General features: G+C 42.7%; 1 protein-coding gene across 2 annotated transcripts; it reads right to left on the bottom strand.

The window, feature by feature from the left end:
• Positions 1-36,043: 36,043 nt before the first annotated feature.
• On the bottom strand, positions 36,044-71,279 carry LOC110696740 (DNA-binding protein RHL1-like). Of its 2 annotated transcripts, XM_021874094.1 has the most exons (12): positions 70,786-71,277; positions 69,982-70,092; positions 61,335-61,421; positions 61,022-61,245; positions 59,457-59,533; positions 58,772-58,959; positions 58,626-58,665; positions 58,478-58,533; positions 58,351-58,399; positions 57,683-57,726; positions 37,395-37,445; positions 36,044-36,543 (listed from the first exon to the last, which is right to left on the bottom strand). In XM_021874094.1, the coding sequence occupies exons 1-12, from the start codon at positions 71,110-71,112 to the stop codon at positions 36,508-36,510; spliced, it is 1,290 nt and encodes a 429-aa protein (XP_021729786.1). In that variant the 5' UTR covers positions 71,113-71,277; the 3' UTR covers positions 36,044-36,507. The 2 variants fall into 2 exon arrangements, with proteins under 2 accessions (XP_021729786.1, XP_021729790.1); XM_021874098.1 differs by lacking the exon at positions 61,335-61,421 and having other exon boundaries at positions 70,786-71,279.
• Between the last annotated feature and the right edge of the window lie 810 nt (positions 71,280-72,089).

Raw genomic sequence — 72,089 nt, 5'->3', positions numbered from 1 at the left:
TAAAGAATGCGCCTGCAACCTTCCAAAGAATGATAAATACGGTCTTCTTCAACCAGATTGGAAGGAATGTGGAGGCGTACATAGATGATATGATTGTTAAATCTAAACTCCAGACAGACCACCTAGCTGACCTCCGAGAAACATTCACCGCACTCAGGCGGCACCAGGTCATGCTCAATCCCAAGAAATGTGTTTTTGGTGTTGAGTCTGGGAAGTTCCTCGGATTTCTAATCAATCAAAGGGGGATAGAGGCTAACCCCGAGAAGGTACAGGTGGTCATAGATATGCAGTCGCGCCGCACTATCCGAGAAGTTCAAAAGCTTACGGGTTGCCTGGCGGCATTGGGGAGATTCCTCAACTAGTCGGGCGACAAGTGTCTCTACTTTTTCCAAGCTATCAAGAAGAAGACCATGTTTGAATGGGGGCCGGATGCAGAGGCGGCCTTCCAGAGATTGAAACAACACTTGCACTCCTTGCCAAGGCTGGTCAGCCCTCTTCCCAAGGAAGTGCTATACATGTATTTAGCGGTCTCTGACCATGCTCTTAGTGTCGTCCTTCTTGCTAAAAGGGACGGCTGCCAGCTCTCGGTCTACTTCATCAGTCACGTCTTGAAAAACGCTGAGTTACAGTACCCTATGGTTGAGAAATTTGGCCTTGCCCTCTGCATAGCATTTAAAAAATTGAAGTCTTACTTTTTGGCACATCCAGTTGTGGTCTGCACCGACCAACTAATCAAGCGGCCACTAACAACCATGGAGTCGTCAGGCCGAATGATCAAATGGGCCATCGAGATCCAAAGTCTAGAGATCACTTTTGAGCCAAGAAAAGCAGTGAAGGGGCAAGCATTCGCTGACTTCATAGTGGAATTAACCAGGCTGACTGATGACAGGATCTAGTCGTATCACCTAATCAAAAGTAATTCCTAAGTCCTCTAACTAAAGTAGATAGGGAAGTAGGGTCGAATCCACAGGGAAACAAGGTTCTTCTATTCCTAATTAACAAATATAGTCTAAATTACCAAGTACCAAATTCGTGTTTATGGGAATTAAACTAATAAAGAAGCTAAACAAATAAATCTAAAGAGAAAATCAATAATAAAAAGCTCTAGGGTATAGGTTCACCAATAAATAATGCTCCAAGGTAAAACATACGATCAAATATCAATGCATAAATTAACCAGATTATAAAGGGTTGCCGCTACGTATTATAATCACATAATAAATCTACTGGTATTAAATCTCATCTCTCATCTCTCGAATCTCGACCTAACCATTAATAGATTAACATGCCTATTGAAACTAAGCCTAAACATCAATTCTCATCTCTCGAATCTCGAATCAATATTGCATAACTCATACAATTAAACCTGGCCGAATCTAATTGCATAGCATTAAATCAATTAATAGGAAATCAATCAAGCATTAACAATCAACAATAATAATTTACCCCTTCATATTATTTATGGATCCCCAAGAACCCTAGAAATAAACTACTCACACATAATAAAAATTTAAACTAATTAAAACAATTAAGTTAAGCATGATTAAAAGCATAAAACAAGAAGAAACAAGAAATTAAATAAAGTAATAAACTATCAAAACAATAAGTGACGAAAAGCATAAATATAAAACTAGCTAAAATAATAGTACGAAGTAATCCAAACTCGCTAAAAACAATAAGTGACGAAACGTAAATAACAACAGAAAAATCAATGTCTAACTAAAAACAAGTTTTTACGGAAAATAATAAACTAAGACTAAATTCAATAATGAGAATATATAATCTCCACTAAACTAATGAAAAGCACTCCCCAAAGCTGCGTGAATCTTGGGTATTTATAAACCCAAGAATTTCCTTTTCTTGAAACCGACTTAAGCAGGATAACAAAGCTTGTGTGCCCGATCTTCCACAAAAAAAAAAAAAAAAAAAAAGCTTGTGTGTCCGATTGGGCCTTGGTCCACAGAGCAGTGACTGGGCCTTGTGCTTTCTTTTGCTTTGGGCCGTTTCTTCTTTCTTTCCTACTTGGTCCGTGACACTTGTTTGGTCCATGATAATAATTAAACATTAAAACTTTGGACCTCTTCACTTAATCAAGCCCTTAGTCACCGAACTATATTTCATTAACTCGGTCTTGGGCTTTAAAAATACAATCATAAAATACGTTTCGACTCCAATATCTTTATAGTGGTCTAATAAGCTCGGAAATTGTTATAAATCTGCAAATTCCTACAAAATAAAACCAACTCTACAAAACACTAGAAAACGTATATTAGTAATAAAAATAGCTCCGCATAGCTCAAATAAGCACATATATGACCGTGGGACGGGGAATAAAAATATATATAAAATAGACTTATCAACTGATCCTGAGAACTTTGAGCAAGTCTGAAAAGTCTATGTGGACGGGAGCTCCACAATGAACGGTTGTGGTGCAGGCGTCATATGTCAGTCTCCTAAAGGGGACAAGTACGAGTATGCACTACGGTTCAAGTTCCAAGCCTCAAACAATGAGGCGGAATATGAAGCCCTATTGGCTGGCATCTGCATGTGTAAGGCGGCCGGGGCAAGGAAGATAGCCGCCTGTTCTGACTCACAACTGATCGTAAGCCAATACCATGGTGACTATGAAGCCACACATCCGGCCATGATCAAGTACCTACAGGCGGTAAAGCAGGAGGTCGGGACACTTGAAGAGTTTCACCTAAATCAAGTGCCCAGGTCAGAGAATAACTAGGCGGACGCCCTCTCTAAACTAGCATCATCAGCCTCCTGTGACACACCTAGGACGGTTTTCTGGGAAGTGATGGATAAAAGAAGCATCGAGGAGGACCCTATTGGGATCCTAGATAGAAGCTCAACCTGGATGGATGACTGGATACTCACTCAAAGGCAATCCTACTAAAGAAACGGACGTCCAACTTTGAAATGCATAAAGGGGAACTATTAAAAAAGGGTTACCTCCAACCTCTATTGAAATGTGTCACCTCGGAAAAAGGACGAGAGGTCCTAAAAGACCTGCACTCGGGATATTGCGCCTCTCATGTAGGCGGCAGGTCCCTAGCTCAGAGAACCAGGCGGCAAGGCTACTTCTGGCTGACCCTGGAAACAGACGCTATGGAGATGGTGAAAAAATGCGATAAGTGTCAAAGGTTTGGCAAGCTAATCCAACGTCCGACCACTGATCTGACGACCATACATAGCCTCCTACCATTTTCCAAGTGGGGCATGGACGTCCTGGGTCCGTATACACCTGCAACAGGCGGACAGAGATATATCTTGGTAGTGGTCGACTACTTTACCAAATGGGTAGAGGCCGAAGCTGTCAAAGGTATCAAGACCAAGGACGTTATCTCACTCATCTAGAGGAACGTCATTACACGATTTGGGGTGCCTATGTCTATGGTCTTTGATAATGGTCCTCAGTTCGAGACGCCTATTCTCAAGAATTGGCTGGGGGATCAAGGAATTTCGTACAACTTTGCATTAGTTGGTCGACCCCAAGCAAACGGCCAGGTAGAAGCTTTCAACAAGATTATCTCGGACGGTATCAAGAAAAAGATTGAAAAATCAGGCGGCCTATGGGCAGACGAACTACCACATGTTCTTTAGGCCATAAGGACGACTGAAAAAGGGGCGACTGGGGAAACCCCATTCCACTTGACCTATGGGGCAGAAGCTGTTCTACCCATTGAGCATTATGAGCCGACCCTTCGTGTCATGCTGTATGACGAGGAGGCCAATTGGGAATCCATGCGCCTAGCATTGGACTCATTTCCCGAGCGTAGGGGCAACGCAGCCCTACGCCATGAGATCTACCGTCTAAGAATGACAAGAACTTATAACAAGAGAGTGCACAGGCGTCCACTGAAAGTGGGGGACTTTGTACTACGGAAAATGGAAGCAGTCGGTAGGGCTAATGAATTGGGAAAGCTAACTCCAAACTGGGAAGGACCCTACCGGATTTATGAAGAGGTTAGAGACGGCACCTATCGCCTGGAAACACCAGACGACCGGCCTCTACCTAGAACATGGAATGTAGATAATTTGAAGATGTATTACTTCTGAATAATGTGATTGAACAAGAGTTATTAATAAAAACTTGCAATTATTTCAATACTTTGTAGTTATCAGAGGGGCATGTCGCCTGTACATTTGCAGTCAGCTACTCTCCAATGTGTTTTACTTTATCATTAGAGGGGCATGCCGTCTGAACATACAGTCGGCTACTCTCCATAGAAGAGGGCCGCCTAAACCCAAAAAACAGACGGCTATTCTACTATACTTAAAGTCTAAGGTAACTTAGCACTTACGTTCACCCTGAACTAAACGAGGCCTATGGCCGGATGATCAGCCCAGGCACCAGGCCGACTGATCCTATCTCAAAATTAAACTAATACGACATGTCCCAACATCATAGCAGGCGTCTGGCAACATCCCTCCAGATGAGATTCGTCGCAGAGAGCAGCCCCCTTTTGGGTGGAATAATGCTCTATAAACCAAACAAACGGCCCCTAACGACTGTCCCCAAGGACAACCACGTAACTGTTTACACTTGAGACAAAGATAAACGTACCACTAACCAAAACAGTGGTAGCCAGTTCACATCTGAGTCGGAAACCACATGTCATTACTTGGGATAAATGCAAGCGGTACCTTTTGAGTTAATAGCCAAGCAAAACTTGGCGAATCCAGGAGGTCAATCGGCCTACGCCGCCTGGTTCCTCTACTACTCAAACTAGAGTGACGGAGACTGAGTAACCCCAAGGTTAACTCAGTCACTCTCTCAAACCTAGTATGGAGCCTAAAAGGTATGGGAGGTCCGCCTGTTTTCTGGCAAACAGGGGCTCTCGACCACTATTCCTGCTAGGTTGACAACCGGTACCCTTTGAGTTAATAGCCAAGCAAAACTTGGCGAATTAAGGGGGTCAACCGACCTAAGCCGCTTGGGATTCTTCTACTACTCAAGCAAAGTGGCGGTGATTGACTAACCTCAAGGTTAACCAGTCGCCCTCCCTAGGTCGGAATCCAATAGGTATAAGAGGATCGCCTGGTTTTTGGAAAACAGGCAGCCCTTAACTGCTACTCCGACTAAACCTAACAAACACTCCTGTAACGAATACAAGCGTACCCGCCCTAAAGCAGGCGTCCCGTTTACAGACGGCCTGTTTCCATCAAGCTTGGAAAACAATTAAAACAAAAATAGGTGCCGGGCCACCTAGGCAGCGCCCTTATAAGAACAACGCCAGGCCTACTGAAATAGGACGACTGTTCCTCAACTAGGCGACTACCCACAATGGCCCAAGTCAAACGCCTCGCCTGTGCCAAAGCGCAACCAACAGGCGGCCTGGGTAATATTCCTGAAAAATAAACCAAGTTTGGAAAGTCTGCTATCCTACGCTTTCAAGGGAAGACCGACTGAACTCATGACCAACTGACCAATAAAAAACAATCAGTCGGCCAGGGGCAACAATAACAGTCGGTTGCGGCACCCACTAAGATGTCTTCTATACTTAGCAACATTCAAATGACAAAATTTGATGCAAAAAGGAAGACAACTAGCAAAAACAGTCGGTATGGTAAACAAGCGGCTATTGAAGACATTCTATACTTGGCAAAAAAGATTTGGCAAAAAAAATAATAAAATAAAGATTGATGGATAAGACGACAAAACAGTCGCCACATTCATTTATAAATAGCCGGCCATGTAGGCCGACAAAATATTCATCAACCCCGACCCCTTGGTCGGGTAAAAGATACAAAGAACAAACGGCACATAGGCCGGAGAAGAGTTGAAAAAATAAACAGCCTAAACATTGGAGATTGGGGTTTCATTAACAGCGGCCGCCTGATCGGCTTCAACATTGGGCGCCTACTCCTCTAGCACACTCCCTTGTTGTGGCTCGTTAGTAGGCGCCTACTCTTGATTAGCGTCCGCCTCCTTTTTCTTGGCCTCCCCCTTATCGACATCCGCCTCCTCCTCCTCCTCCTCATCCTCACCTCCAGAAGAGGAGCCGGCCGCCTCATCCTCCTGTTCCTTCTCATTGAGCGCCTGGTTCATAATATTCTTGTTATATTGCTTTGTACAGGCGGCGAACTGGTTCCCCCATCGCTCATAGTCTGAATTAAGGAAGAGTTCAGCCCAGGTCATCTTCATGATGGCAGCAGAGTCCTCCATCATATCCTGGACTAGGACCATCTTCTCGGACTCAGCCTTAGCGCTGAGTTGCTGGGTTAGGGCTGCCTCCTGGTTTGCCAGGCGCTCTTTGAGCTTCTTTTTTGATTTGCGCAGTTCTTCGTGAAAGGAATGATGTCCTTCCAACAAGTGTATTCTTTCGATAGAGGGTTCAGAATTATTACAGAGTTAATTCTTCAGTAAGATCAAGTGATCGGAACGCCTAGGTGGAGGCCGCTTCTGATCAGTAATATCGAGGTACAATTGATATTACAGCTTAATCTTAACTGAACCCTTCGGGTCGAACCCAATCGAATCACCGATCCAAGACGACGAATTAATCCAAAAGGATTTAATGAGTCGATAGAGTTTTACGAATACAGACGTCGGATATCCAGCCTAGGGCGTCGAGGCCGAGCGTCGCAAAATCACAAGCGACAAGTACGAGCGTAGCCGTAGCACCACAGTGGTCCAACCATGTGGATGCTAGGCTAGTTCGAGCTAGCATGCACCTAGCATGGCTAGGAGCAAGCCTAAGCACACTAGGTGTGCTAGGCGCACCATCGCAGCTCATCACAGCCCATCGCAGCCCAAACAACATCGTTAGGCGCACCATGCGTGCCCTAGGGTGGTTGGGCACCATCGCAGCCTAGGCAGCATCTCTAGGCGCACCATCCGTGCCGTAGGATGGCTGGGTGCCGTCGCAGCCCTAGCACAATACTGGGCGCGCATGGCAGGACTACACGCACCAAGCACAGCTAGTGCTAGGCACTGGCGCATGCGTGGTGCGTGGTGCATGGCCAAGGCTGATGTATGCATAGTGCGTGGTGCATGGCCGAGGCTGGTGCGTGTGGTTGTGCGAGTGTATGCGAGGAAGAGCTAGCAAGCAGCGTCAAGCCCAGCATGCGTGGCTCGCTAGCAGCACACATGCTAGGCATTGCGAGCATGGGGCTGGATGCGTGGGTGCGCGTAGTGTGGGAGTGTGTGAGTGTGCGAGGCAGTGCGTGGGAGTGCTAGGGCCAGCACCAGCACGCACCAGCGCCTAGCACCAGCACGCACCAGCACCAGTACACAACACCAGCACAGCCCAGCACCAGCACCAGCACGCACTGGCTGGCTGGGGTGCTGGGCAGCAAGGCAGTGCTAGCTGGCAGCCAGCTAGCCCTCCTTGACCCGGTTTTGTGCATGGATGTGGGGAACAAATCAAGGCCTTGGGGAGCAAGGCAAATGGTCCCCCCCCATCCTAGCCTTGTCCATCACTCAAGCATGTGATTGTGGAATTAAAAAGGTAACTCTTATAATTAGAGTAAACCTTTGATTCGTAAAACTCATAGTTTTGTTTTGTCTGGGTCTTGACTAACCTTCAAGACTTAGGACGCTCGGGTCAGGTCGAGGGTACGATCCGTCGGAGATCTCGTAGTTTCGGGATTTTGAAGTAAGAGCTCTTCGGGAGCGAAGCACGCAACAAAGGTAAAATTCTTGTTCTTAATCTTGTTTGATTAAGTTTATTATGCTTGTTAATTTCTTTAATTAAGGGGGCGGGTCTTGGGGGGTTTCCTTCCGCGTAGTGTCGGGTCACTACGAAACCCTACAGCGGTATCGGAGCCACGCTCCTTTTAATTTTTGCAATTAAATTTTTATTTAAGGTGTTTAAAAGAATTTATTTTTCTGTTCATGTTCTTCTAATTAGATTAGATGCTCGTTTTAACTAATTTTGAAACTCGATTTTATTCTCGATTTGGCTGTCGAACCCAGATTTTGGCTCAAAAATAGTGATTTTTGGGTGGAATCGACATTCTGGAACAGATTCAACACCCTTCGAGAGCTGTCCAGAAGGCAAATTCGAACCAGAAACCCATTTTTTCTGGGGTTTTTCATTTTTCAACGAAAATTTTAATTCTTTTTAAGCCTTGATTAATGCAAGCATTACAAGGTTAGAGTAAATGCACATTTGCATCACTAATCTACTGGTTTTAAAATATCCTTAAGTATAATAATGGAATTTTTATTAGTGCTTAAGTTGATATACCATTTTTCACATAAACTTGTTTTTTCACAAATTTTGCAAATAAATTGCAATAAAATGTGAAAGCTTGTTGTGATCTTGTAATTTTAAGTTCCTATAATGTTAAAGTTCTAATCTTTAAAGGTTTAAATGATTGGAACCCTAACCCTAAATTCCATGTTGAACAAAGTTTGGATTTTTCATGTTTGGTTGATTAAAATCCATCAAGTTCAAATACTTGTGAGTAAAATTTGATTAATCTTCATATTGGAAGATGTAATCTTGGTATTTTACACAAGTATGAAAGTTGGAAAATTTTTCATTAGATGATTAGTTTATTTTTCCAACTCCCATTTGACAAATCCATTATTAATTTGCATATTGGCAAGATTAATTATGGACATAGCTCATTTTATTTCAAGCATTAAGGAAGACCTAATTTTGGTCAAAATGAAATTTTTGGATAATTTAGGCTTGTGCACCAATAAAATTAAATTTATTTGAGTTAGACTTATTTTATTTTATTATATTTTTCCTTAAATTGATTCTAAAATGTAATTTAGAATTAATTTATGCCACACATAAATCGGAATTAAAATTCCGAGTGAAATGCACGCAAATCGATGCAAAACCGCAAGCGTCACCAAGGCTAGCCGGGCTGCCTATGGTGCGCATGGCTGAGCATCAATGTTGCGTGGCTGTGTGGCGAGGGGTGCTAAGGCTGGGCTTGGGCAGTGGCTTTGGTTGCTGGGTGCTAGGGGTGCTGTTGGGCAGCGTGGTAGCAAGCACCAGCCAGCCCCACTTGCTGTCAGGCGCCAGCATGCGAGCAGGCATGCGTGGTGCTGGCCAGCGTAGTGTGCTGTTCTGGACGCAGCACGCTAACACCAAGCGTCAGCCCAGCCCTTGATGCTGCTGGTGCTGTGTGGCGTAGTGTCACGGTCCGGGAGTTTGGACCCTGAAACGTGCGGCGCGCTCTAGCCTTTTGGCGGCAAGAACGCTAGCCTTGAGCGGAAGAGGGGCTTGTGAGCACAAAGCAACACAAGCGGGCAATAGAATCTCAGGAGCACTCAAGTCTATCTGGGCGACGGAGTGCGGGTGGTCGGGGCTTGTGACGGCCGATACTTCAAAGCGGGCACAAGCGGGTCCGAACCACGAGTCCTTAGCGCATCAAGTTGGGTTGGAGGGGAGCTAATATGCAAGTAAGACACAATATCTATAAAGTTCTAACAACAAACAAGCATAAAAGCAAGGCAACACTTGGTAGAAGGCTTTAAGATTTCATTAATCATTCGCCCTCTAAAGAGCTTTAAATGACATACAAGGAGAATCCCTAGTGAACACTGATCTGACAGTAACACAATAATGGGACCTCAAGCTAAGAAAACATAACCTAAACTCTAGGAAAGCACTTAAATGGAATCTAATACATCAAAAGGAGTTGGATTCTAACATCCTCCCCCACTTAAGCTGTCGACGACCTCGTCGACTTACAAAAGTTACAATCAAAATTAGAAAACCCTAAACTATCTCAAGTTTCGGATGCGCCGTTGGTGCGGCTATCTTCTGGAATCTTATCTGACTCTTGAGCTGGATCTTCTTTGTTGACGAGGAGCTTGTCTCTGGAGTCGCTCGGCTCGAACATCTTGTTGAGAGCTTCATCTCTAAATTTCCTCTTGGGAGTGGAATCTGTTGAATTAAGGGGGACAACTGCTTCCACCATCATCTGTTGGGGAGCTGATTCCTTGAGACTGTGGTGGAGAGCTTCAAGTTGTGGCTGGTGCCTCTTGGGTGACCATTTTCTTTGTAATCCCTTGCACGCGCCCTGCGTTGTTTGCTCAACCACTGTTTTTCCTCCCTCTTGGGAGGTTCTTCTTTGGTGTCTCTTTGGTGTCTCTGGGCTCGTTGCTCTTTGCTTCGAACCTTGTGACTGATTCTGGTTTTGGCGGGTGTGTATCTGGGATGTTTCCAACTCCATGGGCTTCATCTCCCGCTTCTCTGGGTTTCTGGTGCGAGCTTGTTTCTTCGATGTTGCCTTCTTCTCAGGCTCCATCACTCGCATTGCCGAAAGATATCGGACTTCTGGTTCTTCTTGAGGTACTATCATTCTCATAGCACTCAGGCGTCGTATGGAACCCATCCTATATGTGGGCTCCTCATCGCTGCTAGTCACTTTTGTGGCCTCCTGAACGGACATGGATGACAATCTCTTTTGGATCTTGTCAAGTTCTTCTTTATGCTCGCAATCCCACCATTTGTGTGGACCTCGACAAAGTATGCAGTTTATTGCCCTTGTGTTTTCCGAGGATGCGCCGGCCCTCGAGTTTCCTGAGTTGTGGGAGGGGGTAGATGTTTGTCTCTGGGCATCACCTCCTCCACTTCTTCTATGATATGTATTAATGGTGTTGGACGATACTCGTTAGCCGTTCTCTGTACCCTTTGGAGAGCTTGGAGACGGACTGTTAGAGCGTGTTGACGTCCCACTTGAATCCTTCTCGGATTGACGACCCTTCCCGACTGAGTAGTCCATCAATCTCTCAGCAGCCCACATAGCAGCAGCGAGGGTATCAATATTCTGCCTCAAAATCTCTAGCTGCGCCCATTCCTTTAACCCGTTGACAAAGTTGAACACACGATCTTTCTCATTCATGTCTGTGATGTCCAACATTATCGCCGAGTATTCCTTAACATAGTTGCGAAGAGAACCCTTCTGGTGGCACTTTTGTAACTTCATCCGTGCAACAAACGCTGTGTTGACGGGGTAGAATTGTTCTTTGAGTTCCTCTTTGAACTCCGCCCATGTATCAATCTTAATCCTTCCTGCTTCGATGTCTGCGTGCTTGGTGCGACACCACAGCTTAGCATCTTCGGACAAGTACATGATGGCAGTATCCACCTTCTGATCGTCACTTAGTTGACATATTCGGAAGTACTGCTCCATGTCGAAGAGGAAGTTATCAACTTCTTTCGCATCTCTAGCGCCACTGTAGTCGCGAGGTTTGGGCGGCTTTATCTTCGCCACACCAACACCCAGTGCGTCTCTGCCCACAGCGCGCGTTAAGGTTGCACATTTCTCAAGTGCTTCGTCGGCTTTTCCTTGAACAAATTGCAATTGTTAGCGGAGGGCATCTCTGTCAGCCATCAATTTCACAATTTGCTCGGCTTGCTCGTGTACAATGACTTGGAGCTCAGCCCATTTGTCCGCCTTCTCCTCGAGCCAATCGAGCCTTTCTTCTAAGAATTCCATCTTCGTGTAGCCCTCCTTGGTGCCTACACGAGTTGCTTGCGACGAGGTTTGAGCCTCGGCTCTGATACCAATTGTCACGGTCCGGGAGTTTGGACCCCGAAACGTGCGGCGCGCTCTAGCCTTTTGGCGGCAAGAACGCTAGCCTTGAGCGGAAGAGGGGCTTGTGAGCACAAAGCAACACAAGCGGGCAATAGAATCTCAGGAGCACTCAAGTCTATCGGGGCGACGGAGTGCGGGTGGTCGGGGCTTGTGACGGCCGATACTTCAAAGCGGGCACAAGCGGGTCCGAACCACGAGTCCTTAGCGCATCAAGTTGGGTTGGAGGGGAGCTAATATGCAAGTAAGACACAATATCTATAAAGTTCTAACAACAAACAAGCATAAAAGCAAGGCAACACTTGGTAGAAGGCTTTAAGATTTCATTAATCATTCGCCCTCTAAAGAGCTTTAAATGACATACAAGGAGAATCCCTAGTGAACACTGATCTGACAGTAACACAATAATGGGACCTCAAGCTAAGAAAACATAACCTAAACTCTAGGAAAGCACTTAAATGGAATCTAATACATCAAAAGGAGTTGGATTCTAACACGTAGGCTGCTGGGAAGCTTATGCTGCTGCTGGGCAGCGAGGCAGCAAGCCCCAGCCAGCCATCCCACTGCTGCCTAGCAGCCATGGTGCGCAATGCACCATGCTTGGGTGAGGCTTCGTTGCTTAGTTTTGAGCTATGTGATTTTGCGAAAATCTTGCCGTTTTAATAATTTTAAGTAATTATTTTAACAAGGTTAAAAACCTCGATTTTCGATTTTGCAAAATTTTGACAAATTTTGGGTTATGCCGACTTAATTAATCGGATTAATTAAGTATGGATGCGGAATTTAGTGGGAGCTTAATTAATTGCGTGAGCGTTTTGCGTTTAGAAATAATGGATTAAACAACTTTGACTGGTTTTAATTAGGCGCGTTAATCGGATTAACCACCTAAGTTAGTTACTAGTTTTGCGTGTTTAATTATGTATTTCGTAAAATTGCATGGGCCATTCGCAAATAGTGAATGGGTGAATGGAAGATTGTTTTCAAAACAGGTTATTGAAAATGGCAACTAGTGGGGCCCGACTAGGATAGAAAATACGGACTGCGTTCCGTTATGTATTTTTGTAAATCTAAATACGGTCTGCGAACCGTTAAGTATTTTTGTACTATTAGATTAATCTTAGTCCTTCTACCTAGCTTTATTTTATTTTTGGGCAAGATGTCTCAGGACGGCGTTTCGATGAAGACGAGCCAAAATGAAGACCCATGGAAATTGAAGATTTCAATGGGTCATGCTAGTTGCCAAATGCATCTATTTTATGCTTTATATACATTGTTGTTATATATGATTGCTAGATGCATGTCTAGGATTTCTATATGTTGCAACGATTAGTTAAGTTCACTTAAATCAACCAACATAGAAACCCTAGCTCCCTTAATAATATTGAGCTAAAATTTTCCGTTCCAAGAACAACACTTACCGAACTAATGCGCGTACGTGATGGACTACGCCAAAGCGAGACATCACTACTTCCCTAGGAACGTAAGTTATACTAGGTATACAAGTTGTCTTGGTTAAGCTCAACGATATCAGTAAGGAGTCCTTAGATGTCGTGGCAAAAGAGATAAAATGTCAAGGATGCATTAGATGCGACATTTTATCAAACCGAGAGTAGCTTGGAGCTATTAGCAATTGGATTGCTTACCTTAAGATAATTAATGATTAAGACAAGCCAACTCATGCTTAACCATTTCTTGATCTTTGAGATCTCGGAATCATTTTATTCTCGCCTAAAAGGGACAATTTTATAAATGCGTGGATAAAATGCTCAATAAGATTGAAAATATGAATGAACGTTTTAAATTTCAACTTATTGATTTATGAATGGTTTTTCACTTCAAATTCTTTCAATTGTAGAACAATGTCTGCAAGTAACTCAAACAACAACCATGTGTGCCCGAAACTCCCCGAAAAGTTAGCTATCAAGCTTAACTTAACAAACCTTGAAGAATGGGAAGAACTCAGGAGAACTCTCCGGAGTTGTTCCAAGGAGTATGTTCTGGATACTTCCCTCCTAACCCTCTGTACCAAGAAACACTTGAGTGACGAAACTTATTGTGCATGGTCAAAGGATTGCAAATTAGTGTCACAACTCATGGCTAACTCCATCCCGAAAGAATGGAAAGAAAAACTTTCATTCTCTTTTCCGGACTTGTTCCTTGGAGAACTAAGGGATGTTTTCAATGACAAAAATGATGGACTCTTTTTTTAAGTGACTAGGTCACTTACCGACATGAATGTGAAGCCATCGGATCAAGGTTGTCTTGCGAAAGAGAGGTACCATCTTTGGTCTACAGTCTGCAACACCAAGTTGAGACCGGGTATGCCCCTCTGACCCCATGTGACAAGAATGACTAAGATCTTCAAGCACGTGGAACTCCTCGGAATTCCACTAGAAGATGGAATGACTGGTCATATTATGCTCACTTCACTCCACTCAGGATATGATGCACTAAGGGCATATATTTCTGAATCGAAGGAGACACATTCCTTGAAGAATGTGGTGGAGCTACTTCACTAAGCCAACTCATTTAGGGCAACCAAAAGACCTTCAAGAAGGTGGGATTTCAAGGTTAAGGCTAAGATGAGTTGCTTCTATTGTGGTGGGCAAGGCCACTTCAAGAGAGAATGCAAGCTCTTTCGAGAAGAGGAAGAGAGGAATGGAGCATCTACCTCAGGTATCTTCCTAAACACTTGTGAATTAAGCTTATCATAGGTATTGGATACCAAGTATGACTCACTTTATGTTTCCTTTTCAGGGACCAAGTGAGAAGCTTATCAAGTGTTGGTGCAAAAGCAAGAAGACGACGAAGATGGATTTTCGGTCATGCTTGCATTCACTATTTTGTCTTCGAGATGTAATTAAAACTAATCCTAGTTTTATCATGCCTTTTGAACAATATTTTGATCCATGGTGTTGGACACCTAATCATTTTGCTTGTAAAAATTTTGACAATAGTTATTTCAAAATTGTCTTGCAAACTTATATTCAAATGAAATTGCATGCTTTACACAAAGACAATAGGATTGATACCAAATGAACTAAGACCATCGAGTCGAATCAAACCTACTTGTGGCATTGTCGTCTTGGCCATATTCGACTTAGAGTCGTTTGAAAATTGCGAAGGATGCTTATTAGGCAAGATGATAAAACATCCATTCTCCAAGTTGGGTGAAAGGGCAAGTGACTTATTAGGTCTAATACACACGGATGTATGTGGACCAATGAGTACACCCGCAAGACAAGGTCACCGATATTTCATCACTTTCACCGACGATTATAATAGATATGGCTATATCTACTTAATGTCGAATAAATCTGAATCCTTTGAGAAATTCAAAGAATTTCAGAAAGAAGTTGAAAATCAACTTGGCAAGAAAATTAAAGCACTTCGATCGGATCGAGGTGGAGAATATTTGAGCCACGAATTTGACGATCACTTGAAAGAAAATGGTATTCTTTCAGAGTTGACACCTCCCGGAACTCCTCAATGGAACGAAGTGTCCGAACGGAGGAATCGAACCTTGTTAGACATGGTTCGATCAATGATGGGTCTTAGTGAACTCCCTATCTCTTTCTGGGGACATGTGCTACAAACTGCAGCACTAACACTGAATAGAGCTCCGTCAAAAGCTGTTGAAAAGACTCCATATGAATTATGGACTAAGAAACCTCCTAGGTTGTCTTTTCTCAAGATTTGGGGATGCGAAGCATATGTCAAGCGATTAATTTCGGAAAAACTACACCCCGAATCGGATAAGTGTTTCTTTGTGGGATATCCAAAAGAAACCAAAGGGTATTACTTCTACAATAAATCCGAGAACAAAGTATTTGTTGCTCGTGGTGGTGTATTTTTGGAGAAGGAACATTTTTCCAAAATGACAAGTGGGAGGAAAATCAAACTCGGCGAAGTTCGAAAGGATGAGCAACAATGTCAACCTGAAAAAACTGACAATCTAGATGCTTTGGAAGCATCTAAGAAGATTGGTCAAAATCAAACTAACAATGAAAATGCTCAACCGATTACCCTTCGTAGGTCGCAACGGCAAAGATCTCAACCAGACAGATACCTCGGTATCATCTTAACCGATGATCAGGACATCCTAGTCATGGATGGTGATGAGCTGGCGACATACAAGAAAGCTATGACGAGCCCGGACCCTGCAAAATGGCAAGAGGCCATGAGATCCGAGATGGACTCCATGTCTAAAAATCAAGTCTGGGACTTGGTGAATTTGCCCCAGGGTTATACACCCATTGGTTGCAAATGGATCTCCAAAGTGAAGACAGACAAGGATGGAAATGTATCGATATACAAAGCTAGACTGGTGGCACGGAATTGACTATGATGGAACTTTTTCACCAGTTGCAATGCGAAAATCCGTCCGGATCATCCTAGCGATTGCTGCATATTACGATTATGAAATATGGAAAATGGATGTCAAAACTACCTTCCTTAATGGAATTTTGGAAGAAACTGTGTATATGACACAGCCAAAAGGTTTTATCGATCCAGGCAACGCTAGAAAGGTTTGCAAGCTGAAGAAGTCTATTTATGGACTAAAGCAAGCCAGCAGAAGTTGGAATCTGCGATTTGATGAAGCCATTAGCAAGTTTGGTTTTATCAAGAATCCAGATGAATCTTGTGTATACAAGAAGGTCATTGGGAGTGATATTGCATTCCTAGTCCTGTATGTCGATGACATACTTCTCATTGGAAACAACACAAAATTACTGGAGTCCGTAAAGGGCTGGTTGGGAAAGTGTTTTTCAATGAAGGACTTAGGAGAAGCACAATACATATTGGGCATCAAGATCTACAGAGATAGATCTATAAGGATGATTGGATTAAGCCATAGTACTTATATTGATAAGGTACTGGCTCGATTCAACATGGAGAATGCCAAGAGAGGGCATTTACCCATGTCCCATGGCATAAATCTCAGTAAGAAATAGTGTCCACAGACACCTGTTGAGCGAGAAAGAATGAATCAGATCCTGTATGCTTCGCTGATCGGATCGATCATGTATGCCATGATATGTACAAGGCCAGATGTATCGTATGCCCTAAGTGCAACGAGCCGATACCAATCGAACCCAGGAGAGGCGCATTGGACTGCGGCCAAGAATATCCTAAAGTACCTGAAAAGGAACAAGGATAAGTTCCTGGTGTATAGAGGCCACAAAGAACTGGTTGTTGAAGGTTACACCGATGCTAGCTTCCAGACTGACAGAGACGACTTCAAGTCACAGTTAGGGTACATATTTTGCCTAAATGGAGGAGCGTTTAGCTGGAAGAGTGCCAAGCAGAGCACCACTGCAGACTCTACAATTGAAGCCGAGTACTTGGCCGCTTCAGAACCTGCCAAGGAAGTTGTTTGGATTCGTAAGTTCATCAGCGAACTTGGTGTTGTACCCTCAATCAAGGGGCCGATAGAACTCTATTGTGATAACAATGGAGCTATCGCTCAGGCCAGGGAGCCGAGAGAACACCAGAAGGTCAAACACGTGCAAAGGCGATTTCACATGATAAGGGAATGGAAATCCGAAGGTGAAATCAGAATTTGTAAGATTGGCACCGCTGCCTCAGGTGAAACACAATAAGAACATTGAGGCGATAGGAATCAAGCATGTTGGAGACTGGCTTTGAAATTCCCTGTACATGTGTTTTAATTAAACTGGTAGTTTTAATGTAAGACACTGTATTGAAACCATTCATTTATGGAGTAATTAATTTTTGTGCAAAATTATCATTCACTCCATTGCTATTTAATTGTGGTTTAGAATTAAATAATGAGTCCATTCGATTTACGGAAATATTCAAAACAGGGTATCAAGACCATGTCTTGGATAAAGAAACACCTGTTAAGTGAACATTGAATAATTAAATTGAAAATTGTCCCTAATCGAGGTCATCTAACGGATGGACGATTGATGGCCGCCACAGATTAGTGTGTAGTATGATTTACAGCACCGTTTCTTGTGCTGCGAGGACGTGACAGTCATAAATGTTGGGTTTCGTAGTGACCCGTCACTACGCGGAAGGAAACCCACCAAGACCCGCCCCTTAATTAAAGCAATTAAACAAGCATAATAAAATTAATCAAACAAGATTAAGAACAAGAATTATACCTTTGACGCGTGCTTCGCTCCTAAAGAGCTCTTACTTCAAAATCCCGAAAAGACGAGATCTCCGACGGATCGTACCCTTGACCCGACCCGAGCGTCCCAAGTCTTGAAGGTTAGTCAAGACCCGGACAAAATTAACTATGAGTTTTACGAATCAAAGGTTTACTCTTTTCTTAAAGTTGCCTTTTTAATTCCACTCAAGGTTGTATCAAATCCCAATACCAAGCTTGATATTTATAGGGAAATGATCCCTTGATTTCCAATCTCCCATAAATGTGGGAGGTTGGTAAAATGACAATTATTTAATTCCAAAATTAAATAATTAATCAACTCAATCACAAATCGACACTTGGCATAATTATAGAGAAAGCCAAGTGAGGACCAAGGCTTGGGGGGGACCATTGCCTTGATCCCCAAGGCCATGTATTGGTCCCCACACACCATGCCCAAAACCGGGTCTAGGTGTGCTAGTTGGCTGCCAGCTAGCGTGGCCTTACTGCCCAGCACCCAGCCAGCCAGCCAGTGCACACTGCTGCTGGGCTGTGCTGGTGCTACGTGCTGGCGCTGGGCGCTGCTAGCACCTAGTGCTGGCACTGGCCCCCAGCAGCCCCACGCACACACACGCACACTCTTCGCACCTCATTGCTAGCACAGCAAGCATGTGTGCTGCTAGCGAGCCACGCATGCTGGCCGCATTGTCCCTCGCACCATGCGCACACACGCCTCACACCCTCCTTCGCACTACCCACGCATCATGCGGCAGTCTTAATGCGTGGTGATGCTTAGCTGCTGTGCGAGGCCTAGCACCACGCTGGTGCCCAGGCCCTCGCATGTGGTGCGTTGCTTGGTGTTGCCATGCGAAGGCTAGCACACAAGCCACCACGCACATGGTGCACCATTGCCAGGCAGGCACCCATGCTAGCACTTGGTGCTTGCGATGGTGCTGCTACGCCAGGCACGCACGCACGCAACACCCAGTGCTTGCCATGGTGCGCCTGGTGCCTGCGATGGTGCTGCCATTCCAGGCACGCACGCACACAGCACCAGGGCCTGCGATGGTGCGCCTGGTGCGCCCATTGCTGGCGATAGGTGCCATATGCACCCAGGCACCCACACTAGCATGCTGCTAGCTTGCGATGGGATGCCTGGTGCTTGAGGGGCTTGCAATGGGCTGCTAGGGCGCGCCTAGGCTGCGATGGTGCCTAGCACACCATGGTGCGCCTAGGCTTGCTATGAGCTAGCCTAGCCTAGCTACGGCTACGCTCACACATGTCGATTGTGATTTTGCGACGTTCGGTCTCGACGCCCTAGGCTCGATTTCCGATGTCTGTATTCGTAAAACTCTATCGACTCATTAAATCCTTTCGGATTAATTCTTCGTCTCGGATCGGTGATTCGATTGGGTTCGACCCGAAGGGTTCAGTTAAGATTAAGCTATAATATCAATTGTACCCTGATATTACTGATCGGAAGCGGCCTCCACCTAGGCATTCCGATCACTTGACCTTACTGAAGAATTAGCTCTGTAATAATTCTGAACCCTCTATCAGAAGAATACACTTGTTGGAAGTACACCATTCCTTTCAATCTCCACAAGTGTGCTTATTGTGTATAGCTCATTTCCTTCGTCTCTTAATGTTTCTTCGTGAAATATAAGGTAAGATTCTTTGTCATCCTTATTACGTTCAGAAGTGTTTCTCGATCTCCGAGTTCGACTGTCAATAAGCAGATGATTTCTAAAATCCATCTGAGCACGACCATGCATTTTCACAGTCTCACTCTTCGAGCGGCCTTTTAAACAACAAAACATTTTCCCTATTGTTAGTAGGGGGACAATCCCAGTCTTGTATTGTAAGTTCTTCTTACTAAGAGGACATAGACTCCCGAGTGTTCCCGTTATGATCCCCAGTTACGCCAGACTTTTGGAAACATCAAAGAGCCTAGTACTCGAACAAGAAAACTTCACAGTACTCATGGTCGGAGGAAATAAGTTCCGATAGCCATAATGAGAAATGTACTTATGACAAAATTTTAATCTTTCTTAAAGTACTCTCATAGGTCTTATCCAGTACAGTTCTAAACTGTACCTGTGCAAATGATTTATTCGACATTAAATAGATATAGCCATATATACTATAATCGTCGGTGAAAGTGATGAAATATCGGTAACCTTGCCTTGCGGATGTGCTCATAGGTCCACATACATCCGTGTGTATTAGATCTAATAAGTCACTTGCCCTTTCTCCCAACTTGGAGAATGGCTGTTTTATCATCTTGCCTAATAAGCATCCTTCGCAATTTTCAAACGACTCTAAGTCGAATGAGTCAAGAACACCTTCTTGAAGAAGTTTCTTGATGCGTTTGATGTTAATATGGCCAAGACGACAATGCCACAAGTAGGTTTCATTCGACTCAATGGTCTTAGCTGGTGGTATCAACTTTTGTCTAATCTTATGTAAAACATGCAATTTATTTAAACATAAATTTGTAAGACAAACTTGAAACAACTATTGTCAAAAGTCTTACATTTGAAATTCCTAGGTGTCCAACACCATGGATCATAGTATGTTCAAAGCATGATGAAAACTAGAAATAGTTTAATTACATGTCATAGAAAAAATAGTGCATGCAAGCACGACCGAAAAACCATCTTCGTCGTCTCTTTGCTTTTGCACCAACACTTGATAAGCTTCTCACTTGGTCCCTGAAAAGGCAACATTAAGTGAGTCATACTTGGTATCCAATACCTTATGATAAGCTTAATCCACAAGTGTTAAAGAAGATACCTGAGGTAGTCGGAGTGATCCCCTCTTCCTTGACGAGTATGCATTCCCTCTTATAGTGGCCTTGCATGCCACAATGGAAGCATCTCATCTTTGCCTTGACCTTCTTGAACTCCTTCTTCTTAGCTCTCAAGGGCCTTTTGGTCATTCCATAGGCAGTGGCTTGGCTAAGTAGTTGCACCACCTCCTTGAGGGAGTGTGTCTCCTTTCCCGCAGCAATATGCACTCTAAGTGTGTCATAGCCCGAGTGGAGTGAAGCAAGCAGGATATGCCCCGCCATCTCGTCTTCCAATGGAATTCCGAGAAGCTTCATGTGTTCTAAGAGCCTAGTCATACCAAGCACATGAGGTCGGAGGGGCATGTCGGGTCTCAATTTAGCATTGTAGACCTTGGTCCAAAGCCGTCTCCTTTCCTTAGCAAGACATCCCACGTTTGGTGGCTTTATCCTCATGTTTGAGAGTGACCTAGTCAAGTCAAACACGAGTCCATCAAAGTTGCCATTGTCACTCTTGGTGACTCTTACATTGACAACGTCCTCAAGTGCTTTGAGGAACATATCCGGAAGGTAGGAGGAAAAAGTTTCCTTCCAATCTTCCGGGATGGAATTTGCCATGAGTCGTGAGACCCTTTTGCAATTGGAAGACCATTCTTCATGAGCCTCGTCGGTCATGATCCCTTTAGCAAAGAAGCTTGGAATGGGAGTATCAAGAGTATACTCCAAGGAACAATTCTGGAGAGTTCTCCTGAGTTCCTCCTCCCATTCCTTAAAGTTGACCAAGTTTAAGGGAAAGGCCAACTTTTCGAGGAGTTCCGGGCACATTTGGTTGTTGTTTGAGTTACATGCAGACATGATTTCTACAATTGAAAGAATTTGAAGTGAAAAACCATTCATACATCAATAAGTAGAAATTTAAAGCGTTCATGCACATATTCAAACTTATTGAACATTTTATCCACGCATTTTAACAATGTCCCTTATGGGCGAGAATAAAATGATTCCGAGATCCCAAAGATCAAGAAATGGTTAAGCATGCTTTGTCTTGTCTTAACCATTAATATCTTAAGGTAAGCAATCCAGTTGCTAATAGCTCCAAGCTACTCTCGGTTTGATAAAATGTCGCATCTAATGCATTCCTGACATTTTATCTCTTTTTCCACGACATCTAAGGACTCCTTACTGATATCGTTGAGCTTAACCAAGACAACTTGTATACCTAGTATACCTTACGTTCCTAGGGAAGTAGTGATGCCTCGCTTTGGCGTAATCCATCACGTACGCGCATTAGTTCGGTAAGTGTTGTTCTTGGAACGGCAAATTTTAGCTCAATATTATTAAGGGACCTAGGGTTTCTATGTTGGTTGATTTAAGTGAACTTAACTAATCATCGCAACATTATAGAAATCCTAGAAATACATCTAGCAATCATATACATAATAGCAATATATAAGGCATAAAATAGATGCATTTGGCAACTAGCATGACCCCTTGAAATCTTCAATTTCCATGGGTCTTCATCTTGGCTCGTCTTCGTCGAAACGCCGTCTTGAGATATCTTGGCCAAAATGAAATAAAAGAAGCTAGCTAGAACGACTAAGATTAATCTAATAGTGAAAAAATACTTATTGGTTCGCAGACCGTATTTAGATTTACATAAATACATAACGGAGCGCAATCCGTATTTTCTATCCTAGTCGGACCCCACTAGTTGCCATATTCAAAGAACCTGTTTTGAAAGCAATCTTTCATTCACATGTTCACTATTTGTGAACGACCCATGCAATTTTACGAAATACATAATTAAACACGCAAAACTAGTAACTAACTTAGGTCGTTAATCCAATTAACGCGCCTAATTAAAACTAGTCAAAGTGGTTTAATTCATTATTTCTAAACGCAAAAGGCTAACGCATTTAATTAAGCTCCCACTAAATTCCGCATCCGTGCTTAGTTAATCCGATTAATTAAGTCGGCATAACCCGTAATTTGTCAAAATTTTGCAAAATTGAAAATCGAGGTTTTTAGCCTCGTTAAAATAATTAATCAAAATTATTAACACGGGAAAAATCGCAAAATCATAGCTCAAGTTCTAAGCACAAAGGGCATCATCCTATGATGCATGGCGCACCATGGCTGCTAGGCAGCCCATGGCCCCTGCGCCATGGTGCGTGGTGCTGGCAGCTAGCAAGTGTGCCTAGCACAGCCTGCCTTGCTAGCTAGCACCAGCAGCTTGCTACACATGCTACGTATGCTACGCATGCTAGCAGCTTGCTGGCTGGCTGGGGCTTGCTGCCTCGCTGCCCAGTAGCAGCACAAGCGTACCAGCAGCCTAAGGCCCCATGCGCCAGCTCACGCACCACACAACAGACCCCTCCTCTCCACACAGCCACGCACCAAGCGATGCACAACCATATGTGCACCACAGGCAGCCTACATGTGGGCTGCTAGGCAGCCCGGCTAGCCTTGGTGACGCTTGCGGTTTTGCATCGTTTTGCGTGCATTTTACTCGGAATTTAATTCCGATTTGTGTGTGACATTAATCAATTCTAAATCAAATTTTAGAATTAATTTGACGGAAAATAAAACAAAATTAAGTCTAACTTAAACAAATTTATTTTATTGGTGCACAAGCCTAAATTTATCCAAAATGTCCATTTTGAACAAAATTAGGTCAAACTTTATGTTTAAAATAAAATGAGCTATGTCCAAAATTAATCTTTCCAATATGCAAATTAATAATGGATTTGACAAAAGGGAGTTGGAAAAATAAATTAACCATCCAATGATAAAATTTTCCAACTTGCATACTTGTGTAAAATACCAAGATTACATCTTCCAATATGAAGATTAACCAAATTTTACTCACAAGTAATTGAACTTAATGGATTTTAATCAACCAAAACATGAAAAAATCCAAACTTTGTTCAACATGGAATTTAGGGTTAGGGTTCCAATCATTTAAACATTTAAAGATTAGAACTTTAACATTATTTGGGAACTTAAAATACAAAATCACAACAAGTTTTCACACCTTATTGCAATTTATTTGCAAAATTGTGAAAAAACAAGTTTATGTGATAAATTGGTATATCAACTTAAGCACTAATAAACACTCCATTATATGCTCAAGGATATTTGAAAACCAGTAGATTAGTGATGCAAAAGTGCATTTAATCTAACCTTGTAATGCTTGCATTAATCAAGGCTTAAAAGACTTAAAAAATTTCGTTGAAAAACGAAAAACCCCAGAAAAATTAAGTTTATGGTTCGAATTTGGCTTCTGGACAATCCTAAAAGGGTTGAAACAGTTCCAGAATGTCGATTCCACCCAAAAATCACTATTTTTGAGCCAAAATCTGGGTTCGACAGCCAAATCGAAAATAAAATCGAGTTTTAAAATTAATTAAAACGAGCATCTAATCTAATTAGATGAACATGAACCAGAAAAATAAATTCTTTAAAACACCTTAATTCAACAATAATTGCAAAAATTAAAAGGAGCGTGGCTCCGATACCGCTGTTGGGTTTCGTAGTGACCCATCACTACGCGGAAGGAAACCCACCAAGACAGGCCCCTTAATTAAAAAAATTAAAAAGCATAATAAACTTAATCAAATAAGATTAAGAACAAGAATTATACCTTTGACGCGTGCTTCGCTCCTAAAGAGCTCTTACTTCAAAATCCCGAAAAGACGAGATCTTCGACGGATCGTACCCTCGACCCGACCCGAGCGTCCCAAGTCTTGAAGGTTAGTCAAGACCCGGAAAAAATTAACTATGAGTTTTACGAATCAAAGGTTTACTCTTTTCTTAGAGTTTCCTTTTTAATTCCACTCAAGGTTGTATCAAATCCCAATACCAAGCTTGGTATTTATAGGGAAATGATCCCTTGATTTCCAATCTCCCATCAATGTGGGAGAGTTGGTAAAAAGACATTTTTTTTAATTCCATAATTAAATAATTAATCAACTCAATCAAAAATCGACACTTGGCATAATTATAGAGAAAGCCAAGTGAGGACCAAGGCTTGGGGGGGACCATTGCCTTGATCCCTAAGGTCATGTAATGGTCCCCACACACCATGCCCAAAACCGGGTCTAGGTGTGCTAGCTGGCTGCCAGCTAGTGTGCCAGCTGGGGCTGCCAGCTAGCGTGGCCTTGCTGCCCAGCACCCAGCCAGCCAGCCAGTGCACGCTGCTGCTGGGCTGTGCTGGTGCTACGTGCTGGCGCTGGGCGCTACTAGCACCTAGTGCTGGCACTGGCCCCCAGCAGCCCCACGCACACACACGCACACTCTTCGCGCCTCATCGCTAGCACAGCCACCATGCGCTCACACGCCTCGCACCCTCCTTCGCACTACCCACGCATCATGCGGCAGTCTTGATGCGTGGTGATACTTAGCTGCTGTGCGAGGCCTAGAACCACACTGGCTCCCAGGCCCTCGCATGTGGTGCGTTGCTTGGTGCTGCCATACGAAGGCTAGCACACAAGCCACACGCACATGGTGCACCATTGCCAGGCAGGCACCCATGCTAGCACTTGGTGCTTGCGATGGTGCTGCTACGCCAGGCACGCACGCACGCAACACCAAGTGCTTGCCATGGTGCGCCTGGTGCCTGCGATGGTGCTGCCATGCCAGGCACGAACGCACACAGCACCAGGGCCTGCGATGGTGCGCCCATAGCTGGAGATAGGTGTCGTATGCACCCATGCTAGCATGCTGCTAGCTTGCGATGGGCTGCCTGGTGCTTGAGGGGCTTGCGATGGCTGCCATGCGCACCCAAGCACCCATGCTAGCATGTTGCTAGCTTTGCGATGGGCTGCTAAGGCGCGCCTAGGCTGCGATGGTGCCTAGCACACCATGGTGCGCCTAGGCTTGCTATGAGCTAGCCTAGCCTAGCTACGGCTACGCTCATACATGTCGATTGTGATTTTGCGACGTTCGGTCTCGACGCCCTAGGCTCGATTTCCGATGTCTGTATTCGTAAAACTCCGTCGACTCATTAAATCCTTTCGGATTAATTCGTCGTCTCGGATCGGTGATTCGATTGGGTTCGACCCGAAGGGTTCAGTTAAGATTAAGCTGTAATATCAATTGTACCCTGATATTACTAATCGGAAGCGGCCTCCACCTAGGCGTTCCGATCACTTGACCTTACTGAAGAATTAGCTCTGTAATAATTCTGAACCCTTTATCGGAAGAATACACTTGTCGGAAGGACACCACTCCTTTCAATAAATAATTTGCACAGGTACAATTTGGAACCGTACTGGATAAGACCTATGAGAGTACTTTAATAAATTTCAAATTGTCATAAGTACATTTCTCATTATGACTATCGGAACCTGTTTCCTCCGACCATGAGTATTGTGAAGTTTTCTTGTTTGAGTACTAGACTCTTTGATGTTTCCTAACGTCTGCCGTAACTGGGGATCATAACGGGAACTCTCGGGGGACTAAGTCCTCTTAGTAAGAGGAACTTACAATGCAAGATTGGGATTGTCCCCCTATTAACAATAGGGAAAAATGTTTTGTTGTTTACAAGGCCGCTCGAAGAGCGTGACTGTGAAAATGCATGGCCGTGCTCAGATGGATTTTTGAAATCATCTGCTTATTGACATTCGAACTCGGAGATCGAGAAATACTTCTGAACGTAATAAGGATGACGATGAATCTTACCTTATAGTTCACGAAGAAACATTAAGAGACATAGGAAATAGGCTATACATTGTATGCACACTTGTCCGGAAGGACAAGTGGGAGATTGAAAGGAATGGTGTCCTTCCAACAAGTGTATTCTTCCGATAGAGGGTTCAGAATTATTACAGAGTTAATTCTTCAGTAAGATCAAGTGATCGGAATGCCTAGGTGGAGGCCGCTTCCGATCAGTAATATCAGGGTACAATTGATATTACAGCTTAATCTTAACCGAACCCTTCGGGTCGAACCCAATCGAATCACCGATCCGAGACGACAAATTAATCCAAAAGGAGTTAATAAGTCGACAGAGTTTTATGAATACAGACGTCGGATATCGAGCCTAGGGCGTCGAGGCCGAGCGTCGCAAAATCACAAGCGACAAGTACGAGCGTAGCCGTAGCACCACAATGGTCTAACCATGTGGATGCTAGGCTAGTTCGAGCTAGCATGCACCTAGCATGGCTAGGCGCAAGCCTAAGCACACTAGGTGTGCTAGGCGCACCATCGCAGCTCATCACAGCCCATTGCAGCCCATACAGCATCGCTAGGCGCACCATGCGTGCCCCTAGGCTCGGCACCATCACAACCCAGGCAGCATCTCTAGGCGCACCATGCGTGCCCTAGGATGGCTAGGTGTCGTCGCAGCCCTAGCACAACAGGACCACACGCACCAAGCACAGTTAGTGCTAGGCACTGACGCATGCGTGGTGCGTGGTGCATGGCCGAGGCTGATGCATGCATAGTACGTGGTGCATGGCCGAGGCTGGTGCGTGTGGCTGTGCGAGTGTATGCGAGGAAGAGCTAGCAAGCAGCGTCAAGCCCAACATGCATGGCTCGCTAGCAGCACGCATGCTAGGCATTGCGAGCATGGAGCTAGATGCGTGGGTGCGCGTAGTGTGGGAGTGTGTGAGTGTGCGAGGTAGTGTGTGGGAGTGCTAGGGCCAGCACCAGCACGCACCAGCGCATAGCACCAGCACGCACCAACACCAGCACACAGCATCAGCACAACCCAGCACCAGCACGCACTGGCTGGCTGGGGTGCTGGGCAGCAAGGCAGTGCTAGCTGGCAGCCAGCTAGCCCTCATTGACCCGGTTTTGTGCATGGATGTGGGAACCAAATCAAGGCCTTGGGGAGCAAGGCAAATGGTCCCCCCCCTCCTAGCCTTGGCTATCACTCAAGCATGTGATTGTGCCACTTGTCGCAATGTGATTAAGTTGATTATTTATTTAATTTAGAATTAAATAAATTGTTGATTTTACCAACTCTCCCACATTGATGGGAGATTGGAAATCAAGGGTGCATTTCCCTATAAATACCAAAGGCATGGTATTGGGAAATACACAACCTTGAGTGGAATTAAAAAGGCAACTCTTATAATTAGAGTAAACCTTTGATTCGTAAAACTCATACTTTTGTTTTGTCCGGGAGTTGACTAACCTTCAAGACTTAGGACGCTCGGGTCAGGTAGAGGGTACGATCCGTCGGAGATCTCGTAGTTTCGGGATTTTGACTAGTGTGGGAGTGTGTGAGTGTGCGAGGTAGTGCGTGGGAGTGCTAGGGCCAGCACCAGCACGCACCAGCGCATAGCACCAGCACGCACCAGCACCAGCACACAGCATCAGCACAGCCCAGCACCAGCACGCACTGGCTGGCTGGGGTGCTGGGCAGCAAGGCAGTGCTAGCTGGCAGCCAGCTAGCCCTCCTTGACCCGGTTTTGTGCATGGATGTGGGAACCAAATCAAGGCCTTGGGGAGCAAGGCAAATGGTCCCCCCCCCTCCTAGCCTTGGCTATCACTCAAGCATGTGATTGTGCCACTTGTCGCAATGTGATTAAGTTGATTATTTATTTAATTTAGAATTAAATAAATTGTTGATTTTACCAACTCTCCCACATTGATGGGAGATTGGAAATCAAGGGTGCATTTCCCTATAAATACCAAAGGCATGGTATTGGGAAATACACAACCTTGAGTGGAATTAAAAAGGCAACTCTTATAATTAGAGTAAACCTTTGATTCGTAAAACTCATACTTTTGTTTTGTCCGGGAGTTGACTAACCTTCAAGACTTAGGACGCTCGGGTCAGGTTGAGGGTACGATCCGTCGGAGATCTCGTAGTTTCGGGATTTTGAAGTAAGAGCTCTTCGGGAGCGAAGCACGCAACAAAGGTATAATTCTTGTTCTTAATCTTGTTTGATTAAGTTTATTATGCTTGTTAATTTCTTTAATTAAGGGGCGGGTCTTGGGGCATTTCTTTCCGCGTAGTGTCGGGTCACTATGAAACCCTACACTTCGGCCGCATGGTTTGCATGCTTCAGCGACTGCAATTGGGCTTGGAGGTCCTTGACAGCCTTCTCCAACTCCAGGTTCTTCTTCTTGGCCGCCTCTAACTGATTCTTGACCTGCAAGGTGGCAGCCGCTTGATAATACAGAATGTCAGTGGTCAATATTTCATTTTGGGAAATCTGGAACATTGCCTTGTCACAATCAGAGGCGGCCATGGCCTTCACAGCTTTTACCTCCTTGGTCTTTTCATGGATAGGTTTGCGGAGACCATACACTCGGATCATGGCCTGCAAGACGCAAAAACAGGCGTCTGAAGTGATCTTATAAACAGGCGGCGAGGAACGCCTCTTATCCTACAGAATGAAATATTAAACCAAGTTTACCTCAGAAAGAAGAGCCAGGATTGACTCTAGGTCAAGGGTGCCGACTCCCCTGACAGATTCCTTCTCCTCGAGGGGAATGGCCTTGAGCATGGACTTGGCCATTTGAACCAGGTCCGGCTCTTGGGGGGCGCTTGCAATAACAAAGACAATTAATATGGCAGATGAGAATGAGGGGCAACAGGCTGCCTGATTTGAGGAAACTTGAAGTTGAAAGAAAGCGAGTTCAATACCTCTTAGAGGACGACTGTCCCTAGAGACATTTGTTTGCTTTGCCCCACTTTGGGGGGTTCGCACTTGCTTATCAGCAGGTTACTTCCTGGAAGAACCAGGCGTACTCCCAGCCGTCTGCTTACAAACCTTGGGGTCCGGCTGCTGGGAGGGAGAAGGTCTGGGCCACTCACCCTGCAACAAACAACCAAGTAAAAAAAAAAAAACCCAAGGATATCAGAAGCTCACCTTGGACGCCTCCTTTGAAGGCGAGTCAGAGGAAGGCCGCTTCTGGCTAAGAATGGCAGCGCGTAGAAGGGCGGCTTCTTTCTTGGAGGCAGTAATCTTCTCCATAGCTTTATCTACAAGCAGTGCATCAGAGAGTTAGAAAAATATTCAGGCAAATTAAGGAATGCAAAGACATGAACAGTAGTGGGCCGACTACCTCTAGCCGTTCGTTCACTAAGGCCACAGGCGGCCAAAAAGTATTCATCATAATACCATTTGAACTTTGGTAGACAGTTGTGAGGAATAAACTCTCGGACCCCTGTAGTAGGGTTGGCCCTGATGTCTACCTTGAAGAGTCCTCAGTCTAGGATCTCCTCTTTTGTTCCACCTATTGTATTTTTTTTTCAAGGCCTTATCAAGGCCGGAGACAATGAAGAAGATGTTCCTCCAATCCTTCTATTTGTTCTCCTTACCCCTGGTCATTAAATAGCCCTTGTGGCTGGAAATTTGATACCATCCGGTACCGCTTGTTTTAGGGGTCCGGCTAAGGTAATTCATGTGGGCGAACGCTTCAAAACTTGGTTCCACCCTATAAATTTCACAGCCGGCCACATACCCCAAAATGTTAAACCAGGAGTTTGGGGCAAGCTGCCAGAGCCCAATCTGGTATCCTTCCAGGATCCGTTCCACGACCGGATGCAGGGGGAATCTAATTCCAGCTTTAATGGCCGCCTCATAGCAGCCGAAACACTCGTCCCGGTAGCTGGAATCTTCAGGTCAGACTACCGTGTCCTCAAGGTTCGGGACCGCGAGCATGTAGCCATACCCCATTACATGGTCGGCCCGGAATGTTCCAAGTCTCTTGGTCATGGCCTTCCGCCTGCCCTTTGGAACATTACAATAGTAAGGAGTGTATAACTCCCTCCGAGAGGCGGACGGCTCTGCCCTGTCGTCACCTTTCTCAACGGCGTGAGACTCTCTCACTGCATGTAGCCGAGAGTGTCTCTCCTCTGAATCAAGAGAAGACCGACTGGAGGAGCTGGATTCAGAGTCACTTGACCTCTCGGATTGTGCAGACCCCTGTCCGGACATATCAATAAGGACAGGAGTGGCCGGCTGAACCTCCTCGGATTCTCCCAAAATTGAATCACTTGGAGTGCTTAGGGCACCAGGCGGTCGGTCCGAGAGCTCCCTTATGGGAGCGTAGAAGGAAGAGCCGTCCGAGTTGGTAATTCTGGCTGTCCTCTTAGTTCTGGCCATGGTGTCCAGCACAGACACAGAGACAGTCGAACTTGGAACGCATGGCAAAGATGGGTCCAGAATGGGGCAGGCGGCACTACTAGTCCTAGACTCAGCTGTCCCCGGTGAGCGACTGATCACTAACCTAGGTCGTGCCGGGTGCTTTTGGGATACCATTTTCAAAAGAAAGTAAAGAAACACAAGTTGCAAAAGGAATATAGACGGTTACCTGAAGATAGAATGTTTCTGGGAAAGGAGATGGATGACTTAGTAGTCGGTTCGGTAAAAGCAGCCGGTCACTACGAACAGTCGGCTAGTAAAAGCAATCGATTGATTTTCAGTCGTCCAGAAGTCTCAGAGCGCAAGTTCAAGGATCCGAGTTCTCTTGCAAAGTTCACAAATGCGAACAAAAGACTGGTTAAACGCCCTTATATAGGATTATCTTAGAATTTGAAGGGTCAAATCCAAAATTCAAAAAATAGGCGGGAAAAACATATGGCCTATCACAGGCTAACATCAATCGCAGGTCGTCGCCTGATTACGAGCCGACACCTGTCACAGGTGTCACGTGACGAGTCACGTGACCCTTGTGAAGGGCAAATGTTTAGGGAATTTTTCCCCGCCACGTGGACCAATCATAACCTGCCACGTGTCAACCACGTGGACCAATTAGGGGCTGCCATGTGTCATGCTCCAGGAGGTCCAACACGGACCAATCAAGCCACGTCACGTGGCACATAGATTGCCAACCTGGAAAACGGCCAATAAGGCGCGAATCCCAAGGCAAGCCCAATCAGTCCTAGGTTTACCATTTAACCTAGTATTGGGCACGTACTTCGAGGCTATAAATACATGTAATTAGCCTCCATTAAAGAAATTAACTAATACAGAGATTATCCCACGTGCATACTAATTGCTAGACCTTACTTAGCATTAATTGCACTCTTACCAAGGTTGCCCACCGCAACTAGCCTGATCACTCCTCTCTTCGGAGGAACCAGATCACCTTTCCGCATCTTTTACTCCTAAAACACGTTCTAACTTGATCGTCGGAGGCGGAGCTCCCACCAACTGGAGTTTCCGTTGTTTTGCAGGTACATGCGCACGGATCCAGTCCCGGAATCGTAACTCTCCCGTTGGACATCAAAAAACCCCGAAACACTTTGAGTCCCTCTTTACAACATCTTCAAAAGTGAAAGGGAATATGCTAAATCCCCCATCAAAGTAGCACGACCCATCTCCTCTAAACCTTGGTCTTGCAGTAGTTGATATGAACATTGCCTTTGGCATTTTGGTGCTTGATTGCCCTGATGTGTATGTGCCCTTCTCTGTTTTTGACAAATAACACCCCTGACTTTTCTTGTCAAGTTGAACCATTTATCGTCAATGTGAACAAAGTCGTACATTGGAAAGTACTTTATCTTTGTCCATGTTGTTGGTCCCATTAACTATCGAAGCACCCACTTCAACCTTGCTATCTTATTACTATCACTGTCTCAACCCATGAGATTCCACCAATCCCACATTCATCAAAACTACCATCCACTAGCGCCACTGCTGAGTGGTGCTGAACACTATGTTGTCGAGAAATTGATAAGAAATTGTTGGAAATTTACCATCTCTGAGGAAATCACTCTTCCCTGTTTTCTCACCTCTTGATCTCCTTTCTTAATTTTCTGTAAATTCTTTTTATCTCCTTTTTCACCGAGGCTATTTGTTTTTCACGGAGTACAATTTCAATGGAAAATAGTTAACCATGGACATCATGTTTGAAAACAATTTTCCGGAGAAAAATTCAAATTTAGTTTAATTTTCCATGCTTTTCTTGTGTGGAAAGTCATTTTTCCACGTGTTGCTTTTCTTTGATTCTGTTTACCACATGTCATTAGTTGTTAAGTTATTGTTATTTAACATTGTGAACCACATTAATTGGTACAAGTTAAATGAATAACAATCCCGAAAATTTAATAAATTTTGGATATCATGTCAATATTTTAAATTTTAACAAGTAAATATTTGAAAATTCTATGACAAACAATAGGGATTTTTATGGAGATATCATAATGTGAAAAGCATGTTGGTTAGCTACGAGTCAATTTAGGGACTTGACAAACTTATCATTTCAAAGTTGGCGTGTTGGTGCAATTTATGTCAAAATTTCTTTTGCAAGCATTTCACGCTCCCCCAAATGACCAAATTTGCAATAATACAATTCTTCCATCCTCATAATTTCTTCATAAAAATTCTCTATGTTGAGTTGATTGATCAAAATGTCTTTTAAGAACATTATCACTTATTGTTGTTGTGCAAAAGTATGTTCCTTGTCTGACCCTTTTCGCCAATATAATTCGGGGCTTCTTTTGATGTGGCCTTGAATCCGATTAAGTATCACTCTCAGTTTGAAAGGTATACACTTTGAATAGTCATACTTTCCATCCACTGTCGATAGAAGAACCAACATCAATGTCGACAAATGTCTTGGAGAAATTGCTCCTTGATAAATCATTACCTGCTTGCAGGGCCGTCTCGGAAGTTTAGGAGGCCTGTTCTAAACTTTAATTTAATATACTATAGTATTTATAATTTATACTAACTTAAATGTCTATAAGCTAAGAATTTAAATTTTCGATAAATTTTGATAAGCACAAAATTCGGTTTTTTTTAGAGTTTTTTATTCATTAGATAATAAAGTAGTAACTCAATGGAACTTTGATTAAAATAAAACACATGCATCATATCAAATCGAATTTGGCCATACCATCCTCAAAGCTTCACCATTCCTTTCTTAATTCAACCTTAAAAAAAAAAAAAAAAAAAAAAAAAAAAAAAAAAAAAAAAAAACTAATAAAAGGTTAGATGTCGGCAGACTACAGTAGTATATACTAGCATTGCAGCAAAATTAATCAAATTATCAAACTTTCTCCCTAATTATAGAAAAAGAGTGAAAGACAGAGACTCACCAATTTACGACCATTGAACCATACTGATGTAATTTTGATAAAGAGTAGCAAATTTTGAAAGATATAAAAAGGGGAAAAATTCAACGGTTGTAAAAAAAAGATCTACAAATATTGAAATTTATTTATTCACTCCCGTTGCTATAGTATATTAGTGTAGATATGGGGAAACATTTTGAATTCCCATATATAATTGAAGTTTCATGGAAAGAGGAAAAATAATGGAATTGAATGATAAAATTTTGGTAAAGAAATAATAATTAAATGACAAATTTAAGGAAGAAAAAACAAGATATTAAGAGAATTGAAGAAGGAAGGTTGAATCTAGAGAGATAAATTGGCGTTAGAATGATAGAATCAAAATTGAAGGAATAATTAATCGTCTTTTAAGAAGTCAAGGTAATTGCAAATCGTATTGTAGCACTAAAAAAAAACCTAGCCTCTCCTCTCTCCTAAACTTTAACCTCCATTGTTAATTTTGAAGGGCTTCCATCGAATTTCACTGGTGAAAAGCCCCAATCTTTGTTTCTTTTACGTTTTTTTTTTATTTTGTTGTTTCTTAGGTTATAATAATGTCTCCCTCGAAAGAACTGGTTTATCTCGTTCGAAATACAAGGTTTTTTTTTATCTCCTTTGAAAGACAAGATTTTTCGAACTCCTTCGAAAGACAAGGTTTTATTTGCGCTTAATATGATCTCTAGTTGTGTGAGGCTACGATTGATTATTGTTCGGATTTGGGTTACGAAATCACCACAAGAATTTTCTCTCAAAATCAAATTATGAAGCGGCGACAGATCCACTCAAAAAGTTGTATGAGACAACAAATCGAGAATGTGTCGAATTGATATATCTATGTATTTGGATTTTTAGCTCTTCTCCGGTTAATTCTTGTTTGATTTTGTTAAATTTGTTTTAATTATCGGTAATTGTCAATTATAGATGTCGTATGGCTTTCATTAAGGAAATTTAATGTCTTTTAGGACTTATTTCAAAAAAAGAAGAAAAGAAGAAGAAAAGAAGTCAAGGTAATTAAATTAAAGAAAGAAAAAATTATGAGGATAATTAAAAGATCCGGTTGTATCAGTAATAAAATCACAAATAAAAAACGGGCCATTAAAATTTATGCCTTTATTATTGGGGGCCCTGTACCTGTGCACACCGATATACGGCCATGCCTGCTTCTGCTGATTTCTCATTGTACATTTAATAGCCTGTGCATCAAATGGGCCAAAAGATAAATTTTTAAATAAAATACTTTGACAATCACTGAACCCTTTTTGTTGTCCATAGATGAAATAAACCCTTGTATTCTATCCAACACACCTTCAAATTCAATCGTATTACTTTCTACATAATTATAATTCATCAAATCTTTAACCATTATTAGTGTATTTTAACAAATACAACACTTAATAAGGTTGATTGGAAAAATGATTTAGGATCCTTTTTTATTTGGATTGTATAACTCATTAGTGACAAGTAATTATTATTCTTTTACGTGATTAATCAAAACAATTTTTGATACTTATGTTTTGTGGTACAACTAAATTTTACACGTCACTATCTGTAAGAACTGAGTTGATGACATAATGCACTTGTAACAATTAAGATTTTCTTTAAGCGTAATTAATCAAAACCATAGTCGGTTTTGATGTTATGTAGGTATCAATATTATTGTTTGTTCGCTATTTCAAATGTCTAAATATTAAATGTCAATATAAGACTCGCGTACGATCAATATGGGCACATAGTCGGTTTTGGTGTTATGTTTAAATTCAAAAGAATTCCTTATTCATCCCAATGTCTGCATGTATTAATGATTTAATATCAAACAATCAAATTGAAGAAATAAATATAAAATAAACTCACTTGATGTGGAGTTACTACACAATTGAGAACCCGACATTAGTGACAACAACAATCCGGCAACAAAGTGGGGCGGTCATAGAGGACTAGAGAAGAGAGAAAAATTAAATGCAAATGGGTAAGGTAGAGGGTTCAAGTGGTGGTGTGTGAGTTGTTGGATTAATTGGTTGGTAGAGTGGTCAAATTTGATCAAGATAGGTGTTAAATAGGGTTTAGAACTTTAGTTAGTAATTTGAGGATAAAGGTTTGCAACCAATCATACTTCGTTATATAGTTAGGTTAGCCCCAAAAGCAGCAACTAATGGCTCGTATTGAAAAGCTTAACCACAGTCCACAGGGTCACTTAAAAAAAAAAAAAAAAATCCAAACAGAACTTGATTACTAGGCCATAAAATTGCCCTTTAAAATTCGCCTTATGACACCGAGAATAACTGGTAATGGTAATGTCCAATACTTTCTCAAAAAATAAGTCCATAACTATATTTTGACATTACCTAATATTCCCATTATCTTTCCTTCTTCCTCTCTCTTTTTGCAACCATTAATGGTCTAACAATTGCTAGCTAAGCAATAAACGATCTTGACTGATTACAAACAACACTAAAGGCCAGACACTATACAATTGCTATTTTCAGACACAGTCTTCTCTTCCACTTTTCCAGATCTATAAATGTAGACTGTGAGGCAAATGGAAAAATAGCAAAAGAAAAGGTGAGGATCATGGCGTTATGGTAGCAAGCAATGATCATGATTTCAGAGTCACCAAAGACTAAATAAACTATGAAAATTGAAGATATAAACCCACAAATTATTTATTGAAGAGGGTAGACCATACTTAAATGCAGCCTCTCTAGTTCCCCTAATGTTAACTCACCATATTGGAAAATCATTTCCTCTATAAAAGTAACAGTGTTATAAACTTATGCTCAAAAAGTCCTGGGAAATCTACTTTTAAACACATCAATATTTTTCATGGGATGAGTAGCCACTTCACCCTGATTTCATGTAGAGTTGCTGATTTGTATGCCCGGCCCGTCAAGCAGTCATCAATTTTACAATCTAAACAGCAATGGATGCAGATATATGAATACCTAACGTCCAAGTTTGACATGCAACGGCTGTCACGGAACACCATGCATTGGCATCCAGCAAACGCGATAGCCCCTACATACAAAGCTCTCAACCCTTCTATCACAGATAATTAGCCACAATATATCAAGCTTGCCAATTGTCATCACTTTCATCAATTTCCTGGAGAAAAGCAAGAATCAAGCCAAAGAATTTTAGCAACTATTATTACTAATACTTAGCAGGTCATGAAAGCATTATTAACGTTTCTTTTTTTTTTTTTTCTTTGGAAAGAAAGCATCCCATATGTAGTGCTGTCAGTGAGCCTGAGGCCTGACACAGCTACAAACACCACAACTGGAGCTGATCCAGACATTCATAACCTGCCTTGACAGTTGACACATAACCCAGCTGCCACCAAAATCTACTAGATTTGGAATAGAAGAACCCACAAACCAGTATAAACTAACCTGTACAAAATGAAAAGCAACCTCACCACCACCCCCCCCCCCCCTCTTCTCTCCATCACCTCTCCTGAGAAGGGAAAAAAACACCTTATCCTTCCTTTAGCTAGTCCTTGCAACATTAACCTATTGTTTGGATAAGGAAATGGAGAGAAAGGGAGGGAAACAAGTCCCCTTGTTTGGAAAAAAAGGATAGGGGAGGCTGGGAGGGATCCAACTTCCCTTTCTTTCTATTAATCGCCATCCCTTGATAATTGAAGTGGTTTGGAGGGCAAATGGAGCTCCACCTTCCCCCTCACCTTCCTCGTCTTTCCCTTCCCCTCCCTTCATCTTGCTATCCAAATGTGTAAAACCTTAATAGGCCAACTATTCTGGCCATAATTATTCTTCTCAAGTGATGTGGTCCACAATCAACTTAACCAGGAAAATGTTCTAGCAAATAAACTTTATAATCAAAAACTAAAAATCAACAAGGATGGGTTGAACCCCAACATTTGTTACCGTCTTTCCCCTGCACACAATGACACTGGTATAAAGTTGAAAGAAATTGAGAAAAAAGTAGGATGTGACCTCTGAGGCACTTGAAGATTCCTCAATATCATCTTCATCTTCATCTTCAACCTTCAAACGGTAAAAAATAAAAAATAAAAAATAAATAAAGAATATTAAAGGTAGCAACAAATTTTTAATTCCACATCATCGTATGTGTCAAGGAAAGATGCTGAACTACCAACAACAATAAAACCTTAGTCTCAAAAATGATTTTAAGGTCAGCTAACATAAATCATCACAAGGAATCATCCACAAAAAATGCAACTGAAAAAGTACAGAAATGAGTCAAAGAAACATGAGAAAGTAGAAGTGGAAAATATAGGAAGCAAGAAAATGATGGAGGTGTAAAGTGGAAACCCTAAAATGAGATGTAAGAAAATAAAAATCTTTCGAAATTTTCCAACAAAGGGTCAAGGGTTTGTTTGTTTTACCTTATTTTTCTTGAATTTTTTTTTATTTCAAGAGGTTGAACCAAATAGAGCCTATGAGGTGATGTGACTTGTGAGGGATAACAAATGAAAAGGTTTGAGAAAACCTTAAGATAGAGTAAATGAAATATGCTTATGGGAGGAAATTCTGTAAAGCACAATAAGTAAAAAAATAAAAAAAATTACAGAAAAAATTGAGATCTTTGGACGACTTGTTGGTCGGAATTTTTGTCTAAGTTTCGACTAGATTATACAAGATTTTGGGGGTGATTAATTAAGATCATGAATGAAGAATGATGACGAACAATGATGAATGTTTGATTTTCTAAATTTTAATTATAATTTAATTTTCGAAAATGATTTTAATTAATAAAAATAGATTTTCAAATACTATAATTATGTATTATTTAAAAAAATACACGTATTTACAATTATACAAGTATACTTTGGCTTTTTAAAAATAAATGAAAAATGGACCAACTATAACATGCCACGTCACCTTATTATGGTGCCTTTTTTTTTAGGAATGACACAATAACCCTCCCCGCTATATAAAGACATCATTGAGGTGCTCAAGAAGGCGGAAGAAGAAGACACCATCGCAACAACTGTTATTCCGGCAACCGTAACAGAAGCTTTGAAGAAGGAAAAGGATAACAAGCTAGTTCGTGGTCATCTTCTCACTATATGAGCAACACCTTGTTTGACTTATTTGTCAATTTGTGTTGGAGAATTTTGGAGTATTTAGTTGATTATATTTATGTTATGTTAAGTTTAAGTCATTTGGTTAAGGTGTCATGACTTACACAACATATGATTAAGGTAGTAGTATACAACTAATCAAGAGAAAGAAAGAAAGAGGCTTATTTGTCAACTGCTACATAAGATTTCGGTTTCGATATTTCTTATTTTAGTATGGCAGTTACTTAATGCATTATAGCTAAATGTATTAATTGAAGACTTAATGCATCGTTTAGCGAATGCATTGTTTCGGTTTCATATCTTTTGATAAAGTTTGGCAGTTAATGCATTACTACTTAATACATTATTTAGTGAATGCATTGTTGCGGTTTATATATATATATATATATATATATATATATATATATATATATATATATATATATATATATAAGACTCCTCCTATGATGAAGGGATATAGATGAAATATTATTTCTATCTTATCACTTTGGCATAGGAAGTTATAACCAGTTGTTCATTATCACAAAATTACAAACACTTTTATACATTGAATTGCAATAATCCTACAAGATATTGTAATTGTTATTCGTTGTATCTCCCAAGTAATTTCCGTGATACCCGACTGTAGTATAGGGTCGTAATTATACTTTTGGGAAAGTGATCCCGTTCACGCCTCAAAGTATTTCGTTAATTTCATTTCCATATTTCTATGTGACCTTGTTTACTAGAAAATCCTCAACAATTTCAAGTAAGTAAGACCACTTTAGAGTCTTTGGAGATGAAATATGGTTCAGATGATGCGGGTAAGGAAAAGTACGTGGTGGGTAGGTGGATCAACTTCAAGATGGATGATGAGAAGCCATCATGGGTATAACTACGAAAACTTGGTGAAAGGTGCTCAAGAAGGCGGAAGAAGAAGACACCACCGCAACAACCGCCATTCCGGCAACCGTAACGGAAGCTTCGAAGGAAAAGGTTAACAAGCTAATTCGTGGTCATCTTCTCACCATATGAGCAACACCTTGTTTGACTTGTTTGTCAATTTCAAGTCAAGTAAGGCCACTTAGGATTCTTTGGAGAAGAAATATGCTTTGGATGATGCGGGTAAGAAGTATGTGGTGGGTTAGTGGATCAACTTCAAGATGGATGATGAGAAGCCAATCATGAGTATAACAACGAAAACTTGGTAAAGGCATGAAGATGTGTGAGACCCTACAAGCCAATGTTCTCTTGGAGAAATTTCCTCCATCTTAGAATGACTATCACAACTCTTTGAACCACAACGACATAATACTTCAAGAGCTCATTAGCCACATGAGAACCGAAGAGGCTAATCGCCTTAAGGATAAATTTGAAAATTTGTCTCTTAATTCTTCTAAAAATAATCTTGTTAAATTTATTTGAATGTGCCTAAAAACAGGAAAAATTCTAAGAAGGGAAACAAAAAGTCAAGGGAAAAACTTTACTCAAAACAACAAAATCTAAAAGCCTAAGGGAGCACGCTATACGTGTGGAATTATTTGACACAAAACATATTAATGCAACCGTAGGCATGGAGCCAAGAAAGATGGCAACACCTCATAAGCCAACATTGTTGAAAAGGAAAAAATTATTGCAGCGATTGATTAGGGGATTTTTATCCACCAATCACCGTCTGACAAGTGGACCAACCAGGTTCCGCCACGTGTCCTTCACGAAGGCCAATAGGAGCCTGCCACGTGTCAATCACAGATACGTCCTCTACGGACCAATCGAGGCACGCCACGTGTCCACCCATGCCAAATGGGAAAACCGGCCATCAAGGCCCAATCCAGTCTAGAGGCCCGATCAGCCCTAGGTTTACCTTAAACCTAGAGAGTTGCACGCTTCTCAAGGCTATAAATACTTAATTAATTCTCATTAGAGAGAGGATTGAATAATCAAGCAATCAAGAAATCAAGCAGAGAAGAACAGAGTTATTAACAACCGGCTAATCTCGCTAACAACGCAGATTACCAACACTAAGCACTCTCACCTAGAGAGATCTCATTACTTTAATTTCTGTATTGATTACTTCTTAATCAGGTACTAACTTGACCGTTGGAGGCGGAGCTCTCAGGAGTCTCCGTTATTTTGCAGGTACAGGCGTCCGGTTCCAGTCTCGGAATTGTAACTCTCCCGCAGGACATCAGAAAACCCCGAAACATTTGGCGCCGTCTGTGGGGAGAGTACTTCAGAGATGGCATCCAAGTCTGTACCGACTCCAGAAGAGAGGCGTCCCCTAGACGACCCTCAAGTTCAGTCGGACCATGATACCGAAAGTGAATTTGAAGTGGAAACTCATACAGCTCCAGACGGGACCCTAAGGGCCCGACGTACCCGTCATACCGAAAGGAGGGAACGGGAGCATCTTCACACAGGAAGCGAGCCAGCAGGCGCACCGCCTGCTCGGCAACAGCCGACTGATGGGTCTGCTCCCATCACAAGGAACGAACTCATGACCTTCATGAGGGACTTCAAGGGAGAGATTCAAGAGTTGATCAACAAAAAGCCGCCTGCTTCAGTCAAAGAGCAGTCGGCCAAGAAACCTTCCACTTCACTGAAAAGGAAGCCAGTTCAAGGGCGAGAGGCGACTCCCCATCCTAAATCCAAGAAGCGGGAGCCACCTGCTCTTGATTTCACAAAACTCCGCTATCCTACGGGAAATAGGAAACCGGTTCGTCATATTCAGGCGGACGGGTCAAAGCAAACGTTCACAGATGCTCGGCACCTGCTAGAGCAGAAGAAGAGTGACCGATTATCAGAGTCGGCTTCTACTTCAAATTTTCAGGACAGTTTGCGAAATGCCTCGATGAGGCATACTCAGTCGTACCATGAGAGTCAGTCAGGCGGCACCTCCCGTCAGTCCGGCTTTCATAGTGCCCAGGCGGTACCGAACTTACCATTTGTGCCGCAACAACAGTATTTTATGCAGCCACCTCCATTTGGTGGACCTGCAGCAAAAAACGTCCAACCTATGGACTGGCAGTTACGGCTGCTTAGACTTGGTGAACAGCCGTCGGCCTTCTCCAAGGAAATTACTGAAGCCGCTCAGCCGGCCAAAGTAAAAAATGTTCTAGTAGGCGCCTATGACGGCACTACTAACCCAGAAGACCATCTGATGGCATTCACCAACCTGATGTACCTTCAAGGGTTGGATGATCCCACTTGGTGCAAGTGTTTCCCAGCGACTCTCAAGGGAATTGCACAGCAATGGTTCGGCAACCTGCCGACTGGTTGTGTAAACAGCTTCAGGACGCTTGCTTACTTATTTGCCTCCAACTTCGCAATGAACATCCCTGCGAAGAAAACGACCCTTGATTTGGGAACAATTCAGCAGGGCGAGAAGGAGGGGCTTCGTTCTTACATCAGGCGGTTCAACCTGATGAGAATACAGATTCAAGGGTTACCGGATGAGGTAGCTTATACTGATTTTTTTAGAGGTCTCAAAGACGGGTCTACCTTCAAATTTGATTTAGTTCGAAAAAGGGTGGCGACTCTTCAAGAGGCCTTGATTGAAGCAGAAGCCTATATACAGGCGACTGATCTGTGTACGATAAAACAGTCGGACGGGAAAAGGTTCGACAAAAGAGAAGGACGACAGAAACAGTCGTCTAACAAAGATGAGAAAAGAAAAGAGGTCTGGGCGGCTGATCCCTCTAAACAGCCGGCCCAGAAAAAGAGAAAAGAATTCAAACCATACTCCCCAAAGTATGTGTTTAACAAGGATAACCAGTTTATCTTGAAAGAAATAAAGGGACGGCTCTCAATTGAGAAGCCGCTCCCCATGAAGGGTTCTGCAAACAACCGGAACCAAGACAAAATCTGTGCTTATCATGATGACGTTGGTCATCACACCAATGACTGCATCAGTCTCATGCGGTACCTAGACCGCTTGGCTGAGCAAGGTGATCTTGACACTTATGTCAAAAAATCTACGGGGAACACTTCCTCAAAACAGCAGTCGGCCAAAAAGAATCAACAGGCCGACAGTTCCGATACAGATGATGCAGTCGTCTACACCATTGCAGGCGGCTTCTCAGGAGGCGGCCCCACTATTAGGGGCAACAAAGATAATATAAGGCGGTTAGATGTAAATTCCGTTCACCAAGAACGGCCGTCCAAATATACATTTCCTGAGATTGTCATCACTGAAGAGGATCTAGGAGGGGTAAGGGGGCCGCATGACGACCCTCTCGTTATTGAATGTAAAGTGGCCAACCAGAGAGTTGGCCGAATCCTCATAGATACCGGGAGCTCCTCAGATCTCATCAGCAGCAAATGTCTGTCAAAACTGAAATATCAGACGGACTGCATACATCCGGCCTCCCACCCTTTAATAGGGTTTGGAGGAGGAGTCGTCCACCCACTGGGACGAGTAGATTTACCCATTCGTCTGGGCGAAAAAGGGGAAGGACGACACATGGTAGTCCGGTTCCTAGTAGTAGAGGAACTCTCGGCCTACAACATGATTTTGGGTCGACCAACCCTGAATATTTCCAAGGCTGTTATAATCCCGTCTCTTATGTTGCTCAAGTTTGAGAGGGATAATGGAACAGTCGGCTCCCTAAGGGGAGATCAGAGGATGGCCCGAGAGTGCTATCTCTCGGATGTCAAGCCCACTGTTATGGCCACTGGGTCAAGTGGAGAAAAAACATACCTTGACAATGTCAAGGAGAGTGCGCCTGTTCAAGAAACAGGCGACAAAAAGAGAAAGGCGTCCCAGACAGAGTCCGCAAGAAAAGCAAGAAAATAGCAATCATTGGCAGAGGAGCGGCCGGATGAGTTCCGCCCTCAGCCGGCTGGTGAGCATGCGGACCTGATATTAGACGACTTCCGTCCTGATCGAACAGTCAAAGTTGGGACGACTGCTCTGAGAAACCTTGGTGATGACTTTCACAACCTGTTGAAAGAATACAAGGACATCTTTGCATTTGAGGTCCATGAAATGCCAGGCATTAGTCCTGATCTGGCAGTACATAAACTCGCTGTGGATCCGAAAAAGAAGCCGGTACGGCAAAAGAAGCGGAACCATGGTGAGGAAAGAGGTCAGGCGGCAGCCGCCGAAGTCAAAAAATTACTTGATGCAGGGTTCATTCGGCAATGTTACTTCCCAGATTGGGTTGCAAATGTGGTGCTTGTTAAAAAGCCGAATGGCACCTGGCGAATGTGTGTAGACTACACAGACTTGAACAAGGCGTGCCCCAAAGACAGTTACCCTCTGCCAAAAATTGATAATCTGGTCGACTCAACAGCCGGCCATGCCTTGATGAGTTTTATGGACGCCTATTCTGGTTTCCATCAAATTCCTTTATGGAAGAAAGATCAGGAGAAGACGGCCTTCGTCACTGATCAGGGATTGTACTGTTACACGGTCATGCCGTTTGGTCTTAAGAATGCCCCGGCTACCTTCCAACGAATGATAAACACAGTGTTCTTTGATCAGATTGGGAGAAACGTCGAGGCATATATTGATGATATGATTGTCAAGACTAAACTTCAGAAAGATCATCTGAAGGACCTCCGAGAAACTTTCGCCACACTCAGGCGGCACCATGTCATGCTCAATCCCAAGAAATGTGTATTTGGAGTTGAGTCTGGGAAATTTCTCGGATTTCTTATCAACCAGAGAGGAATAGAGGCGAACCCTGAGAAGGTACAGGCGGTAATTGACATGCAGTCGCCTCGTACCGTCCGAGAGGTTCAAAAGTTAACAGGTTGTCTGGCGGCCTTGGGGAGATTCCTAAGTCGATCAGGCGACAAATGCCTATACTTTTTCCAGGCAATTAAGAAAAAGGCAAGGTTTGAATGGGGGCCGGATGCTGAGGTCGCCTTCCAGAAATTAAAGGTTCACTTGCATTCCTTGCCGAGGCTGGTCAGCCCTTTGCCCAAAGAAAATCTCTACATGTACCTGGCTGTCTCTGATCATGCGTTAAGCGCTGTGCTCCTTGCTGAAAGGGACGGCTGTCAGCTCCCGGTCTACTTTGTCAGTCACGTACTGAAAAATGCCGAGTTGAGGTATCCCCTAGTGGAGAAATTTGGTCTTGCACTCTTCATGGCTGTTAAAAAATTGAAGCCCTACTTTTTGGCACATGCAGTCGTCGTGTATACAGACCAACCTATCAAGCGGCCACTTACCATCATGGAGTCGTCAGGCCGAATGATCAAATGGGCCATAGAAATACAGAGCCTCGAAGTTACTTTCGAGCCTAGAAAAGCAGTGAAGGGGCAAGCCTTTGCTGACTTTATTGTAGAGATGACTCGTCCTCCTGACTCTCAAGTTCCAGACCAAGTCTGGAAGGTATATGTGGACGGAAGCTCTACTTCAAACGGTTGTGGAGCAGGCGTCGTATGTCAATCTCCAGAGGGCGACAGGTTCGAGTATGCTCTACGCTTCAGTTTTCAGGCTTCAAACAATGAGGCAGAATATGAAGCTTTACTAGCCGGGATCCGCATGTGCAAGGCGGCAGGGGCAAGAAAAATAGACGCCTGTTCTGATTCACAATTGATAGTGAGTCAGTACAATGACGAATACGAAGCAACTCATCCGGCCATGATCAAGTATTTACAGGCGGTCCGACAAGCAGTCGGCTCCCTTGAGGATTTCCATCTGATCCAAGTGCCGAGATCAGAAAACAACCAGGCAGATGCACTTTCGAAATTAGCTTCATCCGCCTCCTCCGATACTCCTCGAACTGTTTTTTGGGAAGTAATGGAGAAGAGAAGCATCGAGGAAAACCCTATTGGAATCCTAGACAGAAGCTCAACCTGGATGGATTCAATCAGGGCATATCTGACAAACGGTACACTGCCGAATGATCCTCAACAAGCGGCAGCACTGAAAAAACGAACCTCCTGTTTTGAAATGATACAGGGAGAACTTCACAAGAGGGGGTACCTTCAACCCTTCTTAAAGTGTGTTACTCCTGAAAAGGGACGAGAGATACTAGATGATCTTCACTCTGGTTTCTGTGCTTCCCATATAGGTGGTAGGATGCTTGCTCAAAGGGCAAGGCGGCAGGGCTACTTTTGGCCTACTTTGGAAGCAGATGCAATGGAGATGGTGAAAAAATGTGACAAGTGCCAAAGGTTTGGCAAATTAATTCACCGTCCGGCTACTGACCTTACTACCATTCACAGCCCACTACCGTTTGCTAAGTGGGGCATGGACATTCTGGGTCCATATACGCCTGCTACAGGCGGCAGAAGGTATATACTTGTTGCCGTTGACTACTTCACTAAATGGGTAGAGGCGGAGGCTGTAAAGGGGATCAAGACGAAAGATGTAATTTCATTCATTTGGAAAAACGTCATCACTCGGTTCGGGGTTCCCATGTCTATGGTTTTTTGATAATGGTCCCCAATTTGAGACGCCTGTTCTCAAAACCTGGTTGGGAGACCAAGGAGTTGCCCACTACTTTGCATCTGTCGGCCGTCCACAAGCAAACGGCCAGGTAGAAGCCTTTAATAAAATCATCTCAGACGGTCTCAAGAAAAAGATTGAACGAGCAGGCGGCCTATGGGCGGATGAACTACCACATGTTCTCTGGGCCATTAGGACGACTGAAAAAGGGGCGACTGGAGAAACTCCATTCCTCCTAACTTATGGTGCGGAAGCTGTTCTTCCAATAGAACACTACGAGCCGACTCTTCGAGTAATGCTATATGACGAAGAGGCAAACTGGGAAGCCATGCGCTTGGCATTAGACTCACTTCCTGAAAAGAGGGGCAATGCTGTTTTGCGCCATGAGATCTATCGCCTGAGAATGACTAGATCATACAACAAAAAAGTACACAGGCGTCCACTCAAAGTGGGGGACTTTGTACTCAGAAAAATGGAAGCAGTTGGTAGGGCTAATGAGTCTGGCAAACTAACTCCCAACTGGGAAGGACCCTACCGAATCTATGAGGAAGTCAGGGACGGTACCTACCGTCTGGAAACACCAGACGGACAATCGTTGCCTCGAACTTGGAATGTAGATAACCTTAAAAAATATTTCTTCTGAGAGATGTAAAGTAAAGAGCTACTTGATAAAGTTTGCACTTACTATTTAATTGTATTACGAGGGGCATGCCGTCTGTTCCTTACAGTCGGCTACTCTCCATTGAGTTTTTCACTCTATCTTCTGAGGGGCACGCCGTCTGTTCCTTTACAGTCGGCTACTCTCCATTGAGTATTTTACTCACTTAGCTAAAAAGATTAGGGCCTGGCCGACCCTGTGCCTAACAGGCGGCTACCCTTCTCTCACTTAGCACCTACGTTCACCAAGAACTTACAAAGGCCACCGGCCGAATGATCAGACCAGGCGCCAAGCCAACTGATCAAATCTACAAAACTAATTCGACCTGTCCCAACATCATAGCAGGCGTCCGACGGCATCCCTCCGGATGAAATTCGTCGCAGAGAGCAGCTCCCTTTTGGGTGGAACATTGTTCTATAAACTAATTACACGGCACCTATACGACGGTCCCCAAGGGCAACCACGTAGCCGTTTTTGAGACAAGGATAACTCTACCACTAACCAAATCAGTGGTAGCAGTTGACATCTGAGTCAGATGACCGCCTGTATTACTTGGGATAGATGCAGGGGGTACCTATTGAGATGATAGCCAACAAACATTGGCGAATCAAGGGGTCTAGCCGGCCTACGCCGCCTGGTACCTCTACGTCTCAAACAAAAGTGACGGCGACTGAGTAACTCCAACGTTAACTCATAGTCACTCCTTCAAATTTGGTATGGAATCTAAAAAGTTTGAGTCGTCCGCCTGTTTTAAACAAACAAGGGCCCTCGAACCCCTATTCCTACTAAGTAACCTATTGAGTTAATAGCCAACCAACATTGGCGAATCAAGGGGTCTAGCCGGCCTACGCCGCCTGGTACCTCTACTACTCAATCTAGATTGTGACGAAGACTAAGTAACTCCTATGTTAACTTAAGTCACTCAAACTTAGTATGGAGCCTAAAAGGTATGAGTCGTCCACCTGTTTTTTATAAACAAGGGCTCTCAACCAATTCTCTTGCTAGATTAACAAATTACGAGTTAAAAGCCAACATTGGCAATAAAGGGAAACAACCGGCACCAGCCGCTTGTTATCCTACTTAATTCCTTGGCAACTAGGATATACTATTTACTTGGTCAGACAAATTGAATAAATAGTTCGAATACCGATTGAATAAATGGCCGACTGATCATCTATCCTGGAAACAGACAACCAGTCGTCCAGGGGCATAAGCGGCATACTTACTATTTGTACCTGTCTACTATTTGTACCTGTCTTAACGTTCGGCCATACAAAACAGTCGGTCTAGTGAACAAATTAAAAATACTTAGACAAATTTTGACCAAGTCAAAAATTTGATAAATGAGCCGGCCATTAAAGACCAGCAGAATATTCAAAACCCCGGCCCCCTGGCCGGGTAATTACAAAGCAAACGGCACGCAGGCCGTCAAAAAAAAAAAAAAAAAAAAAAAAAAAAAAAAAAATATAATACTTAAAGCTTAAGAAGGGGGCAGTTCAGTATCAGCAGCTGCCGCCTGGTCAGCACTCTTCTTGCTGGACTCGGCCTTAGCTGCACCCTCTTTTGATGCCTTACCCCCAAGTGGCACAAGCGCCACGACCGGCTCTTCCTCCTCCAACGCACCGTCCAACGCCTCTTCTTCAGCAGCCGCCAGGATCTGTTGATTATATATTTCCGAACACTGGCGGTACGTTCTTTCCCATGAGGCAAAGTCGGCACTGGGGAACAGTCGTTCCCAGGTCATGCGCTGGATTTGAGCGGAGTCCTCCACCATCTCCCGGACGAGCTCTTGTTTCTCTTGCTCGGCCTTATCCGAGAGCTCTTGGGTAAGACTCTTCTCTTGGTTCACCAGGCGTTCTTTTACGTTGGCCAAAGATTTCTCCATGGCTTCGTAAGAGTGCATTTTTTGGCGAAGAGGTTTCAGCTCGGCCTTAAGGTTGGTGACGGTCCCCTCCAGCTCGTCAACCTTCTTTTGGGCCGCCTCTAACTGAGCCCGAACAGCGGCGGTAGCCTGCGCCTGATAATAAAGAAGATCAATGGTCAGTACTTCATTTTGGGCAATTTGAAACATTGCCTTATCACAGCTGGAGGCGGCCATAGCCTTTGCGGCCTTTACCTCTTTGTTTTTCCGATCAATCGGCTTGCGAAGGCTGTTGACTCGGAGCAGGGCCTAAGTACAAAGAAAAACAGGCGTCAGACAGAAAAGTTAACAGGCGTCCTGGAACTCAAAAGCTCAAAAATATGCTAAGTGTACCTCAGCAAGGACCCCTGAAATCCCATCAAGGTCAAGGGTGCCGGCACCCCTGACCGCCTCCCTGTCAGATGGAGGAACTACTTTAACCATTGACTTGGCTACCTCAACCAAGTCAAGCCCTTGGGGGCCGGCTGCATTAAGTGAAAGGAAAAAACAAGTTAGACCTAGTCAAGCAGGAAGCAAGTGTAAGTTTTTACAAGTGAGTATTCATACATCTAGGCGGCCCCGCCTGGGTTTTTGAAGAAGTGGCCGGTTGCTTTTCAGCCGCCACAGTTTTCCTGGAAGATCCAGGAGAGCTTGCAACAGTCGTCCTACGGGCCTTGGGGTCCGGCTGTTGCGAGGAAGAAGCCCTTGGAGTGCCAGACTGAAACCAAAAAGAGTTAGTATATGCATAAGACAACTCCTAAAAAAGGAAGTTTTCGAAGCCTACCAAGGGTGCCCCCTTGTTGGGGAGTCGGCACAAGACTGTTGCATGAGAGAGGCCCGCAACATGGCCGCCGCAGTCTTGGATGCTGTTATTTTACTCATGGCGTCAGCTGCAAGAAATAAACAACAAAGTTAGTAGAAGTCCCAAGTAAACAAGGCGTGGAAAAACAGAGTATTTGTCAGGCCGGCTACCTCTAGAGCACCGACTGCTGAGGCCACAGGCGGCCAAAAAGTACTCGTCATAGAGCCACTTGAAGCTCGGGACGCAGTTTAGGGGTACTTGCTCTCGTACCCCTGAAGTAGAGTTCACCCTAGTCTCTACTTTGAAGAGTCCTTTGTCTAGGATCTCTCTTTTAGCCTTTGGGGGAACAGGCGGCATGCTGCGGCCGCCTGCGAGAAGAGGTGGATCCCTATTCCACTTGTTAAAACGTTGGTTCAACTCCGTGTCTGAACCCTCAATGATAAGGAAGGTGTTCCGCCAATCCTTCCATTTGTTCGCCTTACCTCTCGTCATGAGGTAACCCCTATGGCTTGTTAATTGATACCAGCCGGTACCGCCCGACTTAGGGGTCCGGCTGAGATAGTTCATGTGGGCGAAAGCCTCAAAGCCGTACATTTCGCACCCGGCCACATAGCCGAGTACGTTTACCCAAGAGTTGGGGGCTAACTGCCATAACCCCAAATCATACCCATCTAAAATCCGCTGAACAGCCGGATGTAATGGGAAGCGCAGTCCAGCTTTGATGGCCGCCACATAGCAGCCAAAGCAGCCGTCATCATAGCTGGTACCAGCCGGCCAGACGACAGTGTCTTCTGGATCCGGCACGAACAGTAAAAATTCCGGGCCCATTCTGTGGTTAGCAATAAAGCTCGCCACTTTGTCTTGCATGGTTGCGATCCGGCCCCGGGGTACCCTGCAGTAGTAGGGGGCGTTTTCCTCTCTGTAAGAGGCGGATGGCTCCGCCCAATTGTCCCCCTTCTCAACTGTATGAGAAAGTCTCGCCTCCTGAAGGCGGCTATGTTTTTCTTCTGAGCCTGGAGAACTGTGGCCAGAAGAGCTGGACTCAGACTCGTCCTCTGACGAGTCCGAGGAGGACGACTCCTCCCCTCTCCTAGAGGGGCCCGCCTCCTCTCCCTTAGAAGGAGCAGAAGGAAAATTAGACATGTCAACGGTAAGATGGGAAGGGAACACCTTGGCCCCTCTCTCAGAACTGTCGGCTTGACAGTCGCCTCGTTCTACATCTGGCGCCTGGTCAGATGTTTCACTAAGGAGCACCCTTTGGGAGGAGCCGTCTGAGTTTGATATCATAGCAGTCTGTTTTGTTCTGGCCATCACGTTCTGCATAGACACAGATACAGTCGGACTTTGTATAAAGAGCAAAGATGGGTCCAGAAAAGGGCAGGCGGCACTCCTAGTCCTAGATTCAGCCGTCCCCGGTGACCGGCTGATCACTAACTTAGGTCGTGTCGTGTGCTTCCGTGGTGCCATTTCAAAAAATAAAAAGAAAATTAAGAGTAAGAGAACTGAGTTACCTGAACGAGTGACGGTTGATGAAGTTCTGGAAATCCGGTGCAGTCGGCTTGTCAGAACAGGCGGTAGGTAGAAAAGGTCCGAAATGTCAGAGCAAGTTCAGGGGTCCGAATGTTCTCGCAAAGTTCTCAAATGTGAAAATGACCGAAGTCAGCACTTCCTTATATAGGCAAAGTGAGAAGGCGAAAGGTCGCTTCCAAATTCAAAATTTGGGCGGGAAAATCTCTCGGCCGTTTGCAAGGTGACACCTGAAGCAGGCCGTCGCCTGTCACCGTGCGACACCTGTCACAGGCGACACGTGACCAGTCACGTGCCACCTGTGAGGGGCAAATGATTAGGGGATTTTTATCCACCAATCACCGTCTGACAAGTGGACCAACCAGGTTCCGCCACGTGTCCTTCACGAAGGCCAATAGGAGCCTGCCACGTGTCAATCACAGATACGTCCTCTACGGACCAATCGAGGCACGCCACGTGTCCACCCATGCCAAATGGGAAAACCGGCCATCAAGGCCCAATCCAGTCTAGAGGCCCGATCAGCCCTAGGTTTACCTTAAACCTAGAGAGTTGCACGCTTCTCAAGGCTATAAATACTTAATTAATTCTCATTAGAGAGAGGATTGAATAATCAAGCAATCAAGAAATCAAGCAGAGAAGAACAGAGTTATTAACAACCGGCTAATCTCGCTAACAACGCAGATTACCAACACTAAGCACTCTCACCTAGAGAGATCTCATTACTTTAATTTCTGTATTGATTACTTCTTAATCAGGTACTAACTTGACCGTTGGAGGCGGAGCTCTCAGGAGTCTCCGTTATTTTGCAGGTACAGGCGTCCGGTTCCAGTCTCGGAATTGTAACTCTCCCGCAGGACATCAGAAAACCCCGAAACAGCGATGGTGGAAGAAGCCAACTTGGTGAAGAACAAAATTGAGTTGGTCTTGGACCCGGAACATCAAGAAACGTTTGTGCAAATAAGGCCTTGATGACAAAGTTTGAAGATGTAACCGATGGTGATCATGTCTATACGGGCAATAATAGCAGCGTCAGAGATCTTGGCAAAGGAAAAGGTCAATCTCAAACTCACCTCCGAAAAAACTTTGTTTTTAAATAACGTGTTGTATGTACCTTTTCTTAGGAGAAATCTTGTTTCGGGAGCCCTTCTCGACAAAGCCGACCTAAAGCTTGTTTTTGAGGCCGATAAGATTGTAATGTCCAAAAATGGAGACTTTGTTGGAAAGAGTTACCTCAATAATGGTTTATTTGTGTTGAATGGAAGTATTTCTTTTGCTTATATTGTTGAGTCTTCGATGTTTGGCACAACCGATTAGGCCACCTAAATTCTTCTTATTTGAAAAAATTAAAGGACATGAATTTAATTAATTTTTCAATGGATAATAAGTTTGACAAATACAAAATTTGAATTGAGACCAAACATACTGCAAGTGGTCTTAAGAAGTCCCAAATTACTTGAATTGATTCATTCGGATTTAGTGGACTTTAAAACTGCACTAGTGGGGGTGGTAAGAATTACTATATTACTTTTGATGATTTTTCTCGATATACCTAAGTTTATTTGGTTAAACCAAAAGATGAAGCGAGAAGTGCATTTTTAAAGTACAAAGCCAAAGTTGTAAATCAATTGGACTTAAAAAGGCAAAAGAGTTAGAACCGATAGCGGTGGTGAGTATGGTAAAGGTTCTGTAAAAGAATTTTGTGAGACTAATGGTATCACACATGACTTAAGTGCACCTTACACACCCCAATCAAATGGTATTGCCAAAAGAAAAAACATGTCTTCAAGAGAGAATGTGAATGTCATGCTTCTTAGTTTCGATTTGCCAAACCGATAACTTGTGGGGAGAGGCGGTTTTTTCCGCTTGTTATGTACTCAATAGAGTGCCCCATAAGAAGTTAGATAAACCCCATGTGAACTTTGGAAGGGATATAGTCCAAATTTTAAAATTTTGAAAGTGTGAGGGTGTTTGGCTAAGGTGGCTTTTCCAGATTTTAAAAAATCCACAATCGGATCTAAAACTTTTGAATGCGTATTCATTGGGTATGCACATAATAGTGCAGCTTATAGGTTCATGTTGTTGAGTGATAAGTCTATTTGTGAAGCTAGAGATATGGTATCTTTGAGCACATTTTTCTTATAAATAAATCTTTGTCTTCTAATGTATATATGCATGCTAGTAAATCAAGTGTTAATGTTCCCAAGTTGATTTTATGCCTAATTCTAGTCTCCCCTCTTCCTTTACTAAAGTAGTAAAAGTTGAACTTAGGAGAAATAAGAGACCTAGAGTAGAGTCTTCCTTTAGTTTGAATTTCGTGGCTTCTTTTGTAGTAAAAGACTTTGATGTGGATTATTTGAGTGAGCATGGTGTGTCTTTGTTTCTCTTAGAAGAAGACTCTAAGACTAATGACGAGGCAATAAGGTCCATATATGCTAGTTTTTGGAAAGAGGCCATTAAAAGTGAACTACACTAGCAAGTCCAATCATACTTGGGATCTTTCTGACTTTCCTTAAAGTTCTAGACCTATAAGTTGTAAAAGATTTTCCAGAAGAAATTAGACCAAATGGGACAATAGATAAGTTCAAAGCTAGACTTGTCATTAGAGGTTTCACTCAAAAGGAAAGTATAGATTTCTTTGACACCTTTTCTCCCGTGACTAAGATTGCCACCATTAGAACATTGATAGCTTTAGCGACTATTCATGACTTAGTGGTTCACCAAATGGATGTCAAAACGACTTTTTTTTTCTTAATGGAGACCTTGATGAAGAAATTTATATGATCTAATCGGAAGGTTTTGTGGTGTAAGGGCAAAAACACAAGGTGTGTAGGCTTAAGAGGTCACTCTATAATCTTAAACAAACTCATAAGCAATGGTTTGAAAAGTTTGATAGTACTCTTAAGAAATGTTGCTATGTTACTAATTCATCAAACTCTTCTTTGTACTTTAAGGAGTTTGGATCATCATGTGTTATAATTTGTTTATATGTTAATGATATGCTTATTGTTGGTACGAACCTTGAAGTGGTGAATGATGCTAAGGCTATGCTTTCCACTAAGTTTGAAATGAAGGACATAGGAGAAGCCAATGTTATTCTTGAAATTCAGGGAATGGTTTTTCCATGAGTCAATCTCACTATGTAGAAAAAATTCTATAGATATTTGACTCTTTTGATGTTGTATCTAGCAAGGTGTCATTTGACGCCCACATGAAGCTAGTGAAAAATAAGGAGTCTAGTGTATCTCAAGAGCTTTATGCAAGGGTGATTGGTAGTGTTATGTTTTTGATGAATTGTGCACGACCCTACATTGCCTATGCGGTAAGTAGACTTAGTAGACATACTCACAATCCAAGTCAAGAGCATTGGGTTACTCTTTGTCGGCTACTAAGGTACCTTAAAGGTATTATGGAGGTATGCTTGCATTTTAATTGCTTTCCTAATGTTTTAGAAGGCTATTATGATGCTAATTGGACAACCGATAATGATGAAGTTGTTTCAACTAGTGGGTATGTTTTTGTTTTGTGTGGAGGTGCTATTTTATGGAAGTCCTCAAAACAACCATGTTTAGCTCACTCTGCCATAGAAGCTAAATTCATTGCTCTTAAGTTGGGAGGTCATGAAGTAGAGTGGCTTAGGAATATCCTAGCCGACATACCGTTGTGAGGGAAATCTTCATCTCCGGTGTCTATACATTATGACTCTCAAGCGGCCATTGGAGTTGTCAAAAACAACAACTACAATGGTAAAAAGAGACATATGCATATGAGACACAAAGTTGTGAGACAATTTCTAAAGAATGGCGTAACTGCGTCGGACTATGTAAAGTCCGAAAAGAACTTGGCGGATCCTTTAACGAAAGGGTTAGCAAAAAAACAAGTTGAAGAATCATCAAGGGGAATAGGACTCAGGGCCACATGATACATTACATTTGTCCTAGTTCCTATGGTGATAATGGTTGGGTGTTAAAACTCTTAATCAGTTTTGTAATATCCACCGTTGTTTATTGTGAGGTTGAGCGCTTAAGCTCTTAATAGGTCCTTTTCTATTAAAACGCATTCTAGGACTCACTTATGTGGTCGTGAAGATTGGCCATCTTCTATGAAAACCTTGGTCGGTTTTCTAGAGCCTTCACTAGACCTAAGGTGAATATGCTTGGCTATAAAAGAGTATATCTCTTCGCAGAGTCTATGGAAATTTGGAGTAATGTATGTGTTGTGGAGGTCTTGAGCTAAATCTTGGAATTTTAGTCTTGAGCTAAATCTTGGAATTTTAAGGTTAGTCCACTCCATAGATCAAAAGTCAAAGGGTTTCAAGGTCTTGTCCACCCTTATACTTGTAGCTCAATGCTTTATTTTACTAAGCACTAGATTTTAAATTACTTATGCAATATCTAAGTGTTATGTATTGATCTCCTCTTATGCCCATTAGTTGCTTCTCATCATTTTGTTGTTTTCGTTTCCTCACTTTAGTGGGAGATTCTTGGGAGTAAAGAGAAGAAAGGTAGCTGATCATTGCACTCTAGACTGATCGGGTGTTTTTTTAACACATTTGTTTCCTCGATCGTCAGGCACGAGTGCAAAGTTGATTTTCTTGGGCGAACCTCTCTCGTCGGTCGAGCGCGCATGCAAGTTGAGATTATGTATCACTCATGCCCCGTGAGGCTGGCGCGGATGCGCGTCTTACGACACTTTCTCTTCCTCTTCGTTTGTAACCCCCTCTTAACAACTGTAATTAAATGAGTGTTTAAGAGGTTGTTAAACCCCCTTTTATTTCTGATTAAGTCTACATTCACTTGGTCTTCTTCAATCCCTTGAATATATCCATTGTTGTTTTATAAATTCCATGATAAAAATCAAATTTACACACAAAAATTAGCTAAACACATTTGTTCTTTGGGCATAAATTTACTTTGACTCCACCTCTTACTCTAAAGTGCCTTAGTGTGAGAGTGGTATGTAACCTTAGGGAACGATCCAGCGATTACAATTATGCACCCCGGTTGCGTCGGAATTCGTTTTCAAAGGCAGTGATATATCATAACACACCGAATTTCCTCTATTCTATTATTCTTCTTTATACTCGTTGACTTTTTGTATTAGACTCCATTTTTACAAATGTGTTTCACAATCACATGGCAGACCATAAGTTAGTGCATGTCAAACTATCATGTACTCCCTCTATCCCCTTTTTATGTGCTTTTTTCCTTTTTTGGTGTCTGTTTCTAAATATAGCACATAATCATTACTTACTTTTTTAACCCATACAAAATACACATATACCCAAAATAATCATTACTTACTTTTTATCTTTCTCATACAATATTCTTTACTTTTTACTATTCTCATACAATATTCTCTACTTTTTATATTTCCTATACAAGATTCCTCTACTCCATCTATTCTCCTTAATTATCGTGCTTTTTGAGAAATAAACACGTTAAAAGGGGACGGAGGGAGCAATAGAATTTTCCCTTAAATCTATGCGACATGCCGAGATCAAATAAAAACTTCATAGCACACATTCACTTCAACCAACCAACTTTGTATGGCAATATCTTCATTAATTTCCCATCCTTATGGATAACAGATCCTTCCTTGATAGCAAAGAAACTCAAAACCTTGGAAAAATCTCTCACCCAACGTGAGCGCCCTACCTCCCTATCTCTAAGTTCTTTAAAGTAACAAATATTCCATCTTATTACCCCCTCCATTCCTTTTAATTGTCCAATTTACAATCTACACAGTTTCCAATGCGATATTGTAATTAATACTTCCTCTGTTCTACTAATATTGCAACAGCTGGACTTTTACACTATTCATCACGCTTGTTTGACCACATATTATGATTTATACGTTAAGTAAAATATAGTCATATGGGTCTTGTTAGATTCTAACTTGTAAAATATTTTCACAATATCAACTTTTTAATAATTTTTACTTTTATATAATTATAGATATTTAGCATATAAAATGTGCTTTGGGATGCCTAATTTCATCCTTATTGCAATATTTGTGGAGCAGAGGAAATATATCTAAAGCTATATATTGTAGAATAATAAAAATAATATATTTGGAAACTAATAATCGAGACGTTTTAACAAGATCACACCTAAATATGTTTTGAAATCTACATCTATTCTTAAAATATTACATTTCCTTTGCATTGGAATCTCGCAAGATTTTAAAAAGGACAAATATTAAGAAGCGGAGGGAGTAGTATACTAGAGCTTAAAATCTCCAGAACCCAAAGTTTGTCTCCACAATTCCACTTACTCTCTACACATTATTTTGTTTCATTAGTCAACACAATATCTAATCGCAAACTCTCATCTCAAACATCATGCACCATAGCATATTGTCTTAAATTGAACTCGTAAGTTGTGTTGATGACCAGCAAAAGCAAGAAAGATTATGTTTTTTTTCAGATTATTATTATTGCTTATATAATCTTATCTGACTGCCTTATTTTATAAAATCATGAACTTTGGGGTCTTATTAGATATGTATTAATAAGTATTTTCTAAATACATAAATTTCATAATTTTTATCATCACGAAATTAGCGATAGAATTCAAATAAAACGGTAAAGTCTAATTTGAACTTAATTTTTCTGATCTAATTCGAACTTATCTTTTTTTGAAATAATCTGAAATAAGTAATAAGGTTATAGAGCTGAGAGGCTTGAACTTCTCTAGACATAATTTCCATGTAAGTTGGGAAATTTAAGGATGGGAAGAGGCGGGAATAAGAACAAGTCAATTCCCACATCATATCTCCATTATATTTTAACTACAAAAACCATCAATACCACATGTTTCACACTGAATGGTCACAAAATACAGCATGCTATATTAACCTTTGTGGCAATGATAATATGATGAATACATAAGAGTGTTTGAATTGAATACCTCAGGTAAAGCAGCTTTTCGCTTTCTTCTATCATTTTTTGGCCCTGCAGCTTTTAAGCAGTGACAATTAATTTTATTGACAAACATTAGAACAAAGGCAAAAGGCTAAAAATGAGCTCGCTTACAAGATATAAACCTCATGTCCTCATTTACCAAAAAATTTATTATTAAAAAAAAAAAAAAAAAAAAAAAAAAAAGCATAAAACAAGAAATGCCTCTGTTTTTCAACTTGAAAACTACATTTATCTAAATAAAAAAAGGTCCAATTTTTGCTTTTTACAAATTCACCAGGGATTTTAGTATTTTACTATAAGCTCTCCCAATTTAATTTTCCTTGTTTCAAATAGGAAAACAATGTGAAATTAGCAAATCCTTCAACTTGGCAAGAAAAACATATTAAGGAAATCAGGAATTTTGGGATGCTAATATGGAATATGACTTCGCCAAAAAAATTAAAAATAAAAAAACCACACTCAATTTTTTCACACACAAAGACAAGCTGTTCCTAATGATTAATGCATTTTACTGTTTATATGCATATATATTTGTGAAAAAATAATATTGCTTTCACAGAAAACAAAGATTACAAGCCAAGAAAAAAGGCCAAGTCTAAACAATCCATCAGAAGCAGCTAATAAGACATTTATTGCTACACAATCAGTACATGCCTGATTTTTTGTCTTGAGTGGCGGTTTCCACTTTCTTCTGCTCTGCAACCTGTACAGCAATTTGCATCTTCCAATCAAAGATGGTGTAAATAATGATGTTTAACTTCAATAATGTTGGTCAACTCACCTTCACTTTTTCGGTTTTTGATATTGAGCTACTCAGCTGCATCTTCTCACTGGAAACTGAGATGGATCAACAATATCACATATCTGAGCATATATATAGTCATTGACAACTTCAATAAGAATGTATATGGATAAGGAAAAGTGGAAACCTTTACAGAAAGCTATCTTTTCTAAACTTCCAGATGTATTCTGAAAATGATATTTCAGGTAAGAGATTATTGTAGTATAAATAGAGACATATGCCATACAAAGAAAAGTATGAGCTGAGTGTACAAAAATTATGCTTTATGCTTGCCTTTGCTTCAACTTTCTTGAATAGAGTTGATATAGAGGCTTGAACTAGTGAAGTACGGGATGATACATTAGTTTGTGATTTTGACAAGGAAGACAATGGTGGTTGTGTTGTGTCTTCGGAGTTGTTTATTGCTGCTGACGTCTCTGGAATACCAGGATCCTGATCATCCGAGCATGACTTTAAATTCTGTGCTTAAACATTAAGGTAGACAAATTTTGGTATTGCAAGGGAAAAAAAATCTGAAATACGAAATTAATTCTGCAGGAATCAAAACTATTAGTACAAAACAAGTATTTCACATAATTTCTTAGAAGTGAGTTTGATAAAACTCAAAAGCACCAGTATTAATGTACACAAAAGAATATACCTACAAGCACAAAGCACTACATATCCCCAAATCTGAAAATATAGTCACTTATGTAGCACACAACTCACATGTACATTAAAGTGCTCCAGCATCTGAAGAAGCAATAAAAACATAATAAGTGGAAGTGCTAGCAGAAGATTACAAAAAGAAGCAAATGACCTTCAAACTCACGAGCTAAATGAATAAGCATTTTCAATGACACATGTTTTTAAATTAGTTAGACTGCATGGGGCATGGTAAGCAACATTTCAAAGGAAAAGAAGACCAGCACAATAAATCTCCAAATATTATGTGAAAGATAGAGAACAAGAAGGATATTAGCAGTGTCCTTATCTTCTCCAGACACATCACTGACACTCTCCGCAGAATCATCTCCCGAAGAAACTTCAGCAAAACTGGACAAAAGAAGGAAGGCAGCAACATCAGCCTCAACTTTGATGCCAATCCAAAAACAATAGTCAAAATACTTGACCCATGGAGCTCTGATTTTCAAAGACTACTAAGGGAACTTTTTCTGAAAGACACAATCTTTTGTAAGTGAAAGGAGAAAAATTGATGAAGTTGTAGCAAGATAACAAAAAAATGATTATCATGACATTGAAAACTAGCTGAGGATATGGACACTAACACCAGCTAACAACAGCAACTATTAGAATAACAGGCTTATTTCAAACAGCACCAGCATGTACAGCCAAAACATGCAAAATGGAGATAATAAATAAACAAATTGAATTGTCACATAATAAAAGCCTAAAGTTGCAAGACACTCAGATAATAAGACAGAGACAAACACAACACAGAGGACAGAGGAAATACCCCCTCACCTAACTAATAATTACCCTAAAGTGAAAGAACAACTGCTACTTTTGGTTAGCTACACTAAATCTTAAGCCATCATTACTTTATATTGCCTAAATCTTCTGTGAGCTCTAACTAGGCCTTTACTTGCCTTATACAACTTTGTTCCAGCTCTTTAAAGAAAATGTCACCTGCTCTTATAGCCCATTATAAGGGCCTTCATATGGAGCATCTGGATGCCTTCTCTAAACTTGCCCACACTTAAGTCTCAAAACCAATTGAAGTTACCTTCACCCTATTTCTTATCACTTCATTATTATTATATATCTTTTGGTATCTTTACACATCGAAAGAAGCATCCTTATTACAATCCCTTCTTGTTTCTAGACTTGTATTTACTTGATTAGCCCAGCAAAGAGACATGACAGAAAATACAAGATTTCCCTATAGAAATTCCTCCCATTTCATTTTGCTGAATGCGGTGGCAGAAAAACATAATAAAGAAAAGAAATACTAATTACGATACAAAAAGAAGAAGACAGAAGCAAGAAGCATGACTCCAATAATCTCAACCCTAAATAATCAATAATCAGATGGCTTCAGGCCATATCTCCAAGACTCCAATCATAAAACTCCAAACGGACATTTATATCTAAAATACTACGTTGCATACTGCTTTCCTGCTTCACTCATGCTGGAGGCATATATTAATGGTCAGAGAAGCTACTACAACCATTAACACATAAAGAAATATTCTATAAAACAAAAACTTCTTTTGAAGAATAGAGAATAAGCTCAGATTAAATTCCCATAGAGAAAGCCAAATCCTTGCTCAATGCAGCCAAATACAGCTAGACATGTTAAAAGAACTGGCATAATAACACGATACAGGGACAACTTGATTTATAACTCATCTAGTATGACAAATGGAAATCAGAACACATAGTACAATTGCATGGGATCAATGTTGGGTTTAATCTTGTTTTACTGCTCCTTGGCAAGACCGATCATTATTAATTTAATTCAACAATAATTCATATATAATTTAGTTGGTTATTAAATTCAACAGAAACGAGCACTCGTACTTGAATTTCCTGCCAGCAGTCCTTCCTGATTGCCGGACTGGCGTGCTATTTTCTAGATCAATCAGATTTTGATGCCTTTCAGGTGATTCAGCTTCCAGCTCATCAACTGGTGACCCAGATAGTAGTGGTTCTTCAGTGGACATGGGAACTACTTTCTTAAAATCTTTTCTTCTTGTAGCAGTTGCACCAGCACCACCTTTAAAATCAACCTCAGGATGCGCTCCCTAAAACCAAAAGGAGATGACCTTAGTAATGCCTAAAGTCACCACATAATATCATACATATCCTGAATATGATTGATGAAGAAAAAAACCTCATATAGCTCTTTTGGAAAATCCAATCTGGCCTCATTTGGATTTTCTTCTTTTTTACCGACCCAACATGCATCAGAAAATACTATCTGCAAATTAAAATTCAAGACCAATCACAAGGTGGAAGTAGGACCCAAAGTCTAATAGTTGAAGCCATATTTAATCTAGTGTGAGCCGGTGCTGTATGAACACCTTTTTAATTTCATACTAAATTTTTAAGGAGTGACCAAGTAAACATGATTGTTACCTAGTCGCCAAGTAACTGAGTAGTAGAGGTATCAAGCGGTGGGTACCGGTTGTTCCCCTTTATTTGCCAATGTTTGTTGGCTTTTAACTCATAGGTTGTTAACCTAGCAGGAGTAGTGGTTGAGAGCCCCTATTTGCTAAAAACAGGCGGACGACTCATACCTTTTAGGCTCCATACTAAGTTTGAGAGAGTGACTATGAGTTAACTTTGGAGTTACTCAGTCGCCGTCACTCCTGCTTGAGTAGTAAAGGTACCAGGCGGCGGAGGCCGGCTTGTTGGCTATTAACTCAAGAGGTACCCCCTGCATTTATCCCAAGTAATACAGGCGGTCATCTGACTCAGATGTCAACTGCTACCACTGGTTTGGTTAGTGATAGAGTTATCCTTGTCTCAAAAACGGCTACGTGGTTGCCCTTGGGGACAGTCGTATAGGTGCCGTGTAATTAGTTTATAGAGCAATGTTCCACCCAAAAGGGAGCTGCTCTCTGCGACGAATTTCATCCGGAGGGATGCCGCCGGACGCCTGCTATGATGTTGGGACAGGTCGTATTAGTTTTGAAGATTGGATCAGTTGGCTTGGCGCCTGGTCTGATCATTCGGCCTGTGGCCTTGGTTAGTCCTTTGGTGGACGTAGGTGCTAAGTAAAAGGAGGGTAGCCGCCTGTTTAGGCACAGGGTCGGCCAGGCCCTGATCATTTTTAGCTAAGTATAAGGGGGGTGGCTGTGTGTTTGGAACCAGTCGGCCCTCTTCTATGGAGAGTAGCCGACTATATGTCCAGACGGCGTGCCCCTATGGTGATAGAGTAAAATATTCAATGGAGAGTAGCCGACTGTAAAGGTACAGGCGGCATGCCCCTCTGAAGATAGAGTAAAATACTCAATGGAGAGTAGCCGACTGTAAAGGTACAGGCGGCATGCCCCTCTGAAGATAGAGTAAAATACTCAATGGAGAGTAGCCGACTGTAAAGGTACAGCCGGCATGCCCCTCTGAAGATAGAGTAAAATACTCAATGGAGAGTAGCCGACTGTAAAGGTACAGACGGCATGCCCCTCTGAAGATAGAGTAAAATACTCAATGGAGAGTAGCCGACTGTAAATGTATAGGCGGCCTGCCCCTCTTAAGTAAGAATAAAAATTAAACATGGAGAGTAGCCGACTGTTTGTCAGCAGGCATGCCCCTCTTAAGTAAGAATAAAAACTGAGTATGGAGAGTAGCCGACTGTTTGTTAGTAGGCGTGCCCCTCTTAGTACAAAATTGAATATTAAGTATGCAAACTTTTATTAAGTAGCCCTTGACTATTTACATCATTCAAAAGAAATATTTCTTAAGATTATCTACATTCCAAGTTCGAGGCAACGGTTGTCCGTCTGGTGTTCCCAGACGGTAGGTACCGTCCCTGACCTCTTCACAGATTCGGTAGGGTCCTTCCTAGTTGGGAGTTAGTTTGCAGCCCTACCAACTGCTTCCATTTTTCTAAGTACAAAGTCCCCCACTTTGAGTGGACGCCTGTGTACTTTTTTGTTGTATGATCTAGTCATTCTCAGGCGGTAAATTTCATGGCACAAAACAGCATTGCCCCTCCTTTCAGGAAGTGAGTCTAATGCCAGGCGCATGGCTTCCCAGTTTGCCTCTTCGTCATATAGCATTACTCGAAGAGTCGGCTCGTAGTGTTCTATTGGAAGAACAGCTTCCGCACCATAAGTTAGGAGGAATGGAGTTTCTCCAGTCGCCCCTTTTTCAGTCGTCCTAATGGCCCAGAGAACATGTGGTAATTCATCCGCCCATAGGCCGCCTGCTCGTTCAATCTTTTTCTTGAGACCGTCTGAGATGATTTTATTAAAGGTTTCTACCTGGTCGTTTGCTTGTGGACGGCCGACAGATGCAAAGTAGTGTGCAATTCCTTGGTCACCCAACCAGCTTTTGAGAACAGACGTCTCAAATTGGGGACCATTATCAAAAACCATAGACATGGGAACCCCGAACCGAGTGATGACATTTTTCCAAATGAATGAAATTACATCCTTCGTCTTGATTCCCTTTACAGCCTCCGCCTCTACCCATTTAGTGAAGTAGTCGACGGCAACAAGTATGTACCTCCTTCCGCCTGTAGCAGGCGTATATGGACCCAGAATATCCATGCCCCACTTAGCACACGGTAGTGGGCTATGAATGGTAGTGAGGTCAGTAGCCGGACGGTGAATTAGTTTGTCAAACCTTTGGCATTTGTCACATTTTTTCACCATCACCATCGCATCTGCTTCTAAAGTAGGCCAAAAGTAGCCCTGCCGCCTTGCCCGTTGAGCAAGCGTCCTACCGCCTATATGGGAAGCACAGTAACCAGAGTGAAGATCGTCTAGTATCTCTCGTCCCTTTTCTGGAGTAACACACTTTAAGAAGGGTTGAAGGTACCCCCTTTTGTGAAGTTCTCCCTTTATTATTTCAAAACTGGTTGCTTGTTTTTTCAGTGCTGCCGCCTGTTGATGATCATCCGGCAGGGTACCGTTTGTCAGATATGCCCTGATTGGATCCATCCAGGTTGAGCTTCTGTCTAGGATTCCAATAGGGTCTTCCTCGATGCTTCTCTTCTCCATTACTTCCCAAAAAATAGTTCGAGGAGTATCACAAGAGGCGGATGATGCTAATTTTGACAGTGCATCCGCCTGGTTGTTTTCTGATCTCGGCACTTGGGTCAGATGGAAATCCTCAAGGGAGCCGACTGCTTGTCGGACCGCCTGTAAATACTTGATCATGGCCGGATGGGTTGCTTCGTATTCGCCATTGTACTGACTCACTATCAATTGTGAATCGGAACAGGCGTCTATTTTTCTTGCCCCTGCCGCCTTGCACATGCGGATTCCGACTAGTAAAGCTTCATATTCTGCCTCATTGTTTGAGGCCTGAAAACTGAAGCGTAGAGCATACTCGTACCTGTCGCCCTTGGCGACTGACATATGACGCCTGCTCCACAACCATTTGAAGTAGAGCTTCCGTCCACATATACCTTTCAGACTTGGTCTGTAACATGAGAGTCCGGAGGACGACTCATCTCAACAATAAAGTCAGCAAAGGCTTGCCCCTTCACTGCTTTTCTAGGCTCGAAAGTAACTTCGAGGCTCTGAATTTCTATGGCCCATTTGATCATTCGGCCTGACGACTCCATGATGGTCAGTGGCCGCTTGATAGGTTGGTCTGTTTACACGACGACTGCATGTGCCAAAAAGTAGGGCTTCAATTTTTTAACAGTCATGAAGAGTGCAAGACCAAATTTCTCCACTAAGGGATACCTCAACTCGGCATTTTTCAGTACATGACTGACAAAGTACACCGGGAGCTGACAGCCGTCTCTTTCAGCAAGGAGAACAGCGCTTAACACATGATCAGAGACGGTCAGGTACATGTAGAGTACTTCTTTGGGCAAAGGGCTTCGGCAAGGAATGCAAGTGAACTTTCAATTTCTGGAAGACCGCCTCAGCATCCGGCCCCCATTCAAACCTTGCCTTTTTCTTAATTGCCTGGAAAAAGTATAGGCATTTGTCGCTTGATCGGCTTAGAAATCTTCCCAAGGCCGCCAGACAACCTGTTAACTTCTGAACCTCTCGGATGGTACGAGGCGACTGCATGTCAATGACCGCCTGCACCTTCTCAGGGTTCGCCTCTATTCCTCTCTGATTGATAAGGAATCCGAGAAATTTCCCAGACTCAACTCCAAAGACACATTTCTTGGGATTGAGCATGACATGGTGCCGCCTGAGTGTGGCGAAAGTTTCTCGGAGGTCCGACAGACTGAAGTTTAGACTTGACAATCATATCATCAATATATGCCTCGACATTTCTCCCAATTTGATCAAAGAACACAGTGTTTATCATTCGCTGGAAAGTGGCCGGGGCATTCTTAAGACCAAACGGCATGACCGTGTAACAGTATAACCCCTGATCAGTGACGAAGGCCGTCTTCTCCTGATCTTTCTTCCATAAAGGAATTTGATGGAAACCAGAGTAGGCGTCCATAAAGCTCATCAAAGCATGGCCGGCTGTTGAGTCGACCAGGTTATCAATTTTAGGCAGAGGGTAACTGTCTTTGGGGCACGCCTTGTTTAAGTCTGTGTAGTCTACACACATTCGCCAGGTGCCATTCGGCTTTTTAACAAGCACCACATTTGCAACCCAGTCTGGGAAGTAACATTGCCGAATGAACCCTGCATCAAGTAATTTTTTAACTTCGGCGGCTGCCGCCTGACTTCTTTCTTCGCCATGGTTCCGCTTCTTCTGCCGTACCGGCTTCTTTTTCGGATCCACGGCCAGTTTATGTACCGCCAGATCAGGACTAATGCCTGGCATTTCATGGACTTCGAATGCAAAGATGTCCTTGTATTCTTTCAATAGTTTGTGAAAGTCGTCACCCAGGACTCTCAGAGCAGTCGTCCCAACTTTGACTGTTCGCTCAGGACGTGAATCGTCTAAGATCAAGTCCGTATGCTCACCAGCCGGCTGAGGGCGGAATTCATCCGACCGCTCCTCTGCCAATGATTGCTATTTTCTGTCTTTTCTTGCGGCCCCCGTCTAGGCTGCCTTTCTCTTCTTGCCGCCTGCTTCTTGAATAGGCGCACTCTCCTTGACATTGTCAAGGTCTGTTTTTCCACCACTTGACCCAGTGGCCATAACAGTGGGCTTGACATCCGAGAGATAGCACTCTCGGGCCATCTTCTGATCTCCCCTTAGGGACCCGACTGTTCCATTATCCCTCTCAAACTTGAGCAACATAAGAGATGGGATTATAACAGCCTTGGAATTATTCAGGGTTGGTCGTCCCAGAATCATGTTGTAGGCCGAGAGTTCTTCTACTACCAGGAACTGGACTACCATGTGTCGTCCTTCCCTTTTTTCGCCCAGGCGGATGGGTAAATCCACTCGTCCCACTGGGTGGACGACTCCTCCTCCAAACCCTACTAAAGGGTGGGATGCCGGATGTATGCAATCAGTCTGATATTTTAGTTTCGACAGACATTTGCTACTGATGAGATCTGAGGAGCTTCCGGTATCTATGAAGATTCGGCCAACTCTCTGGTTGGCCACTTTACATTCAATAACGATAGGGTCGTCATGCGGCCCTCTTACCCCTCCTAGATCTTCTTCAGTGATGACAATCTCAGGAAATGAATATTTGGAGGGTCGTTCTTGGTGAACGGAATTTACATCTAACCGTCTGATATTGTCTTTGTTGCCCCTAATAGTGGGGCCGCCTCCTTAGAAGCCGCCTGCAATGGTGTAGACGACTGCATCATCTGTATCGGAGCTGTCGGCCTGTTGACTCTTTTTGGTCGACTGCTTTTTTGAGGAAGTGTTCCCCGTAGATTTCTTGACATAAGTGTCAAGATCACCTTGCTCAGCCAGGCGGTCCAGATACCGCATGAGACTGATGCAGTCATTGGTGTGATGACCAACATCTTCATGATAATCACAGAATTTTTCTTGGTTCCGATTGTTTGCAGAACCCTTCATGGGGACCGGCTTCTCAATTGAGATCCGTCCCTTGATTTCCTTTAGGATAAATTGGCTATCCTTGTTAAACGCATACTTTGGGGAGTATGGTTTGAATTCTTTTTTCTTTTTCTGGGCCGGCTGTTTAGAGGAATCAGCCGCCCAGACCTCTTTTCTCTTCTCGTCTTTGTTTGACGACTGTTTCTGTCGTCCTTCTCTTTTGTCGGACCTTTTCCCGTCTGACTGTTTTACCGTACTTCAAAGATCAGTCGCCTGTATATAGGTTTCCGCTTCAATCAAGGCCTCTTAAAGAGTCGCCACCCTCTTTCGGACCAAATCAAATTTGAAGGTCGACCCGTTTTTGAGACCTTTGAAAAAGTCAGTATAGGCTACTTCATCCGGTAACCCTTGAATCTGTATTCTCATCAGGTTAAACCGCCTGATGTAAGAACGAAGCCCCTCCTTCTCGCCCTGCTGAATTGTTCCTAAATCAAGGGTCGTCTTCTTCGCAGGGATGTTCATGGCGAAGTTGGAGGTGAATAAGTAAGCAAGCGTCCTGAAGTTATTTACACAACCAGTCGGCAGGTTGCCGAACCATTGTTGTGCGGTTCCTTTGAGAGTCGCTGGGAAACACTTGCACCAAGTGGGATCATCCAACCCTTGAAGGTACATCAGGTTGGTGAATGCCATCAGATGGTCTTCTGGGTTAGTAGTGCCTTCATAGGCGCCTACTAATACATTTTTCACTTTGGCCGGCTGAGCGGCTTCAGTGGAGAAGGCCGACGGCTGTTCACCAAGTCTAAGCAACCGTAGCTGCCAGTCCATAGGTTGGACATTTTTTGCTGTATGTCCACCAAACGAAGGTGGCTGTAAAAAATACTGTTGTTGCGGTACAAACGGTAAGTTTGGTACCGCCTGGTCGCTATGAAAGTCGGACTGACGGGAGGTGCCGCCTGACTGACTCTCATGATACGACTGAGTATGCCTCATCGAGGTATTTCGCAGACTGTCTTGGAAGTTTGAAGTAGAGGCCGACTCTGACAATCGGTCACTCTTCTTCTGCTCTAGCAGTAGCCGAGCGTCTGTGTATGTTTTCCTCGACCCGTCCGCCTGAATATGACGAACAGGTTTCCTATTTCCTGGAGTAGGAAAACGGTATTTTGTGAAATCAAGGGCAGGTGGCTCCCACTTCCTAGATTTAGGATGAGGGGTCGCCTCTCGCCCTTGAACTGGTTTCCTCTTCAGTGAATTGGAGGGTTTCTTAGCCGACTGCTCCTTGTCCAGAGCAGGCGGCTTCTTGTTGATCAACTCTTGAATTTCTCCCTTGAAGTCCCTCATGAAGGTCATGAGTTCGTTCCTTGTGATGGGAGCAGACCCATCAGTCGGCTGCTGCCGAACAGGCGGTGCGCCTGCTGGCTCGCTTCCAGTTTGAAAATGTTCCCGTTCCCTCCTTTCGGTATGACGGGTACGTCGGGCCCTTAGGGTCCCGTCTGAAGCTGTGTGAGCTTCAACTTCAAATTCATTCTCAGTATCGTGGTCCGACTGAACTAGAGGGTCGTCCAGGGGACGTCTCTCTTCAGGAGCCGGTACAAACGTGGATGCCATCTCAGAAGTACTCTCCCCACAGACGGCGCCAAATGTTTCGGGGTTTTCTGATGTCCTGCGGGAGAGTTACAATTCCGAGACTGGAACCGGACGCCTGTACCTGCAAAACAAACGGATGCTCCGGATGATTGGAGATCCGCCTCCGACGGTCAAGTTAGTACTTGATTAAGGAGTAATTAATGCGGAAATTAAAGTGATTGGGTCTCTCTAGGTGAGAGTGTTTAATGTGTGTAATCTGCGTTTTTAGCGTGTTATCTCCCTTAATGAGGATTAAGGGAGGTATTTATAACCTCGGGAAACGTGTCAGTCTAGGTTTAGGTTAACCTTGGGCTGATTGGGCTTCCCTCGGAAGTTGGGCCTAGGTGACCGGTTATCCCAGGTGTCATGGGAAGGACACGTGTCGTGTCGTAATTGGTCCATAGTGGACGGATCATTGCTTGACACGTGGCAGGCTCCTATTGGCCCATGTGACGGACACATGGCGGAACCTGATTGGTCCACTTGTCAGATGGTGATTGGTGGGGAAAAATCCCCTAATCAGAAAGCATGATATTCAATTGATAATGGCCGAAGGTTTACAAAAGATAGCTTGAATTTATTACTCTTTATTAGTGTGACTTTAGGTCACCACGCTCAAAGTAGTGACTTGAGGTCACAACTTTCCTAAGGATTGTGGACTGTGGTTTTGTCTCAATGTGCATAGGTGGCATCTCTTATTTGATGACTACTAAGTACTAACAAGACGAAACACCCTGAATGCCCCTCCCGGCTTATTACAAAGTATGTATAATGGCGTTGATTTAGAAGGAAACTTTAAAGCCTTTCCCCTTGAGCCCCCATTAGGTTTGATCAGCTAGCACAGAGTCACATAAGATTATAAAAATGAAATTACACGCATATGTGAATGTGATGGAGATTCTTCAAGTGTTATTCCAGATCTTCTAGAAACACATGAGTATGATTTCAAAAACTACAGCAAGATCTCTAGTATTAATCCAAGAGATTTCTTGATAAGTTTTTTCATTCTCTATAATTTGAGAAACAAAATTCCAACTGTATGGACACTAGAAATACTTTAACAAAGTTATGGAAACCAATAGACCATAGATAATAAACCAACCTTCAATCAACTGAGCACAGTATCTTAATCTTATATTCACCTTTAATCAACCAGGCCCAATATCTAATTCCTATATTCACCTTTGTTAAACCTTATGCAAAGGAAAACTTTTATTTGGGGGATAGCGGAAGTAAAAGTTTAATGGCTCCAATCTATCATAAGGGGGCATCAAGGAAGAAAAAAAAAACAATAGCCTCACCATGGTGTCAAACCAATCTTCACACATGACATTTTTGCCACCTCTTGAAAACTGCAAAGTCAAATAACGATTCTTCGGATACACAATGGTCCCAAACAACTTCATTCTCCCCTGTTTCATCATTCCAAAACCAAACAGATCAGATTATAGTCCATAATAGTTAATAAGAAGCTTGTTTAGCAGGAATTTACGCTATTTGTGTTTATAAAGTTCATAAAGTTTGGGGCAGTACCCACTCTACACAGACTTGGGATCGAATCCAATCCATATCAATACCTTTTGTGGCTCCTTTCACACACCCCAAAATAATAATATAATTAATACTTTAGCTTAATATAAATTTTCAGACCCAAAAAAAATAGAATCTACTAGCATTCTAACATCTTGCTATTAGGCAATTTTCTCCAATAGATGAGGGGAATGACAAGGATTCCCCCAAATTAACACAGAATACCAAATAGAGAACAAACTCAAAACCCACAATTTAAGAAATGCTAACAATCAGCAAGTGAGAATTCCAAATCAACACCATATTAATTACAAAATAAAAATTTAAAATTTATAAGAAAATTATAAAACCAACAAATTAAGAAATGCGAACAATCAACAAAAATCACAGTGTAATGAGTTCACTCCATAATTGATCACTACAAAAAGAAAAATATCAAAAACAAAACCCCACAAAATTAAGAACTGCCAACAATCAGCAAATGACCACAAAATCCCAAATTTATCCCATATGACACCAAATTAAGAACAAAAAAACAAAACCCAAATACCAATTTAACTGAAGAACAAGAATACCTGAGGAAAATCAAGGTAAAGGGCAGGATTTTTGGACCCCAAATCAGTGAGCTCACCAATTTTACCACCAGAAATTGGAGCTAAAAGCCCAGAAAAAGAGAAAAGATAACGATTCTTCCTCTGAGATTTCTTGAGAATATCTTTACCATGGTGTTTAATTACAGTCTTGGAGGGATTAAGAGGTGTAAAGTCTTTAGCAGGAGAATGTGAGATGATGTTGTTAGAGTAAGCAAGGTTTTTGAGCCGCAATCGTTCTTGTGTTTCTGGGTTTGCTTCTTCTTGTTGTTGTTGATCTTCTGCCTTCTTCTGCTTCTTTGGTCTAGCCATCACAAATTCGCAGCAGTTGTTGTTCTGCTCGAATGAAGTTGGAGTGAGATGAGCGGGAAAGCAGAGCTTAAACAACTGGGTTTGTTCGTGGGGAGACTAAACTGTGTGTATGTTACAGAGTTACAGTATTTGTTTAACGAAAGCTGTGAGATACGGAGTAAGAGTTATACGCCCCTCTACACTATTCACTTATTCAGTGTTCACCCAACAATGTCGAGGCTAAGGATGGCAATATTTGATGGATATTCATTAACTTAATCCACCCGCTTTAAATAAATGGACGAAAATTCGAAATAAATGAATAAAAAGCGGGTAACGGACGAAGTGGATGATGGATCGGAACGGATGTAAATGATGATTTTTCACCCGCTAACCATCCACCCACCCGTTTAACAAATAATAACTTATGGTAAATGTTTCGGGGTATTCTGTGTTCTTTGGGAGAGTTACAACACCAAGACTGGAATCCGGACATCTGTACCTGCAAAACAACGGAGACTCCGGATGGGGGAGTTCCGTCTTCTACGATCAAGTTAGAACCGGAATGGAGTCTGTGATAAATGCGGAAGTAAATGATCTCGAAATACGAGATGGAGAGTAAATGATCTGCACTTTGTATGCTCGGTTGGTCAGTATTAATTGTGAATGGTTTCCAATAGGGAAACATCTTTCTATTTATAGGATCTGAAAGCATGTGCCACGTGTCCAGAGGAGATAAGTCCTTATGGACCACTCTGAAGATGCCACGTGTCACCATCTGATTGGGCCAAGTGGCATAGGGTAAAAATACCATAATCATTTGCCCCTCACTAATGTGACGTGGCAGGCCACGTGGCATGTGTGACACTTGTCACTTAATCATTGGCTAACGGCAATAACCGTTCGCCTTCTAGGGCAGTTACCTTGGTGATCCTTCGCCATACCCTTCTTTATATAGCCGTCCACCCCCCTCATTTTCCAAAGTTCAGAAAGAGAGA

This window comes from Chenopodium quinoa, unplaced genomic scaffold, assembly GCF_001683475.1.
Source record: "Chenopodium quinoa cultivar QQ74 unplaced genomic scaffold, ASM168347v1, whole genome shotgun sequence".
Taxonomy (NCBI): Eukaryota; Viridiplantae; Streptophyta; class Magnoliopsida; order Caryophyllales; family Amaranthaceae; genus Chenopodium; species Chenopodium quinoa.
Note: the sequence above shows the minus strand (reverse complement) of the source record. Positions and strands in the feature narration are given on the sequence as shown.

Coding starts and splice junctions, on each gene's coding strand:
- LOC110696740 (XM_021874094.1), bottom strand. CDS start 71,112: ATGGCTAGACCAAAGAAGCAGAAGAAGGCAGAAGATCAACAACAACAA. Junction 59,534..61,021: donor ACTGCTGGCAGGAAATTCAA/GTACGAGTGCTC, acceptor TCTTTTGTCCAG/TTTTGCTGAAGTTTCTTCGG. Junction 57,727..58,350: donor CACTCAAGACAAAAAATCAG/GCATGTACTGAT, acceptor TAAAAGCTGCAG/GGCCAAAAAATGATAGAAGA.